This window comes from Prosopis cineraria, unplaced genomic scaffold, assembly GCF_029017545.1.
Source record: "Prosopis cineraria cultivar Desert tree isolate PC_DT_omini unplaced genomic scaffold, ASM2901754v1 PC9, whole genome shotgun sequence".
Classification (NCBI taxonomy): Eukaryota; Viridiplantae; Streptophyta; class Magnoliopsida; order Fabales; family Fabaceae; genus Prosopis; species Prosopis cineraria.
In genome coordinates, this window is record NW_026555340.1 from 20,739,990 (window position 1) to 20,812,078 (window position 72,089).

At 29.3% G+C, this 72,089-nt stretch overlaps 4 protein-coding genes across 7 annotated transcripts; 1 reads left to right on the forward strand and 3 right to left on the reverse strand.

Annotated features, from left to right (window-relative positions):
- Positions 1-19,559: 19,559 nt before the first annotated feature.
- On the reverse strand, positions 19,560-20,936 carry LOC129319648 (uncharacterized). The gene is made up of 3 exons (XM_054964739.1): positions 20,738-20,936; positions 20,085-20,539; positions 19,560-19,922 (listed from the first exon to the last, which is right to left on the reverse strand). Exons 1-3 carry the CDS (start codon positions 20,934-20,936, stop codon positions 19,560-19,562), a joined length of 1,017 nt encoding a protein of 338 aa, XP_054820714.1.
- A 6,027-nt stretch (positions 20,937-26,963) lies between these two features.
- LOC129319362 (EPIDERMAL PATTERNING FACTOR-like protein 5) lies at positions 26,964-28,286 on the forward strand. Its single transcript, XM_054964410.1, has 2 exons — positions 26,964-27,238; positions 27,614-28,286. Exons 1-2 carry the CDS (start codon positions 27,094-27,096, stop codon positions 27,868-27,870), a joined length of 402 nt encoding a protein of 133 aa, XP_054820385.1. The 5' UTR covers positions 26,964-27,093; the 3' UTR covers positions 27,871-28,286.
- Positions 28,287-46,013: 17,727 nt separating this feature from the next.
- On the reverse strand, positions 46,014-49,955 carry LOC129320748 (uncharacterized). Its single transcript, XM_054966328.1, has 6 exons — positions 49,692-49,955; positions 49,269-49,557; positions 48,269-48,373; positions 47,059-47,314; positions 46,826-46,903; positions 46,014-46,452 (listed from the first exon to the last, which is right to left on the reverse strand). The coding sequence occupies exons 2-6, from the start codon at positions 49,305-49,307 to the stop codon at positions 46,313-46,315; spliced, it is 618 nt and encodes a 205-aa protein (XP_054822303.1). The 5' UTR covers positions 49,308-49,557; positions 49,692-49,955; the 3' UTR covers positions 46,014-46,312.
- A 2,097-nt stretch (positions 49,956-52,052) lies between these two features.
- Positions 52,053-56,766, reverse strand: LOC129319458 (VAN3-binding protein-like). Of its 4 annotated transcripts, none has more exons than XM_054964532.1 (7): positions 56,365-56,766; positions 55,575-55,697; positions 54,209-54,644; positions 53,683-53,907; positions 53,493-53,542; positions 53,166-53,223; positions 52,053-52,897 (listed from the first exon to the last, which is right to left on the reverse strand). In XM_054964532.1, exons 1-7 carry the CDS (start codon positions 56,692-56,694, stop codon positions 52,683-52,685), a joined length of 1,437 nt encoding a protein of 478 aa, XP_054820507.1. In that variant the 5' UTR covers positions 56,695-56,766; the 3' UTR covers positions 52,053-52,682. The 4 variants fall into 4 exon arrangements, with proteins under 4 accessions (XP_054820507.1, XP_054820505.1, XP_054820504.1 ...); XM_054964530.1 differs by having other exon boundaries at positions 55,575-55,700; XM_054964529.1 differs by having other exon boundaries at positions 55,575-55,700; positions 56,338-56,765.
- Positions 56,767-72,089: the final 15,323 nt, after the last annotated feature.

Here is a 72,089-nt window from a genome sequence, read left to right on the forward strand (position 1 = left end):
TCCAAATCTAAATTCACCAATTCAAATAATACCTTATAGTTTATGAGTATTTAGTTACCACTAATATTTTGTTCCTTAATACTCTTCCTATCTTTACATATAGGGTATTTTTTAAAAGCTTATTTGGTCTTTAAATAAACAAGATGTCATAATATTGACAATTTTACCCTTGTTTTGAAAAAAAAAAGAAATATTAATTGGGTGCTTTGTTCACTACCACCATGACATCAATTGACATTATTTGGGGGAAAATTGAAAAACTATTATGATTTATTGTGATTTCAATTGAATAATAATTTTTTATTCATATTAAAAATATATTATGTATAAGGACAAAGGAAGTATAAGACAAAGTCCACACTTATCGAAAAACATGGGTTATAACCTTGAAATTATAAAAAAATTGTAACTTTCCAATTTTATCATTTTTTGTAATTAATGAACATAAGAAATTTCTGTTTAAAAATTTAAATGACAATAAATAAACAAAGAAGTAAAATTTTAAAAATAATTATTCTAACTTCATGTTATATCAAGGATAACAAAAAATTTTCAAACTTTTTTGTTGTAAGAAGTTACTGTATTTAATGCTCAACAATACTTCGAACAAGATTATCCTCAACAAAAGAATATTCATGAATAATTTTTTTAAAAAAATTCTAAACTTTGTTTTATATGAGGATAGGAGGAAGAAATTGTTAATATAACTTTCCAACTTTTAGGATTAAGCTGCTTTAATTTCATACCGTCTTGTCAAAGACACGTTTTTGACTAAAATTAACGTGAAATCTAATACAAAAGGCCAACTTTTATTAAGAATTTTTGTTTATTTGATCATCAATAGTGACATATCAAACTTTTTTTTATGAATATCTTGAGTGCTTGAATCCCAAAATCACCCATATATCATTCTACTAATTAATGCTAAGCTGTTAACATGATGCAGCTTTTAAACTTTTTTTCCCATAATATTACATTATAGAGTCAAGCAAACATAGTTTCAACTTTGGAAACTATAGTTCATAATTGATGATAAGGTATTTGCATTATTTCCAAAGTTGAGAAAGCTGCACAATAATTCATCAAGCATGCGCATTTCCATATTATGCATAAATCACATCAACCAAAATTAATGTGGCCACGTTCAATAATGTGATGAGATCTGACCAGTCAAAATCATATTTGGATAATCCAGAGTTAAAGTTTTTATTATATAATTTTTAAATAATTCATTTATAGTTTAAAAATTTGTTAGCTTAAAATTATATTTATTTAATATCTTGTATGTATTAAAAATAAAAAATTAAATTAAATTTGGATCATTCAAGTTTAATCTAAATGGTCTAGTTTTATGGCTAGGATACTATATTCAATTCCAACCTCTTTAAATATAACTCAAGACAATATATATTTCATTATTCTCTTGCTTTACTTTGCAATTAAACTCACTACTTTTTTTTTCTTTTTGTTTGAGACGAAATCTATTACTTTATCATTAAGTATTTGAATTAACTAATCAAGAGGTTGGTCCATATTAATCATAAGTCTTGAGTTCTTTAAATATATAGCAACAATTAAATTTTCAAAAGAAAATGCATCTTCAAAGAGGTACGGGCAAGTTGCCAACCTTGAATTAGTCGGAATCAAAGACTTAAGATATCAAAGTAAAAAATATGAACTCATGTAACGGTCTTTTGGTCAACCGTCCACCATGTAAGCAAGTCATATATCAATCAACATAGTACATGACATCTCTCGAGTTTACATAAATGTAGAAGATATTTTTAGGAGAGCTATCATTAATTAGATTCAAATAATAAAATTTGATCCAATATATGACTATAAAAAAAAATAGAGAAAGAAGTCAAATTAATTTCCCCTTGATATTTTTCATTCAGCATCCATCTGTACCAATCGAAGAGGATGTAAGCTCTTTTTGTTATTATTAGATAACAAAAACTACACGTGGGCTCCATGCCTAACACAGGATCAAAAATATAAAAATGAATTATATTATTTATTACTCGGGAGTAATGTGATTCATATTTTGAATTGCTACATTAATTTTGAATTATTGCTGCCAAAGGACAACTCAATATGTGGTCCTTTATCATACTGTTCACAATTTTATGACGAGAGAAGCGTAGATCACTTGTGTAAATGAGATCATGAAGAAGTAATTTCATGCCTTAAATAATTAGCTCATTTTTATAAGAATTGGTCATATTTTTTTTTTCACCAATACTTGAAATGTTAAATCCATCACATTTTAATTATAGAAGTTCAAGAAAATATGCAATGAATAATATATAGGCTTTTTTAGTGAAAAAATTATGTGTGCTATGCTTTCTTACAGGGTTAAAAAACACTTTTACTTCTAAATTAGAGCTTTAAAATTATTTGGAACACTAAACTCATTTTTAATGTAATATTTTTTTTAAAATTTTAAAAATAATACAATATTGTTCTTATAATTAATAAAAATTCACTTCGATAGTTAGCTTGACATAAAATTATAAAAAATATTAAAAAATTTAAAAAAATTACAGAAATGAAACAAGAAACATTTTTTGATCCTTTTTTTGTAAATTTTTAAATCTTTTTCTGCAATTTTATCAATTAATGATTAATACTAATAATATTACATCATCAAAGCACCAACATGAAGGGTCCTTTTCTTATAATTTTAAGTGTACAAATATGTGATTGTCACTTTTTCCCATGATCGCCCTACTTTGGCAGGTACAGTGTAAAACAGCTCGTAATATTATATCAGAATCCTGTAAAGCTTGATGGGCCCAACATGGCCCATTATGCACGGCCTAGCTAGGTTTATTATGGGCCTGACCTGACATTTCTGTTTTATCAACAAACGAGCTAACAAGGCAAACCATCCTCATCGTCGACGTGTAGACATCATCCTAAAGTGGGCCCCATGTATTTATAACGGGAGACTGACAGTTAGAAAGCTGGTAAAAAATTTTAAAAAATAAATTATAAATATTAATCTGATGAGTTCTAGCAAAAATTTTACTTACAGTATAAAAATTATATTTAAAATTTAAATTTTTTATTGAGAATCTAAACTCTTAAATCTATTATTATTTGAATTGATATTTTAATTTAATATTAAATTTTTTTTATCAACAATCTAATGTTATTAATTTATTTTTTAAAACCTAACTATTAGTTTCCTTCACATGAAACTAGTTGTATTACTTTTAGTCTGAGAAAAGTATTAGTTGTGTTGTCAAATACATGATCACCATTGGATGTGTTTCGCCCACTGTAAGTGTAATCACTGTTATCTTGCATAAGACTATCAAGTTTCTAATGGAGCCAGTAAATCGTATAGATCGAGCTTCCTTGAACAGAATCAAATACTTGAATTATCAATCTTTGTATTAATTTGAAAAAAAATTCTAATTTTTAGTTTTAAATTAATTATTTATATTATTAAAAATATGAAGTATACATTTTGGAATACTTAAAAAATGTAGAAGACTCAATTTTTTTTTTTAAATGTGGGTCTTAAAGTTTAAGAAACAATATTTAAATACATTTAAACACCATTTAAAGATATTTTATAGATTAAAAATAATAAAAATATTAATATTTTTAATTTGTAAACGAAAATATCTATAATAATGTATAAATAAGTGGTTTCTTAATATAAAACTAGCTACGAATTTAAATATTAATTAATATTTAATATATATTTTTTAAAAAAACTGTAAAATGCTATTGGAGTATTCGGATCAAGTTTTGAACCTGATTATAGTTGGTCCGAATTTTTTCAAATTTATTGAACTTGGCTGGAATGATTGGCTGTAGTTTCTAACTTCTCTTATAAAGCTGCCTTAGGATTTACGAAAGGCTCTATGGTGGAGGTTGAACTATCAGTCTAATTTCAATTATCCACTTAATTCCTTGACAAATCGCTGTATGAAAAAAATCCATCCCTCACAACTTTTTTGACAATTCCCACGATAGCAATGGCTTGTTTGGTAGCATAAGAGTTATCCAAAAAAAAGTGAAAATTAAGGAAAAAAGTGAGTCCTTTGAATGTAAAGGTGAAAGTGGATTCCACCAATTTTAATGAAATTGATTTTTTTTTAAAAAAAGGAGATTTATTATATTAAATAACTTATTTTTTTAATTTTATTTTCACCTTTTCAATTCTAATTCCATGCTTCCAAACAGAGCACTATCATTGCATGGGACTTTTTTTTTTTTTTTTTCCCTTTGTTCGTTGTCTTTGTTTAGCATAGGATTTTAGTCTTCCATGATGACTCTCTCTCTCTCTTTTAGCATAGTTTCTCTTCTTAGTGCATTAAATTTTAAACGTTTTATTGTTAATAAAAAAAGAAAAATAAAAATATTGCTTGCAAGAATAGATAATTAATTTTCATAAATAAGCCTTTTCAGAAGCCATGGCAGGGGGTTCCATGCTGGTTGTTTTCCTGCACTTTCTCTGAGATCAAACAGACTATTATTGCATTTGAACTCTCAGAAACCTTTCATTGCAAATTAAAAGAACAGAGAAACCTACCACTGCCACTGACTCATCAGGATTTATGAAGTTTTCAGTGATGATCTGTTTGGTATTTGATTTTAGGAAAATTAATCAACATATCCTTATAGTTTTGCTCAATTTTAAATTAGATTTTTATAATGTATTTTGTTTTAATTAAGTTATTATAGTTTGATCTATTACACATGTTAATCCTTTAAAAGTTAAAATTAATTACATATTATTAAATTTTGCAAAACAAAAATACTCTTGCTATTTACAGAATTTCTTTTTGGCCAAAACAGGAGTCAATTTTATTAATAGTAAAAAAATTAATTTAGTAATTTTAGCCAGAATAGAAAAAAATTGATTAATATGCTGTTTACATTGTTATTAATTTTTTTATAAAAATTCTAAATGTATAAAAAATTTAGAAAAAACCTAATTATATAAATTTTGATTTATAAAAATTATGTAGTTAATTTTAAAGTTATATAATCATTTGAAAAAAATATAGAAATTCTTAATTTTGTTTCTTTCAAAGGAAATACATAAGGATTTTAATTTTCAGGGATTAAAAAATTTAATTGAAAAAACTATAAGGGTTTCATTAAAAATAAATAAATTGCAGAACCTTATTCAAAGATGAGTCTTGGAGTTACAAATATATTTTTGCTTTGATTTTAATTCTCCAAAAATTTTAACATTGTTCGCATATTATATTTTTGTACCATGCTCTCTTCACTCTCTGCAAGATAGTCAGTATCCGAACGACTTTTATTTTTCAAAAAGAAATACGGAACTCGACAATAAATATGTTTCTTCAATTTCGTTCATGTTACGCAATGTTTTCTTTTTAAATGTACACAAACTCTATTGAAATGAATGGCCAAAGGTTACATAATTCTGGGGTGGGGACTCTCTCTCTCTCTCTCTCTCTCTCTCTCTCTCTCTATATATATATATATATATATATATATTGGTTTTCAAGTGATATTTATGTACATTTTTTAAAAATAAAAAATTTCTGTAATTTTATAAAATTACAGGGAAGTATGTCAGTATGATTTATTTGTTAAAATAAATATGTAAATTACACAAAAAAAGAAGCTCATATAAAACTAAAATTTATTTATAAGTGCGGATGATTAATCATTTCAAATATGCATTTTCCCAACAGTCATTGGTTCAAGTGATTGAGCACTTGTTCCCCTTAAATATAGTGTCGAGTTTGACCCTTGTATTTGAATAAAAATCACACCTACATTAAAATAGCTAAAAAAATAATAATCAATTTATCACCACATAACTTTCCTTGTTGCACGTTATGAGAAATTCTTATATTGACTCATGTACTACATCATTCATGATTCATTTAATAAAATATGACATTCAGATAACTTTAAATATAAATTAATTTTGACATTAATAATAATAGAGAGAGAAAAAAATTAAATAGGAATTTTTTTATAAAAATAAATTCATTAAAAATAATAATACATAATATTTTATTTGATTGCATTGAGTATAATTTTATTTGATAGACCATGAATGACGTGGTACATTAAATCTATATAAAAAATTTTCAGACGGCATTTTATTTTTGGTTGTAACTATGTTAGCATTATATTTAACTCTGACATTATATATATATATATATATATATATATATCATGTATAATTAATACTATATCTAATGTATGTTAATTTTGCGATTGAAAACATGGAAAATATTAGGAGATGATCCCTATACTTTTGATTGTGATTTATTTTTGGCCCTTATGATGTTTTTGTTGTTGTTCCTAGTATTTTTCGTTTGATCCACTTGCAACCTTAGCTCATATAATTTTAAAAATGCACATAAGGACCATAATTTGGCATTGACAGAGTTAATTTCACAAAGGCGTATTGAACTCTATTAACACGTTTATCTTCCAACGATTGAGATGTCTGGACAAAGACGTTCTCTGCTCTAGCCAGTGACACCTTCATTTCACGCATTCTGTTTAAACCAAATTTCAAAGAAAGTTTTAGAGCCTATTTAAAAACTTGTGCTGAGAATAGTTTTTTGTTCTCTAGAACAAAAAATAAAAAAATCTATTTGATAATGTGTTTTTAAAAAGTATTTTGAAGAATAAAAAAATAAAATTTTATTTTGGAGAACAGAAAAATGAAAACAACTTTTAAGTGTTTTGTTATTATTGTTTTGAAAAATAAGAGATAATGAAAAAATGCCTATTTTTATTATTTTTTTATTTTCAAAATATATTCTATAAAATATTAATTCTTAAAATAATAAAATAAAAACAGTTTTGAACATCCCCTCATTCTCTTACCTTTTATTTTTAACCAGACTCTTTTAATTTATTTTGATACATCAGCAAACGGGTTAAAAGAGTTTAAGTACATGCTACACTAAAATTAACTCTATTGGTGTCAAGTCATGGTTCTTCTGTACATTTTTAAAACTATAGACACTAACATTATTGGCATGTCAAATTAAAAGAACTGACAACAACGAAATAAAATTATTTGAACTAAAAACCAAAAAAAAAAAATCAAAGTATAGAAACTTAACTGTTATATTTTTTTCCAGACACTTCCGCATGAAGGATCAGAAACAAATTAAACACTCCACTATTTGAATCTCTGCACTCTCTCTCCTCTGCGTGCAGACACAAGACCTTGAAACTTGAAAGTAGAGAGAGAAGGAGGTTGGTTAGTGTGAGAAGCCAAATAAGTTACGAAAGAATCACTTGTAGAAATATGATACATGTGCCCTTAATTAGTAGCATTTCATACTAATCTCTCTCACAGCCTCTCCTTAAGTCTTCGATTAATTTCATTGTTTTTACCCTCAATAATCAACACTACATATTGTTGGTGGTATTAAAAACTGAAGCAGTCAAGTTATCTGATTGAAAAGTTAATGATTAAAATTATAATTAAATTGTAATTAATTGATCATAAATAAAATATTTTATAAAATCAGTAAAATATTAATTTAATAATTTACTGATTCAGTTAGGTTGATTGATCTCGACTTTGATACTATGGCTGTTGCCGCGTCTATTATAAAACAAGAGGAATGCCAAGTTGGCAACGATAATAAGTAGGTGCTTGTGTGGGGTCTGGGATAATTTATTGTGCTTGTGAGGGACTTGGTTGTGTGCTGCGCCGCTACGTTACGCTTTACAGGGAAAAGGGTAAGAAGAAAGGCAATAATGGAGACCCCTCATGCAAGCCTGTCGCGTACGCCCCACAAACACACACACGCTTCCCTTTCTACCATCTCATACGCCATCCATTAATTTCTTTTTCATTTTTTTTTGGTTTCCCTTTTTATTTCATCATATGATGTTCTTTGTAATCTTGTATATAAGTTATTTTTAATATTTTTATCCAACTTGAAAAAATTTTAAATTTTATTAATTCTGTTTAAAAATTTTTTAAGTTTTTAACTTTACATCTATTAAATATACTTACTTTAAAATAATAAATTTTAGCATCTAATCAACTTTCCTACATTTAATATAAGTAAAATTGTAAAGACAAATATAATAATTATTGAAATACTTTATAAATATGATCAAAACAAACATTCTCTCTTCATTAATAAAGGAGTATATTAGAAAAATAAGAGTATTTATAACTGTTAATAAAAACTAGGCTTAACGGGCTTTTAAGTTGTGTGTGTGTGTGCGCGTGCGTGCCTGCCTGTGTGTGTATTTTTTTTTTAAATTGAGCTTGAAAAAATAAAGAATTTCAGCGTGAGAGAACTTTTAGGCTCTGCTATTGAGGCTTTGGGTTTGGATTAGTTCTTAAACTTTTATAATTTTTTGTAGCTTTATTATATAGTTTATTTAAATTTTTGAATTAATATATGAGAATAACACTATTTATTAAATATTTAGGTGATAAAAATAAAGATAATGATTGTGTTGAGACAACACCACCTTCTCTAAATAAACCTCCTCATGAAGGGTCCTACTTTTTCATTTTTAAATGAAGATTTATGATAATAATGATTAAAGAATATTTAATTAAGATTCTTTATCATTTATATATGTATTAAAATAATTAAAAATTTTTATTAAAAAAAAGTTATGCAGGTTTTCAAACCCAGCTTTAAGCCATGCCAATAAAGGCTGGCTTGAGAAAAGTATTGATTTTAGCAATGTCATTAAGATCGGATCAGCCATTGAACTGATAGAGGTATCGATTCACTGTTCAATAGTTGAAACATGATCCAACCGATTATAAATAAATTAATATATTTTAAATATTACATATTTAAAGTAGAAAGAAATAATCATATATAGTAAGAAAAATGAATATATAAATTTCAAAAAAAATAATATACAATAATATCCATCAATATTACATCATTTTCATTCAATATATATATAATATTATTTCATAATTTATAATTTATAACTTTAAAATATGTACATATATACATAATTTAAACATATTTCTTGCATTTTTTTAATTTCATAATGCTTATTAGATATAAATATGTATGAATTATATTTTAGAAATATGAATTAAAAACAAAAAAACATGTGTGGTTGAATCAATTTTTCACTGATTTTAACAGTTTTGGCTAGTTTGATTGATTCATGACTAGTTAGCAGAATGAGTAGTTTTTTGGCGTAACTAAACCAAACCTATGACCAACTTTGGATTCTAATAAAGGTGGAATTTAGAGTGAGAGGGGTTATGCTCTTAAAGGCTAAGCTTGTAAAGGTTGGCGAGCCCTTATTGATAGTTCTAAGGGCATTATCACCACCTGTCCGGATTGATTAATCCAAACCTTGCTATATGATATCGTTATTACTAATAGTAGCTTCATGGATACTTTGAAAATGTCTTTGATATTTTTATTTAATACAATTATATTTCTTATGACTCAAACTCAAAACTTTAGAATAATTTAATTTAATTATCCCAACCAGTTGAATTATGCATCCCTTAGTCTTTTCCTTTTCTTTTTATTTTTCACTACGCACATGTGTCTTTTTTATTAAAGATAATTCTATTCAAGACAAGGTTGTGTATTAAATACAGGTATATCTTTTAGTAATGATTAGAATATTGATTTATTGTATTGTAAGGGATTACTAGTTCCTTTCACTAGCAAACATTGTTAGTATTCCTTTCTCCTGTTCTATTCCAAAAACATATGAAATGGTGTGTTTCTATATAAAATGCAATTCTAAATAACTATCCTATCATAGGATGAATTTTATAATGTTTGATAAATAAAAAAAAGTGTGTTTTAAAAATAGAAGTATGATGTTGTTTTCTTTCTAGATATATCTCTAATTTTCTTTGTAGAAAAGATTTTTCGACGTACCCACGCGTGCTATAAATATCAAAACCAGAGAAAAATAAATCTCGACATTCACGTTAATGAAACAAGGTCTAATTTAATTTCAATAGTAACTACATATTCTATATATTAAATTAAATCCCTTCTATGATGTGGCCAGCAAGAATTTTGCCCAGCATGCCCTAAAGAAACAAAATAAATACATTTTTTTTTTCCTTAACCGGAAAGATAATTTCATCCGCAGCAAACAAAGCCTTAACCAAAAAGTGAACATGCTCGATTGAGCACAAACCCTTTAATTTGATGCCATTATGTCACTAAAATCGGGTCGGGTTTAATGGAAGATGATATTTTTTTACAATATGATGAATTTATATTCAAATTTCTGCTAAGAGCTAGAGTAACATATATATTTAAAAATTGATCATACCTTTAATAAAATTACCTTCAATTAACTGACACTTGTGACATATGCAATTTTTTTTTAAAGTAACTTTAAAGCCTCCTTCAATAGAAGGGGGAAGATGTAACATATGAAAATATCACTAAATACTCTCAGCAAGAAGGATCATAAAGAGCCAGAACCCAAGATCATCCTATGATATTACAAATTTGTATGCTACACGTGTGTGTCTTTGGATATTAATGATTTGAGTATGATACTATGATTATGATATTAGTAAAGGAAAACATAATCATCGATTCCTATAATTTGATTGGATTTCAATTTTAATTTTTATAATTTTTTTTAATATTTTCAATCCTTATAGTTTCAATAAGTTTGGGCGACGTTGTTATTCAAGTCCATATAATTTTAATATTTTCAGTCTCTATATAAGTACTTAAAACACTAAAAAAATCTATAAAGAATAAAAGTAAAATTTGACAAAAGTACAAGAATCGGTAATAATGTTTTTCTTATTTGTAACCTACGTATGCTTAGTAGGGCTAGAAATATGCAGTCAACTACTTTGGGCCTGTGAAGATATTAAGCCTGCAAAAACAATCATGATAAACTTTATACAAAAATCTCAATCAATACTTTTTCGATTTTTTTTATAAGTTATTTACATTAACCTTATCAATATTAATATAAAAAAAATAAAAAAAAATAAAAGTGTGTAAAAGTTTAAATATATCCCTATATAACAAACATAAAAAGTGATGTCAAGTTATTTTTTTCTCTCATAAAAGATAATTTTAAAAATATTATTCAAATATTATCTAAAAAATCACATTTTGACTTATAAATGAGACTAGATAGACTTTTTTAGAATGTACTTTATAAGTGAGACTAGAGAGAGTATATGATATTTTTATACTTAGTTTGTGTTCTTGTTTCCTTGTGCATTATAGTTATTGAGTAAAAAAAAAAACAAAAGGAAAATATCATCTAAAGATTTCAGAAGAACTTTTATATTAAAGAAGGACATTGCAAATTTGAAATTTCACTGCACCTCTAAGTATCTATTTAAAAATAAGATTTTGTGAGAAAATATCTAATTACTCCTAAGATTTTACGGATTCAATAAACAAGCATCCATTTGTGTTTTAACAAGTAATTATACATAATTAACAATGACTTATTCAAAAATGAATAAGTTGCAAAAATTGATAACCTATGTTTAATTATATAAGTATTAGTCTTACATAAAAAAACAAACATTCATTTGAGTTTTGACAAGTAACCTTACATAATTAGCATTAATCCATTTGGAATTAATTAACAAGTGATTGCAATTGATTGCACATATTTAACTGTATATATGTTGGTCCTGTATAAACAAGCATCTGTTTAAGTTTTGACAAGTAATCATATGTAATTAAAAATAACTCATTCAAAATTAACAAATGACTATAACCAATATAGCATATATAAGTTTGATTGTACAAGTGTTGATCCTATACAAACAAGTATTTATTTGAATTTTGACAACTAATCATACATAATTAACAAGAATCCATTAAATTATCAAACTTTATTAAACTTTGAGGATAATTAGATCTTTTCTCATAAACTCTTACTTTTAGAGAGCAGGCATTAAGAGAGTGCAGTGAAATTTTAGATTTTTTATATCCTTCTTTCATATAAAAACTCTATAGAAATCTTTGAATAATTTAGTTGCATATACATGCCAAGTGATTAACATATATATTTTATGCATTACATTAACTTGAGATTCTATTTATATTTCAAAACTTAAAAAATTAATGTGATAGTTAAAAAAAATGCAAGGGAATATATTGATATAAATTAAACTTAAAGCATTATGTGGATATAACTCATGTGGCCCCTATATATATAACCTACAAGATTTTGCATTACTTATATATTATAGATAGGTTAAAGTATATTTTTAATCCTCTAATGTTATATAAGGTTTAAGTTTAATCTTTTAATTTTATAAATTATCTTTTTAATTTCTTAACCCTAATATCATTAGTTTTAAATGATTATTTTCTGTGTCCATCATTGTTATTGTAAAAAAATTAAACTTAATATGTTAACATTTGAAAATTTTTTGTAAATATTTAAAAGTTCAACATAAAAAATTATTAGGATAAAACTAACAATATTAAAATTAACAGATTAAAAAGATACTTTATAAAATTAAAAAATTAAAATAAAATATTATATAAAATTAAAAGATTAAAGATATACTTTTACTTTATAAATAATATAACCATTTCAGATTTTGTGTAGTTCACTGTATTCATTTCTAATTCCACTACAATCGGTACATTGGGAGAATACATTTTTAAATTTCCATTTGACACAACATGGCTCGTGATTGTCAGAGAAATTATGGAGTCACTTTTTCATAGTTGAGGTAACTGCAGCAGTACAATCTAGTGCGCAGGAGACAGAGATGGAAATGGGATTGTACAGAAGAAGTTTCGTGTTCTCTCTTTACTTGTTTAGAAAAAAATGCGTTGAGTATTTTTCTCTCCGGTTTCTATATAAAATTTGGCACATTCTCATTTTCATATGATTTATAAGGATTTCAAGTCAATAATTTGGGTCAAACTTTAAAAATAAGCTCAAAAAAAATATAATCAAGCTTAGTAAAATCATACCTTTTTCACATTCATACATATTCAGGCATGATCTGGATCGAGTTTGGGTTCGGCCAAATGCTCAGATAAAAATATTTTTTTAAAAAATGTATACAATATCTTAAATATTAATTAAATTTTTAAATTTTAGTTTATTGTATACTCAAAGGTCATATATTTGATTATATTATTATAGACATTTTCTAAAAAAATAAAAAATATTCACATTGTTATATTTTTTATGGTTAAAGTAAGAGTACATGTTTAATCATTTAACTTTACTTAAAGTTTTAATTTAATATTTTAATTTTATAAAGTATCTTTTTAATTTTTAATTCTAACATCATTAGTTTTATTACAAAAAATTTATATATTAAATTTTCAAATATTGACAAAATATCATCAAATATTGATATATTTAGTTTAATTTTTTAAAAATAATAATGATTGACACAAAAAAAACTAATTTAAAACTAACAATGTTAAAGTTAGAGAATCAAAAATATACTTTTTAAAATTAAAAGATTAAATTAAAATCTTATATGAAATTAGAAGACTAAAAGTGTATTTTAGCTTTTTTAAAAAAAATTTAATCTATGAAATATTTCAAAAAAAATATTTAAAATGTAATATAATCTTAATTTTAAACTTTAAGATCCACAAAAAAAATTTAAAATATCCCAAAAATATTTTTACATTTTTATAATATAAAGATAATTCATTTTGAAGTAAAAATTGAAATTTGTTTTTTGTTAAATTTAGAAATTCAAGAATTCAGATATTTAGGCCAATTCCAATAAGCCTAGAGAGATTAGGGCTAAGCTTAATTATTCAAGCTTTCTTATAAGTTCAAGTTTATTCGGGCCAATTGAAATAAGTTCGGCTTGAATTGAGCTTGACCTGTGTCTGAATTGAGCTTGACCTGCATGAATTACTAGCTTTAATTCTAATTCAAATGGTATTATTTATTAATAATTTGATTTGTCATAAATTTTTCCCGTTTATATTATTTATCATTTTGAACAAAAGTGGTACTTAATTACATCCGGCTCTCAATCAACATGTTGAGGTACACACTCTTTATTGTGCATTAATATTCTGTATTAAAAATCTACTTTTTTTTTTTCAAAAAATGCATTATTTTTAGTCTCATTTTTTCATTATATATATATATATATAAAATAAAAATGCAATCAATTCTAGCAAACAATAAGGACACACTAACAGCTATGTGAGTATGTGACCCTAGCAGCTAATATACTGGTGAGCTCTTAAAATTTAATTCACCTAAATTTTTGCTCTTTTGACAAAAAAGGGCTCTTTTTGGTTGGGAGCTTGAATCCTAACTCTTATATATAGGACAAATTTTAATGGAAAGAAACGTATAATTTGTCCTCAATGCCTCAAAGGATTGAATAGTCTCTGATATTGACAAAACTTATTTTTTATATTTATTCAAAAAAAGGGTATGTTATCCCCAGTTAAAGGGAAAATGACTGATAAAATACCAAAAATAAAAAGAAATTAGTGGCGGTTAGTTCTTCAATTATTTTTTCAAAAAATAAATTATAAATATTAATTTAAATAGTCATATATTAGAATCTCAATTGCAAACTAAAAGTTACACTTAAATTTTTAATATCATATATTTACAACTGAAACTCCTAAACTTGCAATTACTTAAATAAATATTGGTAACTTATTTTTTAAAAAAATTATTAAAAACTTAATTATTATTAATTTTATCTGTCAGAATTTAACTGTTATTCTTTTCAGAATTTAATTTCCTAGCTAGAGTTGTAGAAATAGTCAGAAACATCGTAGCCAAATCTTGGTCAAAGATTCCTAAATTCGACTGTCAGTTTATCCCCAACTATAGAAATCAGCATTTTATTTTTATTTTTATTTTATTTATTTAATTATTGCCTGATCCGAGGGAACCAATTTAGAAGAAACATGGAGCAAAGTATATATGAATGTACAATGGCTAATAACCTCAAATTTATAAGAAACTGGGTAAGTCCGTATCAACTCACCATTAAGCCAACTTCTTCAATTGAGTTTTTATTTTCCCTATGTGGTGTCATGCCAATAATTGTTAGTTATCTATAGATCTTATTTTTTTGTGATGAAATATTCAGGATTACTAAGATTCAAAGTCTACCTACAATTTAAAAACAGCCTTGTGACTTTATAACATTTATAGAAATACATTGGTACAAAACGGTATTTTCGCTACAATTAAAATGGCATTTCCACACCACCGTATGGTAGTAATATGACAAATTTCGTGACAGTTAGTAAAAGAAGTATCGCTGTAATTAGATGAGCAATAAAATAGCCGTACAAAATTATTTTGTAAGAATGATAAATAGGCCTCAAAGAGGTCAATTAATTTAAATTAAGTTTAAAATGTCAAATTTTATGAATTTGTAAGTTTGTCTCTTAATTTTATAAATTCATTGCGATGAGTTTCAAATTTATTTTTTAAATTTTAATATGATTGAATAATAAATAAATTTATTTTTTCATTAAAATTTGAAACATAAGTTTCAAATTCATTTTAATAAAATTACAAAATTAAAAACTAAATTTGTAAATTCTTGAAATTTGATACTTGAAATTTTAGTTTGAAATTTGATACTTGAAATTTTAGTTTGAATTAATTGATCTTTTTGAGAGCTTTCTATCATTCTTTTAATTATTTTCAGTCACATGATAAGCAATACATCTAGATGTAAAAAAAAAAAAAATCATGAGAGCATAAATTACTTTGAAGTCTCATGTTTTTTTTATTGAGATTGTCAACTACTGTTGGATATTGGATAGTTATTAATATATTTTGTTGTTGTTTAAGAGTCAACTGACTAATTTTTCTAACAACTACATAGTAATAATTGACAATTCCATAAAAAAGGCACATGATACTTTAGAAAAGAAAATTTGTGATTTCATTTGGCTTTTCTATAGTCAAATTGCTTGTATGTGTAGCACCCTTATTTTGATAGACAAGAAATACCTTAAATAAAACCTTTCAAGGCTGCAAATTGTTTTCGTAATTAATCTTGAACTCAAATAAATGAAAAATACTTTGATAAAAAATAATTTGGCTCAACCCACAATTAAATAAAAATCCTTTAAAATAATTCTAAAAGACCCAAGATATCATATTTTTTTAAATGTTTTAAAACTAATAAATTATAAATTAAATATGTAGTCCTATGAGTCATGGCAATAAAAAAGGAAAATTGGACATATGCGGTACAAGACTATTGAGCTATTGCTCAACTTTTCAATGCCTTCCTTTGTACTCTACCAAAACTCTCATATGAAAATTGTAAGAAATAGCATATGAGATCTAGCATCATAGTAATAAATGGATATTCCAACTTACACCAGCAAATCAATACAAACTCACTTCACAATCCACAAACCAGTACAAACTCACTTCACGCATGCACGCACACACACAAATTCTTATAGCTTGCCCTATTCACCAGTTGGAGCTCAAACTGAAGATATACTTGGCCAAAAATGCATTGTAGAGCTAGGCTCCTCTCCTAAAAAAATGTGCCCAATGTCCCACATTCTTAAATCAAGGAAGGGGCCTTGATAGAGAACCATCCACTGTGCATTGAATGGAGATGAACCATATGGTGGTAATAAAATATGATCTTCCATCACATCCACCGTAAAATCACAATATCCACCCTTATGCTCCCTACAAATACATCACACCCACAAGAATCCAAAATGCTCAAGCATGCTTAAATGAAAAAAGCAACACATATTTTTTATTCAATTTCAACTATATATTCATGAGCAAGCTTGAAATGATTCAAATATAATCATACATAGCCATTTTTATCAAATTTCATTCCAAACATTAGCATACTTGAAAATAATCAAAATAATACATATGCATTTTTGGAGAACATATAAGCATGCTTGAAAAGTTTATACATATATTTCAGTTAAAATCCAAGCAACCAAGCAAGCCTTTAGTGGACACAACCATTCCCAATACAGTTCATACGTAGCCTAATAGCCATATAATAAAAATCGATAGCTTCCCAATATTTAAAAGAATGAACCATTGTTACTTATTTTTCATGCTAAAATTACACGTGCCAAAATTTGTTCAATACCACCAACTTAAATGTTACATTACTCTATTTTTTAGAAGAATTAAAATCAACCAAATACTCCTTTTGGTCCTTTTTATAGGGCAGACAGAGAAAAATTTTTTTGATCTTATTTATAAATCACGTCATTAAATTTTTATCATAAATTTTTCTTTTCACCCTTCATTAAATGATGGAGAGAGAAAATATGTTATTAATGTATATATATATATATATTTAATAAGGATAAAATTAAAAATTTATTAAATTTTAAGACAAAATTAATGAGATTGGGTGGCATCCAAGTATTCTCCATTGCAACGAGATTGGGAAAAACAACATGTTTGAGATTCCCGGAGGCTACATGTTCATGAATGTGAAAGAGGAAGCTATGAACTAGCTCTTGGGCGGTGAGTCTTGCTCCTTCAAAAATGGCTTTACACTTATTTTTTCACAATAGCCAGCATCCCAATCCAAATATTCTCGTCCAAAGCCATTTGGAGAAGGTATTGTTGGCCGGATTGTGCTTGGAGTTCCAGTTGAACCAAACCTGCAAATTGCATTGAAAGAAACTAAAGTAATGGTTAGTCGAAATCAAGTGTTTCCAGAAATCCTGGGCAATTTGACAGTTGCGAATAATGTGTGTGACACTTTCCTCACTATGACACTCAAAGGGGCATTCACCAGTGGGTGAAAGCCTAAGATTGGCTCTGAGTGAGTTAGTATTTAATCTCTCATGAAGTGCTTGCCAAAGGAAGAATTTAATTTTCTCCGGGATCTGCCATTTCCAAATCTTTTTCCAAATGGGTTCTCCCACAAGTGCACTGTTATGATAGATAAATTTGTAAGCAGATTTTACACTAAACCTGCCACCTGCAGAAGGTCTCCAACAGTAAGAATCTTCATTAGTGGAATAAGGGGGAGGTATAGAATAAATTTTATTCACGACCCAATCCAGTAGGAAGCATTTCCATGCATTAATATTCCAAAAGCCACTAGGGAGAACAAAGTCTTTGACTAATGCACAAGGATTAAGAAGATGATGATTTTTGTCTATAAAAGTGATAAGGGGACGATTCAAAGGGGACCATAGATCCTACCAACATCTCGTATTAAGGCCATTTCCCATTTTTCGACCAATACCTGAGGAAAAAGAATCCCAGACAATCGTAATGCTCTTCCAAATCTGTGAAGGGCTGCGTTTCTTGCATATAGACGTAATAGGATTGTCTTCACATTTATATTTGGCTTTCAAGCATCTAATCCAAAGGAGATTAGGTTGTATGAGGAGTCCCCAATAAAGTTTCATGATAAAAGCCCTATTCTGACTGAATAAGTCCTTGAATCCTATTCCTTCATGTTGTTTGCTCTCCTTTGCCATCTTCCAAGATATTAAGTGTATTTTTTGTTTGGATGGGTTTTGAAGACAAAGGAATCTTTTACTATATCCTTCAATTTCTTTGATGATGCCCTTAGGAATAAGTAGAGATTGCATAAAGTAGTAAGGAATCGCTGAAAGAACTGATTTAATAAGAACTGAGCGACCAGCTATATTCAAAAAACATCCTTGCCAAGAAAAGAGCTTTTGCTGGACTTTTTAGAGTATAGGTGCAAAGGTCAGCTTAGTTACTCGTGAATGAATCAAAGGCACCCCTAAGTATTTGCCTAAATCAGTCGTGAGATCAATACCTAAGATCTGGCAAAGGGCCCGACCACGGTTGAAATACACATTTTTTTAGCTGAACGCTTTAGATTTTGCTAAATTAATCTTGTGGCCAGAAGCAAGGCAGAACTTTGCCATGATATCTTTAATCAGATGCATTTGATCAGAGGAAGCTTCTGCAAATAAAATGAGATCATCGGCAAAGAAAAGATGGGAGATAAAAGGTCCTCTTGAGGAGAATCTGAGTGGTTTCCATTTTTTCATAACACAAGCATCCTTTATGAGAAAATTGAGTCTCTCCATGCATAGAATAAAGATATAAGGACTAAGGGGATCTCCTTGACGAATACCACGAGACGGTCTAAAAGTTTCAGTTTCTTCCCCATTCCATAAAACACGCAGAGAAGTAGTAGTAATGCAATTCATGATGATCCAAATGAGCTTGTTGTCTAGACCAATAATGTGAAGAGTTTGTTCAATAAAATCCCAGTCAAGTCTATCAAAAGCTTTCTCCATATCAACTTTAATAATTGCCATATAGCTCCGTCCAGTTTTCTTACGTCTCATTGTATGGATGGCTTCTTGAGCAATGATAATGTTGTCACAGCTTTGTCTTCCCTTGATGAAGCTACATTGATAGGGGTCAATAAGGAAATCCATAACCTGTTGGAGACATCTGGCTAGGAGCTTGGTAATGATTTTGAAGCTAACATTACATAGCGAGATGGGCCTGAAATCTTTGAGTCCAGAAGGCTATTCATTTTTAGGAATCATTACAATAGTGGCTTGGTTGATCTTCTTTATGTGTTCAGGGTCTTGGAGGCATTCTTTCACAAGCTCACAAACTTTGACACCCACTAAATTCCATTAGCTATGAAAGAAGTGTGCTTGAATTCCATCCGGTCCTGGGGCTTTGAACACGTCCAATGCAAAAGCTGCATTTTTTATTTCAATATCAGTAACATCAGAATTGAGATAAAGGAGGGTCTCACTATCAATTTGAGGGAAGTAATTAGGCCATGTTGAATCAGGTATGGCATTTATATCTTTGGAATATAAATTCTTATAGTACTCTGAGGCCATAGATTTCAAGGATTCAGAGTCTTCTATCCAGTCACCCGCGTCATTTTTTAATGCCTCAATCCTTTTTCTCCTTTTCTTGATAACAGCAGAGGCATAGAAGAATTTAGTGTTTTTATCACCCCATTGCAACCATCGACATCTAGATTTCTGGTACCAAATTAATTCTTCTTATGTGGCCAACTTTGCGTATTCCATCCAAAGCTTCTTCTTAATTTTAGCTAAGCCATTAGATTTATTCAAAGCTCGAGCACGATCAATTCCATCTAGCCTCCTTAAGATTTCTCTTTTTTTCCTCAGGATACTACCCACCTTCAAATCGTTCCATGAGTTTATAGAAGATTGAAAAGAAGAAACACCATCAACCCAGTCATGATTCAGCCAGGCATTTGAAACAAGATTTCCAAAGTCAGGTTCAAGATTCCAAGCAACTTGGTATTTAAACTGGGCAGGTCTATTGGGTGAGTTATGAGTGAGTACATCTGAAATGGCAATTGCTTTGTGATCTGATTTAAATTTGAGGAGATGATGCTCTTTACTGTTTGGATGATTAAATTCACAGGATAGGTTACAGAAAGCCCAATCAAGACGTTCTTTCACATTGTGACCCTCCCAAGTGTATTTGTCTCCAATAATAAGTAATTCAAGTAGCCCCAAATCATTGATACAATTATGAAAATCTGAAAGGGAAAACCAAGTTAGACCTGAACCACCAAGCTTGTCATCAGCACGTAAGAATGCATTGAAGTCACCAAGCACAATCCAGTCTTTAGTAATTTAGTTACTAAGATATATAAGTGAATCCCACAAGATTTTTCTTTTATTCGGGGATGTTTCTCCATACACAAAGGTAGAAAGAAATTGCTTGTTTGTAGAAAAGTTGGAGATTTGGCAGTGAAGAAGTTGGACATTTGAGGAGATATATTCAACATTAAAAGCATTACTATTCCATAGAATCCAAATACCATCGAAAAATCCAATAGCTTCAAGTCTAATCCATTTATCAAAACCCAAGCAACGAACAACACAATCAGCCTTTGAACCACTAATACGTGTTTCTTGAAGACAGAGAATGTCAACTTTATACTTTTGAACAAGATCTTTAATGATACCCGGGAAAGCTTTGCATCCTGCTCCCCGATAGTTCCAAGAAATGATGATCATTAAGGTTAACTGAAAAGTAAAAAAGGTACACACCCATTTCAGCATTTCTCTTGATCCCAGACAGGGCTGGCAACATCCTTCTCATAATGAGTTCCTTTTGAATCAGATGAGTCAATCTTCAATTCCACTTGAGCATTTCCTTTATTCAATTTCAGGGAAGAGATAATGTTAGGTGGTTCAGGTGTAGAGGGAAGACAATTTGTTGGAGAAAGTGGTGAAGAGGAGGCCGAGAAGTTAGTTTGAGGGGTAAGAACTTGTGTCACCAAATGGGTTAAGATGGGATGAGGTGAAGAAGGGGTCGAGATAGAGTTTTGCTGAATGGGGAAGGTTGGTTGAATTTCTGGTGGCTTAAAATTAACTTGGCATTCATTTTGGGCCAGAGATCCATTAACCACTACATAGGCACGTTGGCCTGCTGCTCTCTTTTCTGGTCTTTTTTCTTTTCCCATGAAGAGGTGTCTGATGCTTCATTCCTCCCTTTCACATTGGAGATTGAGGCTGACTCATTTAGAGATGTTGGGTTGGGCCTAATATTTTCTTTTCCTTTGGGTACATAAACTCCTTTTCCCCCTTGAGTATCTTTTCCTCGCTGGTTATTTTTAAAATTTGTGTCCAGCTCATTTTTACTCTGAGTTTCCTTTTTATTTGTAACCACTGCCAATGCTTTTCCTGCATTGCCAAAGGTGGCCTCTCCCCTAGTAGTGTCAAGATTTAGCTGACTTCTTGCATCCTCTTCTTGATCTAACTCTGCAAGAATAGCATATCGTGAAGTAGTCATTTTACTGTCATCTTTTTCTCCATATCTTGTATGCCTGCCTCGGTACTCATGTATGCTTCTGTGGCTGTCAGACCTCGAGAAATGAGGTTTCGTTTGGTCAGAGACAAAGTTCCAGGTGCGGTAGACTTCTTCTTCTCTGGGGAGTTTGGTCGCCGGTGTGAAAGGCGGAGGTGAACCGGTTGAGGGTGCACACTGTGAGGATTGGTTCGCTGTACTTGCTTTCCATGGACAGGATTCTTTTCTATGCCCATACCTTCCACAGTGGAAACAAATTAAGCCTAATCCTTCACATTCCACGTTAAATAAAGATGAAGCTAAGATTATTCTAGGTACCAACTTTTTTCGCAGATCCAGTTCAACGCATATTCTTTCGTATCTTCCTCTCTCTACCTTGGTCTTCTGAGCATCTGGATCTACAATGGTATTCATATCTACTTTGATAGTTCGACCGATTCTATCTCCTAATCTCTAGATAAAACTTTTTATGTAATAGTGCATGGGAATATTTAGAACACAAACCCATGTTGCAATGCGTCCCAAGGGATTATAAAATGGATCAAAGTAGGGAATCTACCTTTGAACAAGCACACAGTATTGTGCCACTACCCATGGTCCCTCAAAGAGAACCCTCTTATAGTGCTGTGCCCAGTTGATTTCATCTATGAAGCGGATGGCATAGTAGTTATTTGGCAAATCAATCAGTTCAAAATCTTTCAGTTGCTAAAGCTTACTTAGTCGTTCTTTAAGCTTGTGCAGTACGAATCTAGTTCCAAGTATTGTAATAACTAAGGCATTATTCCAAGGACGACACCAGTCATTGAATTTATCCTATGAAATAGGGACTACTGGGTAGATGTTCATCAGTTTTTTTAGTTCTTTCGATGGTGCAGGTATCTCCCACTACTAGTTAAGAAGATCTGATATCAAAGGATCATCGTCCATGGCTAATGATCCATAAGCCACTCCATTGAAATCGGTTCCTTTAAACCCAAGAAGAGAGTCTTTATAGGACCCCTATTTTTGGTTCCTCAGAATGCTCTGTTCTTCATCAGATTTCTGTATATGTTTGACACAGCCTTCCGTGTCTCCATTTTGTCAGGCATAATGGCATCTTCTTTGACCTCCTTCTTCATTTTCTTCAGTCGATCATCCGGTGAGAGCTCCTCAATGGGTCTATCCGGTGGCATTTTCTAATTCAGAGGTTCTTCCATTGGCGCTGCATGATTTTCAAGAGAGAGAAAAGTCCTGATGAAGCTACTCTATTCAGCTTATTTTTGTCAAATTTCAAGCTATGCCCTCAATTAAACTAATTGCAGGCTGAGGCGCGCATTGGTTTAATATTATTTTATTATTTTTTAATCTTTTCCTTGTTTTTCTTTTCTCATCATTCCTCCCCTCCCATTTTATATAAAAAGACTATTTATCCCCACACACACACCATTAAATTTCTTAAATTATTAACCCAATATGATTATACACTACCTTGGTAATGATTGCTTATTACAACACAATTCTTAAAAAAGTGTTAATGAGCGTACTAAACTTTAAATTATTATATAAATAGTAAATTAGACTTTAAACTTTTAAAATATTTAAAAACTCTCCCTAACTTTTTAACGGTTAAGATGAGTGCCGCATGTGTGAGATTGAGCCCCATGAGTGCAAAAAGTAACAACTATTTTTTTTAAAACTTAATTGATATGTTTTTGCATATTTTAAAAGTTTAGAGTTCAAGATGTGTAATGCCATTCTCCAAGCATTACTAAACTCATGCACACATGCCAAACTTAGGTAATCAAAAGTCTTTAATCTTTTGAACTACCAATTAATTATAATTATTAAAATATAGAAAATTATTATAATTAGAAAATAAGGATCCCAATAATCCCTTTTAAACATGGTTCATACCCTCAAACATATATATTCATACACAACGTAAGAAATTATAATTAATAGAGAACACGAGGGCAAAACTGTAATTTCAAGCAAACTAAGCAATATGTCATGGCATGTGCTACAGAGCTTTTAATTTTGGTTATATATATCATGATAGTGTCATGGATAAAAATATATTTTATTAAAAATATAATATAAATAGTCATATAAATTATTTTATTAAAATTATAATACAAATCATATATTATAATCATATAAATTATTTTATTATATTATTAATTGAAAATAAAATATAACATGTATATATTTTTAATAGTATATTATTCAACATATATGTATGAAGTTAATATATATTTAATTTTGCATATGATGATTACAAGTGCATTTTAATTCAATTAACAAATGAAAGGGTATAAAACTTGAAAGATGGAAGGTCGGTTTAAGTCTTGATATTAGCATATTTTGTAACAAATAAATAAGATGATGTGATGTGACATGAGGTGGCGAATGATATGTGGCATAGAAGGTGGTGATGTGATAGATGACATGGTACGACCTTACCCACACATGGTGAGTGACATAACACTATGTAGCAAGTAATATGGCATAAGCAAGATGCATATGTGATGCCTGATGTGGCGTGAAGTGTCGTGTGAGGTGGGATTAATTAATTTATATGTGGCAGTTGACATGGTGCGAGGTGAAAGGTGACGCAGCATTAGTTTAGTTTCTCATGATACATTATTATGAGAGTTTCTCATAATAATTTCTATTATGAGAGACTAACCAATTTCTCTCAAAAATATTTTAAAAGAAAATCTTTCAGATTTGTTGCACGTAAGAATTTCTCACAAAAAATTATTATAGGAAATTCTCACAGCATAATTATATGAGAGAAATTATCACACCATTTATGTGTGGGAAATTATCTTAAATTAAATTGAAATAACTTCTCTCAGAATCATTCCGCGAGAATGTCTCGCAGTTTTAAAGGCTGTGTGAACTTCCTGCAAATAATGGTGCGAGAAATGATTCTCACAATTTTGTTTGTGTGAAATATTTTTTCTTCGACTGTTTTAGTGATGGATCTTTTAGAGTGAGAAATGATGTTCTCACTAAATTTTGGGTGTTTTCTCACAAAAATATGCTATGAGAAAATCACTATTTTGATGTAACGGTTATTCATGCAATAATTTAGGATTTAGGATGATCATTGACCCTTTGGAAAAACTTCATGTTTCATTTCATAAGTGAGAATAATAAATATGTTTATCCCAAAAAATATGGCTAACAACCAAAATAAACAAACCCTATAATTTGATTAATATTTTTCTTTCTTTTTCTTGCTCACAATTTTTCTCTTAGTGGAGACAATCTTGTTTGGGGCATAATTAGATGTTAAATATGAGCATTTTTTCTAACAAAAATTTAAATTCTTGTTCATTATATTGTGAGGGACTAACTCTTTTTATTAGATTCAGTCCTCATTAGTAATTTGATTCATTTTCTATTAGTAGAGATAATTATATTCAATGAATATATATTAAGAAAATTGAACGCCTTTGGCATATCAATTAATTGCCTTATTTTATGCGAGGTAGTTAAAGATTGTGCTAAGTTTGAAGTTCTATGTTCATAGCAGGCGGCCACTCCTTTGCCTTACTCTCCATTCCCTTCTTTTCTCTTTAACCGTTACATTAGATTCAAAGCTTTTCAACTATTAGATTTAAATGTTGATAAAATTATGAGTATAATTTACATAAAATATATAAATAAAATGTTATAGTTTTTATATACTATATGTAAAATTAAAATACTAATTTTATCAAGTATTAAATTTAAAAATATTAAAACTTTTATGTAATGGTAATAAAAAGAAAAGATGGGAAATGAAAAAAAAAGAAAAGGAGACGCTCTTCTGCCCACCATTAAACCCCATAATGGATTTTAATTAATTACACCCTAATTTAATTTCCTTTTCAGATAATTTTCTCCCCCCCCCCCCCTGTACGTGAAGAATAGTCAATCTATCACCATGGCCCACAAAATTCAACATCTAAGATTTTGTCCAAAATCAATATACATAGCGCGCGCGAGACCTAAGGTACATGTGCGAATTGAGAATAATAGAAAGTGGCAGAGCAAAATAAAGGAATTTTTTTTTATAAAAAAAAAGTAAAATAATTATGTATATTAAACAAAAAATTAAAAAATCACCCAGGTGAATTAAGCTACACTTATTAACAAGTTGGATTTCTCAAACGTACGGGTCAGTCACAACACATGCATCCACTCCAAATAAAACCCTACCAATCAGTCACTGCATCACAATAATCAGAAATGTGGACCCATATAGTAGGGTCCACAGTCTCATCACATTTTAAAATAATTTTAACTATTTTTTTTTACATAGCTGTATGATTGAGTCAAACTCAAGTATTATTGGGCTCAATTAAAAATAATTTTTTTCAAATATTTTTATACATTCACAACAAATTCAAATTAGATACCTCATATATAAGCGGACAGTGGTCGTAGACCCTTTTATTGATGATCAACCCTTGTTGGTAAACTAATTAAAGTTCTATATGTCTATATGAGTATAACATTTTTCCAAGGAACATTTTTTTGGATGAAATACTAAGAATATTTTTTTGATGATAGTATAAGAAAATTAGAAAAAAAATCACAGAAAAATCCCATTGAAATGTGCAAATAACAATGAAGCCCAGCAAAATGTGGTAATTATTCTCAAGTTTCTTGGGACCTTCCTGACATTAATATGTTTTGTGAAATGGCCATAATGCTCCCAATTTAAAATATAAGTTATTACAATCAACAATAGTCGGTTTAGTTTGTAAAAATTTGACTCATATCTTACAATCTTCAAATATTACTGCTCATATGAAAATCTTGTTAACAAGTGATTTATAAATATTTTGTAAATGTTATTTGAATTAAAAACACACATTATTTTTTGTAAATCTTCGAAACTCAACTCACTTAAATTTTTACTTATAAAAAAAGTATTAATGACTACTTGAATTTAAAATAATTTTATATCAACAAAGTAATTTTCTATTTTTTATATGCACACATATTTTTTATTAAAAATAATCATATTTAAAACATGATTAAGTACTAAATTCTTAAACTGTAATTCAAATTTCAAACCTTGATAATTTCTGTTCTTTATATATATATATATATATATAACAAATTTTCTGTTCTTATTGTATACAACCATGACACAGTTTACTATCTCCCAACCTCCCAATACTTTTTGAACCAACACACACAAACACACTTGTTTTCTTCCTTCTCTTTCATCTGCTTCAAATATGTCTTTTGACTTGGCACCTTTTCTCCCACACGCAAATATCTGCCCTCTGTCCTCTCTCTCTCTCTCTCTCTCTCATTCTTCACCTGTTCACCATATCCTTCCCCCACACCCACCACCACTCGTCGCCTCCGTCCTCCGCCATGGGCCTACCGCCTCATCGCCGTCTTCTCCGTTGCAACCACCACCACCACCACCAACACAGCAACCGCCTGCCAACAACCTTCACGGCGTTCACTTTTCTCTTATTCTCCTCTGCTTCTGCCCTAACCCTCCCTCCACTTCCAAGTAAGTCTTCCCTAAGTACTTGTCTATATCTTAAATCTTCACAGTGCATAGTAAATATTCCATGAGTTCATCTCTTTACTCTTTAACGTTAATTAATGACCACAAAAGCACTGTTCATTTCACTTGACCTATACTAAACTTCTTACAAATTAATTATTATAATATGGTTTGAATCTTCTTACACATGTGCGCACGTTAGTTAATCTTTTTACCACCTAATTAATTACCTATCAAATTAAATGAACTAAGAATTTAATTTTTAACGATATTAGTTATTTTTTTGTTTTCAAAATTTTAGCTGTTAGTCTGTGACCTAATGTTGTTAGAATTTCCTTCATTTATTATTATTATTATTATTTTTGGAATGCTGATCAGGTAGGGGAGGTTTCAAGCAGCCCTACTTTCAGAGGGAGGAGATTAATGGGTCGTGGACGGCGGCAACGGTAGCGGCGGCTGATCAGAAGAGAAACGGCGGGCCAGGGTCGTTTCCGCCGTCGTGTAGATCCAAGTGCGGCTGGTGCGCGCCGTGTGAACCGGTTCACGTGCCGATCCATCCCGGTCTGAGCAAGCCGCTCGAGTACTATCCAGAAGCTTGGCGTTGCAAATGCGGGAACAAGCTCTTCATGCCTTAATATTTAGATCTGATGAATTTAACAAACCTCCGGAATCTCAAGAACAGAACAAGAACAAGTCAAATTATTATTATTCTTATTACTGTTGTATGTTGCAGAAAATTCAAACAATTCTGCATTTTGGTCTCCCAAACATGATCTTATCGTATCTGATATATTTCGATCTTGACACAGCGACGACGAGACACTAGAAGAAGTAGATGTGAATTATGTTATTGCCATTTTGTCACTGTCTCGTATGTGAATCAGTGAAAGTTGGTAATTGATTGTGTATTATTAGTTGATTACTAGGTTTATTTTAGAGTATTGATCTTTTTGGTTCTCTGTGAGAAGGCACGACAGAAGGAAACGTTGGGAATGTAAGATTCTGATGAGTGAGATTATCGAGAGGGATATCTTAAACAACCCTTTTTCACTGTCTGTTGTCTTGTGGATAAAAATTTCCATTTTTGTTTTATAATCAATCACCACATAAATATATAAGAATTATTTTAATAGGTTTTTTTTTCTAATGTTGTATGGAGATTGAGAAATGAGTTTGTTAATGGTTCATGAGCTTGTGAGAAAGCGAGATTATTAGGTTATTTAAATGTAAGTTGATCTAAATATATGTGAGAAGTTCATACTAGATAAAGCTGATCTTCATAATTAATATTAATAAAAAAATTCATCAATTTGAGTTTTCAAGTTTTGAATTAAGATGCTTTGTTATCATTATGGTATATATGCTTTTTCTTCTTCTTCACAAAAATGATTTTGCAATTTTTGCAATTACTTTCACTAATTTTGATCAAACTAATGACCTAGTGAACAATATAATCTTAAAAAAAAAAATCTATTACTATACTTTTATTTTTCTATACCAGGAAAAACTAATTCTTTAAACTATACTGGTTTAATTTACAATAGTAGTAATTGAAAGTATAAAAACTCTTAGGGTCTGTTTGATTCGAGGGGAGAGAATGGGAGGGGAGGGGAGGGGAGGGGAGGGAAAATTTTAAAAATTTCCCTCCCCTCCTCCTAACCAAATGAGGGAGGGAAGAGGAGCCCCTCCCCTCCCCTCCCCTCCCCCCAACCAAACGGGGCCTTGGTTTTGTAAATTAATACCATCAATCAATAGATACTATTTTACTAGATATAAAATATAATACTAACAGCGAGAAGAATTGACATGACTTTGGTGACCTTGGCTGCTCCTCTAAGGAACAGGTCCAAAATCTGGACTGCCTAGATTAAGTTTAGGGACAGTTTAGATTTAATATTTTATTTTTTATTTTTATTAAAATAAAAAATTATAAAATATTTTAATAAAATTGACTATCAATTTAGAGAGTCTAAATTTAATATTAATGATTTAAATTTAATGTGTAAATTTAATATGAATAGTTCATATTTAACATTCAAAATTTTTAAAAATTGACACTTTAGATATCCCCTAGAATCTGGACAATGCAGATATTCACTGACAAATATTTTTGAAATTTTTTCAAAAGAATTACAAGTTAAATATATTACATTTAAACTATAAATTTGAATAGTAAATTTATAAAAAAATTTAAATATTAAATTTGGATCATTAATATTAAAACTAGATTGTTCAAATTAGTAAAAATTGGTAATCAGATTTATTAAAATATTTTATAATTTTTTGTTTAACAAAAATAAAAAATAAAATATTAAATCTGGATTATTCCTAAATATAATTTGAACGGTCCAGATTTTGGACCTGCAGCGAACGCTCCTCCTACGAGGAGCAAAGCGGATTCCGACTTAGGTTTCCTCTTCCAACAGCACTAAACGTATTTGCAGGTTGTGTCTTATGTAAGCGTGGGAACAGTGAATGAATTGAAGAAGCTAGAGGCAGGTCATATCAAAGGCTTGAAAATTCTTATGCATTTTGATCTTGATAGTTCATTGTACTGATTTGAATGCTACACACAATGTGCTCCGTCACTGTTTTCTTGGGGCATCAACCATCAATCAACTGTGTGAATAATTATTCCAAGAATAATATTTAGATCTTAAAGTATTGAAGTAACGAGAGTTAGATAATCCATAATTTTTTTTTAAAAAAAACATGAGTTACAAAAAAAGTATAGATTTAATTAAACAATTACAGATATAAATTGCAGTTTCAATTTGCAAATATATACTTTATATGTAATTAAAAATTTTAAATTTACAAATGTCTAAATCAATATTTTTAATTTATTTTTTATCATAAATCTGATTAATTATCATTAATTCAATTTTTTTGAGATATAATTATAATATCAATAATATAAGTGAAGTGTGGGTATTATAAATAAATGTTTGTTTGGTTCTGCTGGGAATTATTATTGCAACCATATGATATGTTCCCTTTATCTCCGTGCTGTCTCCTTCACAAGGACCTAAAAAAAAAAATCAAAACCATGGATATAAAAAAGAAATCTTTTTAAATATATGAGACAATTCAACAATAGTCTCCAATTCTCTCACGTTGCCCAATTAAATAATTTAATTTTATTAAGTATAAATATATTTCAGTTAATCTCTGTAAGATTGAATTGGAGTGGCTGATAACTATTATAATACTTGGTCAAATTTTCATAGATGGAATTTACAGAGAAAATAAGGACAATACTATTGGACAATGGCAGGCTCCACTGCAGTGTGAGAAAAAGAAAAACCCAGAAAGGAGAGAGAGTACATTTGTTTGTTGCTTTGTTTTCTTTTGTTCTTTTTTTTTTTTTTTCTCCCTTTACAGCTTGCCACTTCCTCTGTGCTCTTTCTTGCAGGTTTGGATTGCCCATTTATTGGTCAATTATTAATATCAATATAAAAATATAAAATATAAATTTAATAATAAACCATACAATATTCATGATCACAAGCCATATATAATTTAATTTATTTCTCAAAAAGTTGTTTTGATTCCCTGCGAAGTATACTTGCCAAGAAGTTAATTTATAGCCACTTTTTTATTTTATTTTTTTTAATTCCCACGAAATCCAAATATTTTTAAATAAATTATTTTTTATAATGAAAATAAAAATGTAGTTTTAATTAATTTTTATTTTATAATTGTTAAGAGCAAACTTGAAAATATACAATAAGTAGTCGCTTGATTCAGTTTGTAAACTTTTCTAGCTATTTTTTAAATATAGTATTTTTTATGATAAAAAATTATCTTTTCAATTGAATTTTATTTTACAATTTTTAAAGATAAATTTGAAAATATACTATGAATACCAGGAAATTAGTAATAGAATTTACGTAGGTTTTGTTTCAATAGTAAGTTATCTTCCCAGTTACGAGAAATAAATTTATAATTCATGCTATCAATTTTTTATCATAAAATTTTCTTATTTTGGTGAGAAAAAGGATGTTATTAAATATATTTATTTATTTAATAGAGCTAAAGTTAAAAATTGATTAAATTTTTAAATAAAGTTACTCGATTTAAATATTTTCTTTATGATAAAATATGTTAGAAGTGAATTATAAATAAGACAAAAATAAGTAAGGATAAAATGCAAATCGGTCCCTAAATTATAAATCCAGGACATCTAAACCCTTAAATTTTTTTTTTGTTGCAATTTTTTTTTTAACTTTTGATAGTGGTACAATTTAGTTCCTAACATTAACAAAAGCTAAATTTAACTGTTAATTAATTTAAAAATAATTTCAAAAATTAGATTAAAGAACAATAATTATAATAAAGAATCCAAAAATTACATAAAATGGCCAAGAAATTTTTATTGATCTTTTTTTATAATTATTTTTGAGATAATTTTTGATCAATTAATGTTTAAAATTAATTTTTATTAGAATGAGGGCCAGATTATACTATTTTTTAAAAATTAAATAAAAATATTATATCAAAAATAAATTTAAGAATTCACATACTTTAAACCTATGATTTAAGACCATCACGTGTTAGATTTATATTTTAGTTTTTTTCTTTATACAGAATTCAGATAACTTTTTTACCTTTAAAGATATAGCTTTCGTACCTCAGGTGTCACACAATAATGCACCCCTAGTCTTTTGGCAGGCCTCATCATTCGATGAAAAACTTCAACTTACACTGCAAATCGTTCAAGTTTTAAATAGGAAAACCTAATTAATTGAATTTAATATTGAGCTCCTTACACACCACCTCAGTTCTCACGCGAGAGAGAGAGAGAGAGAGAGAGTCTATCATGATTTTACTTGAAGAATTGACCCTGTGCTATTATTTAAGATTGACCAAGCTGCACCTAAAACATATTTTTTAGCCAAAAGAAATTATAAAATAAGATACAAATTATTGAAGCCATAAAAGAATTCAAATATATTCTAATGGAAGAGGTTATGCTTTATTAAATATGAGGTGTTAAGATTGAATATGTACGAATATAAAATATCTTTAAGAGAGTTTTTTTTTAATATTAATTGAGTTTGATAATATTTAAATTTGATATACTGAAATGTCCATTTATTAAAAAAAAGAATTCAAATGATAAAATTTTTATTTAATATTATAATTACAAAATATGAATTCTTAGACAAGATGGTTTTAAGCCATCAATGTCATTACAAAAAATCATTATACCTTCAAGTGTGAAACTATCAATCCCAAAACGCTATAGGGACCTATGTCAACCTCTTTGCATAAGCAGGATTGAACTTCCCTTCCTTAGTACAATGATACAAAAACCTTTAATATAGATTCAAGGAAAAACACAATCATCATTTTTTTTATATTTTTTTTTTGAGTTTCACTCTTAGTCATTATAATTTTTTCAATGTTTTTAAATATTAAAAAAGATTGGGTGATGTTTATTTTTTAGGTCCCCATAATGTCAATTTTTTCAGTATCTTAAGTCCCTATAAGAATTGAAAATATTGAAAAAAAATTATAAGAACTAAAATTAAAATTTGATAAAACTATAGGGATTAAAGATTATGTTTTTCTTAAATTTTAAGGTTGCCAATTAACTAAGCGACTAATGATAATAACCTTATTAACTAATCCAGCACATTTTTTTTTAAGCCAAGCAACCCATTCTCATGGATCAATAATATACATTCTTTCATGGATAAATTAACTAAAGCCAAGACATCTCAAAATTCAAAGAATGCTTATAAATTATTCATTAACAAGATTTTTTCATAATAGCAGAATTAGAGTATATTATTTTGAATGTTTACCAACTAAACTAACTCTTATCAGCTTCTTATCAGCATACATACACTGATACACATGTAACGATACACAACTCGGTGGTGGGATATAATGTGAAAAGGAATGGTGGAGGAAGTGTCTTTTTGAAATTAAAGCCTTGAAGAAGAAACAAGGGACCATCAATTCAATAAAATAAATAATTGACCATTATTATATATTATTATTATTGAAATAATTATCTTGATATAAAAACAGAGCGACGAAAAGACTTGAGAGCTGAACTAGAGGCCTACACTCACGAGGTAATGAATGAAGATAGTGAATGTTGCTTCTTCTTCTTGTTCATATAAATACATATATATTGATAATATTATACAAATATATATATATATATATATATATATGTATTAGTATCATTGAAATAATTATTTTGATATAAAAATGATTGGCGTCTGTTGGGAGGAGTCAGTGTCAAAGACGGTGGCGAGGAAAAGGCTTGGGAGCTGAAACAGCGGCCTACGCAGCACGCATACGAGGGCGTGTGATGATGAATGAAGATCGGTTGAGTTTGATTCTATTTTCTGAAAAATCAAATCAAATCAAATCAAATTAAATTAATTCATTAATTATTGTTTGAAATCTATTCAATTTTTTCTCTAATTAATTTGCTTCAGTTTTTGAATGGTTTGATTTAATTTAATTTTGGTTTAGATCTAGTTTAAACTTTTTTTATAAAATATTTTTGACAGTCACACAAGCACATTCATATTGATTGATAAATTTTAACTATTAATTATAATTTGCAATGACAAAATTTATTGAGCACAAAAGTTTTTTTATTCAATTAATGAGCATATTTAACAATAAAAATCAATCTATTATATTAAAAAATTGATTATAAAATTAAAAAATTATCATAAACAATTATAGATAATATTTAACTAACTATAACATATTTTTATTAGTGATATACAACTAATTAAACTCGAGAAAGATAAAAAAACTTAGGAAAATTTATAAAGATATATATAATAAATATAATAAAGTTTGGTTTGATTTGATTTAAATTTTTAGAAGCAAAAATCCGAACCAATCAATTTTGTTGAAAGAAAAATCAAACCAAATCTCATTTATAATCAATTTTGATCAATTCATATCAGTTTGATTTGGTTTGGTGTAATTAGTTTAGATTAATTTTGAATACTCTTAATTTAGTAAATGTTGCTTCTTCTTCTCAATGTTTTTAGAATCGGATCGGATATTGAACCGAAGAGGCTAGCGGTCCGTGGTTCGTATGGTTCAACCGGGTTGGACCAATGGTCGAATCGGTAACGTCATAATTAAATTTAAAAATTATATATCTATATAATAATATAAACAAAACATCAAATAATTAAAATATTAAGATAAATAGTCAACTTCAACTTCAACATATGACAAAATAACAACTAACAAGGCAATACAATACAACACACCAACAATTTAAACAAGCATAACATCATATTTATCTATTCATGACTTGTCAAAGATTGGTAGATCTTGATTAAGCCAAGTATGAGTTTCCCGCAAATCATTATCACTATAAGTTTCAACATCTTTTTGGGCAAAAGATCTCAAATCAAGTCCTTCCATGATTGAACATCCACCTCCAGATGGAACCTCATTGCCTCCTCCTTCATTATTACCTTTATTAAATAATGTAACAAATCAAATATTAAAATTAATAAGTAACACATATTATAAAGAAAAAATTACATGACTAAATACTAAAAAATATCAAAGATCAAACCTTCATCTTGATTGATAGAAACTTGTAGAATTATTGTATCATCATAAAGCATAGCTTCTATCTCATCATAATTAAGGGTGGGAGAATCTTCATCTTTCATGATCCAATACTCAATGTCACCAATACTTTCATAATCAATAGGATCAAAAGATATTTTCTTGTTATAAACTCTAAAACACGTAACCAAAATATTAAAATTTTAGAAGTTAACTTATAATTAAACTCATGTTAAATAAAGTTTAGCTATAATTAAATAATATACCTATTTTTCAAACGAAGGTTGTAATAAATAAACACAAGATCATTTAACCTTTTATGCTCCAACCTATTCCTTTTTTTAGAGTGTATTCTTTCAAAAATACTCTAATTTCTTTCATAACCAGATGAAGATGAAGTTTGGCTTAAGAGTCTCATTGCCAATTTTTTAACATTTGGTGCACTATCACCAAACATTTTTCACCATTCATCTGCAAAATTTAGCATCAAAGATAAACATAAGTAAGAACTATAAAAATAAAAAGTATTAAAGTTAAATGAAAAAAGCATCAAAATTTACTTGGCCGCAATGAGTTTATAGATGAAATGGCTAAGGAATGACCGAAGCTGTCAACACTATCTTGATACAACAAACTTTCTTGCACAAACTTGGTTTTGTTAGAAGTGATTGTCTTATCCAAAACATCAAGAAATCTAGCCATAACCTCTGGCTTTTTACAAAAGCTCTGCTTATCATAAAAGAACACAGGATTCAGGAAATACGCTGCTGCATGAAGCTTCTAACCAAGTTAAGAATCCCACCTTTTCTTGATAATCCTTGTATAAGGCTTATACAAGGGCTTTTTATTCATTAATATATTCTTGATAGTTTTTCTTACCCTGTACATGCCATCATATACATACCCAAGTGAAGGTCTCTCATTAGCATCAACAATCCTCAACAACCGAATAAGTGGTGAAACAATTTGGACCACAATTTTACAATCATTTTAAAATTGATTGTCTAGTACTATTAAAGTCACATCCTTTGCCTTTTCTCCTTTTGAGTATCTAGAATCTAAAAATACTTTGCTAGTTATTAAGGCTTGCAAATCATGTTTATGCTCATGAATACTTTTTAATGCAATAAAAGTGGTAGCAAATCGTGTCACCCCAGGGCGAATAATTTTAGTCTAACCTTCTCTTTTTCTCAGCCAAGCAAGCAAAAAGGCATGATTATAAACAAACTTTATCACCATAGATGCACGTGTTGCCAAGCCAATCACAATATCCATTTTACCGATATCTCCTAAAATCAAGTTCAAACAATGTGCAGTACAAGGAGACCAAAAAATAGAAGGAAATTTATCACATAATAATCGCCCGGCAGTTTTATAATTAGCTGCATTATCAGTTACCAAGTGCACAATATTTGTGACTCTAACAAAGTCAACCATTTCAGTGAACAAGTTGCACAAATTTTAGGCATCCTTGACTATGTCTGATACATCAACAGATTTAATAAAAACAATTCCCTTAGGAGAATAGACAAGAAAGTTAATCAATTGCCTATTTGCTTGATCTTGCCAACCATCGGTCATGATTGTACAACCAGTATCATCCCAAAAGTTTCTAAAACTATCAACCATTAACTGAACTTCCTTTTTAGTATCAAGCAGTAATTTAGTTCTCATGGCATGATAACTTGGCCCTTTATAACCAGGGCCAATAGCTGTAAACGCATCAATCATAGGTTGAAAGAATGCTGAATTGACAACATTCAATGGGATACAACAATCATACATCCACTTAGCAAAAGCCATGTCTGCTCTACGTATAGGTTCTTTACCTGCAAGTGCACTTCGTATCCCTGGCTGTGCTCCTGGGGTTGTTCTTGGTGCAAAATATTTGTCAATAAGAGCCTTTCTTTTTTTAAGTTGAGTTTGACTTTGTGATTGAATTTTCTTGAGGGTTTGAGATTGAGGAGTAGAAATTTCTTTTGAATTTCCATCATGACTTTCTAATGGTGTGACATTAGGGCCATATGGATTGTCTTCTTTATAACTATCTTGCTTTTTGCCTTTATCCTCCCTAATCTCCTTTAAATTTTTTTCGAGTTGGTAGCGAACATCAGCAGGCACCTTTTTGTAACTTATTGCATCCACTTTCTTTCCAGCAAGATGTTGTTTCATTCTATGAATCCCTCCACTAGCAAATTCTTTTGCACAGTATAAACATTTTAGGCGAACTTTGCCATTTGGGAGCTTAACCTCAGCACAATGCTCCCATGTAGGATCTTTCTTTGATCTAATAGATTGTGTTGATGCAGTAGTTGAAGTATTTTTAGATGTCATTTTCTACAAGGCAAAGTTTAGATTTGTCATTAAAAGACCTAATCATTATATAAAGTATAAATAAAGAAGAGTAAACAAATCAGATTAAGCATTCCATTCCAGTGGTCAGTCTTAAATTGGCTATCAAGTATCAATTAATTGATGCATTGTCAATGAATGCTGGTAAGTAGCTTAAAATCCATTAGACAATCATTATATGCAGGCATATATAGCATTTAATCAAATCAGGTCTTCAATAGATAAGGAATTTGAACTTCTAAGGAATTGAAAATTTAAAATACAAAAACATTGAAACTTACTTAGACTGTTAGATGATAAAGCAGAGCTAGACCAAGAAGAGGATAGCTCGGTGAGGATGAGGAAGAGGAGGAAAAGATCACTCGTGGGCTGTGGCTGCTCTTGTTGATGCCAATCTATAGGGGAAGCTGAAGGAAATCAGTGAAGTGACAACTCTGGCAAAAATAAAAAATTCAATGAAGTCACAGTGGCAGAAGAGCTAGAAATCGAAGCTGAAGCTTGAAAGACAAAATCAAAGCTTAAAGAGACAAAGAAAATGCACAAAGCTAAAAATAGAAAGCCACCACCGCACTGCCAAAGTCAGAGAGAATGGGAGGATAAGAGTAAAATCTGAAGCTTGAAATCACAATGGAAAGCTTGAAATTGAAGCTCAAAGAAAAAGTGTCTGTGCTAAGTATAGTCCCCATTAAAGCTGCTTTGACAAGAAATCAAAACAAAACGCATCAAGCTTCCATGGTAATTCTATTCATGAAATCATAATTCCAACTCGTTTCCCACCACATGAAAAGAACATGTGGTGATAGATTGGATTTATGGATTCATCCCAATAATCAAAAGATTTTGAGAAACACACAGCAAAGTAAAGAGAATGCTAAAACTGCTATACAAGATTTTGAGTAAGTTCTGCAGAAAGAAGAGGCTACGAGAGCAATGAAAACAGAGAGATAACCAATATGGATTCAGTCTTCAGTTTGAGCATCTGTATGCACACACAGATACACTCACAAAATTTTAACATGTTACTGGGAGCAATTTACTAAGCAATATACACGTGAATTCTAAGTCACATCATATATAACACTACTTCAACCAAAACCACAAATAATCAAAAATGAAGACATAAAATAAACAAATAAGAATTAAAGAGAAGTACTCAGCATAGAAACCTTAATCAAATCCCAAATCAAAAAATTACCAGATGCGTCGACCATGACTTTGCAGCTCTGAACTAAAACCGTGAAATCGAGAAATGAAACAGGAAGCCAAACCAGATGTGCCGATCGTGAAAGTGATCTGAAAGTCTGAACAAGAAGCTAGAAAATCGGTGCCGAACCATGACTTTATAGCTCAAAGAGATGAGAGATCTGAAACCGTGACTGCCTTGTCAGTTGAGAGCTGAGTGTGTGTGCGGTATGCCTCTGCATCTGTGGTTTGCTTTTCAATTTTTCTTTTAGGGTGAAAGTCTGAATTCTAAAATATATGGGGGAAAAAAAGAATCGTCTGGCTTTTAAAAACCTAACCCGGTTCGCGCCCCAACTGACGGTTTTGGCCGGCTCAACCCGGCTCAACGTCTCACATGGTTTTTCCCTTCTAGCCTAGCCGGAATGTGGACTGGCCGACGGTCGGACCGGTCTGATTGTCCGGTCTGGTCCGGCTTTAAAATCATTGCTTTAAAATCATTGCTTCTTTTTCATATAAATACACACGTATGTTGATATATATATATATATATATATGCGTGTATTAAATTGGTGATAAAATACTTGGCTTTCCCATGAAGGTTACGCGATCTCATTTGATAATCTTTAAATATCCAAATCAAATTAATCTTAATCTTTTTATCCCTGTTGAGCAATCGTGTTTGATACTACCAACTCCAATTCAATTGTTGCGTCAGTTCTTAAAAAAAAAAAAAACTTTCCTAAATCCTAATAAACATGATTATTTTTATTTGCAAGGCTCGAACTATAAATTTTGTTTCAAATTATGATACAATTTTAAAATAAAAACTGACAAGGAGGAATGTTATTTTGATATATCAAAAAGATCTCGTGCGCAAGAAACTGAGAGTTTTCTCGCAATTAATACGATATAAAATTTCTTGTAAATGTTTAGACAAATCTCATATGGAAATTATACTGGGAACATATGTGTGTGGCTGTGTAAGATTTCTTAATTGATAGAATGTTTTAAAATTCTAGTAAAAATATGGTCTTAAGCTAGATATGGATTTGCATGAATGTCCCAAAATTTCTCTCCTCGTAAGCGTCAACACTGTAGCCGTAAGATTTCATCAACGATTGATCATTTATGTTTAATCAAAAATAAATGAAACATTAAGTTAAAAGATAATCTTATCAGAATTCATTTTAACCATTTATTTGCAACAATATGAATATTTGGATTAAGATATACAACACAAAGTAGAAATGTCATTTGGGCCTTTTGAAATATTTTAGGAAAATTAATATATAGTTCCTCAGGGAGATTTTAATTACTACAAATAATATAAAATGCATAAACTACTCTTAAATTTCAAATTTTTTATTTGTAAATAAACCTTATGTATAGCTACCAAAATATCCTCATTATCTCTTAAAAAAAAAATTAACACATCCACCGCCGGTCGTCGAAAGCTCAAGTTAGCCGCCGTCGATCGTTGGAGCATCCACCAGCACTAGAATTCTGACAATCAATGGGTTAATTTTGGGCGAGGGTGGGTTTTGGTAGAAATAGAACAATTAATAGTAAATACTTCTCTATCCTAAATTATAAGATATTTTTAGAAAAAATTCAACGTCGCAAAATATAAAATATTTTAATAAAAATAAAATTTTATTAATGATACCTTTTTAATATTACCCTTCCCATATATTCTTTTCTTCAATATTCTTTTATCAATTGAGTATTAAATAAAGGGTATTTTTGAAAGTTTATATTTTTGTCTTAAAAAATAAGGTTGTAAAGTGTATTTAATTAATTTTATTGGTATGTAAAATTTTATCTAAAAATATTTTATAATTTGAGATGAAGGGAATATAACATAAAGAGGTTATTACTGTTTTTGAGAGTAAAGGAATAAATATCGTTAATTGTAAAGATGATCTCTTTTAATGTAGGTCAATTAGCATAACTTTTTAATTAACTACATACAAAGAAACTAATATTTAAACTTCCATTTACTTATTTAAATTACTAGAGTCCCAACATTTCACATTAATTTTAGTTGATTTAAATATAAAAAAAATATAACTCTCAACCCCTATAATTTAATCTAACTTTATTGTTAGTCCCTGTCGTGCCTTCAGTACCTAAAGTTTTGAAAAAGATAAGATGATATTTGTTTTTAAAATTACCATAGTTTCGGTTTTTTTTAGTATTTTTAATTCTAATAAAAATTATATGAATTAAAATTCAATAAGTACCAAATATTACATTTTTTCATAAATATATTAGTACAATCATAACAATAATAACAACAACTATTGTTATTATGTGATAAGGAGACACCACTCCCAAAAATGTACAGTACTAGAAGTCTGATTTTTCACGAGGCCCGCTACAGCAGCTGCTTTCCATTATTTTTTTATAAGTTAGTGAAATCAATCCAAAATCCGCGTAGAATCCAATTCAAAATTATATTTTTCAAAAATCTTATCTAAACACCTACCCTTTCTATTTAAAAATTTAAAATATTTTTAATTAAATTTTACTTTTTAATAAAATAATTACTCATTTTTAAATTAATTTTATTTTTTTATATTTATCTCTATTAAATGCTTTATAATAAATATAAAGTCATTATCAATAGGGACATTTTTAAAAAAATAATTACATATCAAAAGATTAAAAATGTCTCACATTTTTAAGATCTAACTCCTAAAAAATATCTTATATTTTTAAATAGAGGGAGTATAATTTTTTCAAACTCTATTTACATTCTGAAATTTTATTTGACATAAGTTATTTTTTTTATTCGAGCCTTTTTCTCTCCATTTGAGCATTCATAATTAATTTTGAAAAATTATCCAAATATTGTCTATTGTTAAAATAAATTTTAAAAAATATTATGCAACCATAATCACATTTTTTAATTAATTTTTTATAATCATTTTTTACCAATTGTAATCGAAATACGCCCTATGTCCTTGTTTATAATATAAAAAATTTTAGTATAAATTATTAATTATATGATTTAGCTCAATTCTATAAAGACATTACATATTTTTAATATTTATGAATATATCTACATTTTTATAATAAATTTTGATTGAGTATATAAATAATTGATCAGAGAAAACTCTGTATAAATAGTCTAACCTGGTCACCATGCAATTTGTCATTTTATATTACTTGGAATAGATGTGAGCTTTGGGGATTTTTTAAAAATGTTGTATTCACCTTATTAAGGAAAAATGATAATAAAATTCTTTCAAATTATGTAAATAATAATTTAACACCTTAAAATGTCATAATACTAATGAAGTTATTGGGAACTTCTTTGTCAAAACTATTTTAAAAAAGATTATTTTATCTTTATTGATAAATTATGATTTCTTATTTAACTCTTACTATTCATATAATAAAAGTTACAATTCTTTAAACAAAAGTTGTGATTGAACTTATTTTCAATAACAGAAATTACACCTGATAAGTTGTAATTTTTTATTTAATTTTTATAATTTATACAACAAAAATTGTGATTGAATTTTATTATTTTCAATGAAGGTAAAATAGTCTTTTTTGAAAAGGCTATTGATAAAGAGATCTCTAAAGACTTCATTAATATTATGATATTTTGAGGGATTAAATATTATTTATATAATTTGAAGAAATTTTATTGTAATTTTTCCTCATATTAACAATATAAAACAATTAATTATACTTTGTTTTGGGTGAACTACAGATTATGCTCCATCTGTCATTAAACATAAGGTATCATTCTTCTGTAACCAGCTACGTACACGGGGTGGACTAGGGGAACCCTTTCTTTGTTTCGATAGCAAAAAATAAAAAATAAAAAAAATAAAAAATGAGGTGAGTTTGGTTTTAAAAGTCCATTAAGATCAGGATATGCTTTCAAATTTAAAGTCTATAGATATACTTACAAATAATTTACTGACAAGATTTTTATATTGACTGTGAGATTTAGGCATACAATCTTGTAAATTATAAATTAAATCATTGCAAACAAAACTAATATTTACTGAATATGGGACAACCCTTTCTAGAAGCTGACTTTTAATTTTCCTTCAAGTACCATGAATTATGTATAGTGTAAAGCATTTCTATTTAATGGTAAGAGAGTCATTAATTTATTACCAGAACTTCTGAACTAATTCTAACTCTCAATTTTTCTATTCACATACTTTCCTCTATCCTAATTATAAGGTGCACTTTATAAAGGTTATTTAGTTTTTAATATAAGACACCTGATGAAGTATTTATTATATTTTTTAATATTTTTTTATTTAAATTTATTAATCATAAAAGTAAATGTAATGCAAATTTAAAAATTTTTCATTTAAACAGTAGTAAAATTTAAAATTTATTATATTCTAAATAAAATTAATGACTTGACCGTTTCTATTTGATTGCAGTGAAATAAAATAATTAAATGTATTTTATAATAAAAATCAGATGAAGTATTATAACGGTGCGTAAAATTGGTAAAAAGAGTATTGTTTAAATACTAACTAACGGTGTATATTAACTTTGTGTATATCGATGACCTTTTATACGTGTGCGTGTGTGCGTGTTTTGGATAAGGTCACCTTGTGTCCTAGATTTACCCTACTTCAATTCAAGGAATTATCTTGGCAAAAAAAAAAAAATCAACTATAATTAAAATTTTAATAATATATCATAATTTTTATTTGTAATAAATTATATTTTATTAATTAATTTAAAAATTATAAATAATTTTTATAAATTACTAACTAACGTAACAAAAACATTTAAGCATTTTTTAGTAATTTAAATCATTGACTTGTAATTTATAATTAATTTTTATAAATTTTTAACTGACATTATATATAATTTCAAATATAGTTTGTATATTTTTCAAGTGATATATATATATATATGTATAGTAATAGTAAAAAAACTATAAATAATTAATTTACAACTCACAACAAACTCTAACAAATTCCTACTTCATGTTACATACAATTTTATATTTTTTTAATTTTTTAATATTTTATTTATATATTAACAGTGAAAACTTAAAATTTACAACGACTTTCATAAATTTTTAATAGACTTTATAAATAATTTTAAATATATTGTTACTTTTTTTATTAATTATTTATATTTTTTAATTGTAAATAAGAATCATGATTTATTATTAAAATTTTAATAATAACAAATTTATAATTATTATTAATTTTTTATAGGCTTTTTAATAGCTATTTCTCTCTCTATTTTTTTTTAATATTTGATAATGATGAGTAATTAATTAGCGCATATTTGAAATATTGTGGGGGGGAAAAAGAGAAATCAGTTTCCGGAAAGAGAAGAGAGGGAGAGAGAGAAGTGGATTAAAGATCCAAAAGGAGAGGGTATGGGGAGTGTGAGTGTGTCAGTGTCTGTCACTGACATTACCTCCCCACCAAGTTTTCCTGACTCCTCCTTCCCTTTGATTTGACACTGTTTTGGATTTTGCCTCACTCCCACTCTTTTATTATTATTATTATTATTATTTTATTTATCAGAATTATAACCTGAAGAATACAGGGTGCAGAACTACAGATGATAAAAGATAAAATTTTTAACTTCATTTATTTTTATTTTTATATAAAGAGTAAATAGTAGTTACAGTTTACAACTACAGAAAATAAATTAAGAAAAGCATAATTATCTATCCATATAATTTCATTAAATTTTATTTTAATTTTTATAATTTTTTAATATTTCTAATCCTTATAATTTTAAAAAGATTGGATAGCTTTTATCTTTCAAATCTATGTAGTTTCAGTTTTTTCAGCGTTTTTAGTTTTTACAAAGACTGAAGACATTGAGAACAACAACGAAGATTAAAAACAAAACTTAATGAAGCTATAAGAATCAAAAATCATATTTTTTTTTAATAAATTAAGATATCAAAGGTCCGAGCCTACAAAGAAAAGGACAAAAAAACAATTTCTACATGTGGGCTTCATTAACTGGAGCCCTTTTTGAGGAAATGGGCTTTTGGCCCAAGCTTGTGAAACCCATTACAGTTTAACTCCCTGCATATGTTTATTGATTTTGTATATTTAAATAATATATTCCAAATAAAACTATAAAAAAGGTATAATTATATGAAAATTTGATAATTTTTGTACGTATATTTTTATTTCTTTTATCTCTTTGAATATGATATATTTTTATCTTTATAATTATAAATAATCAAAATTAAATAAAAAAAATTATATACCCTTATCGCTCTTTCTGTCTCTCCTAACATATTGCCTCCGGTTAAAATATAAGGATAAATTAATCCACTGGCCAAAAAAATCTTATACCCATAAAATATAAACTAGAATTTTAATAATTTGAGAGTGTAGTTGATTCATATTGATATACAAATGATCTATCATTGATATACAATGGATTTGTCATTAAAAATTTAAAAATTTATAAAGAGTTTATCATTGATATACAACTGCATATCATTGGCAAATATAATAAATTAGTTATAATACAAAATATAATAAATGTTGAACTACTTGCTTGATTTGGTTATATAACATCGGCCATATTTGCAATAACCTCAAAATATAAGTAGTTTTTTTGAAAAATTTCATATATTAATAAAGTTTCCATTTTCATAAAAATATTATTATTTTTTCTTTTTACCCTTAGTCTCAATTATCAATACATTCTATAATGAGCGAGAGATACATTTACACAAATATATTGGTTATTAAATACAAGGGATAAAATTTAAAAAAAAATCTTATTTTACATGTATTAAGTTGCTTATATTTTGAACCAAAATTAATTAAAAAGAAATGTGTATATTTTGCACCGAAGGGAGTACTTTGTGTAAATGCCTTGTAATCTAATCAAGGTTTTGTTTGGTAAAAATGTATAAAGTGAATATTTTACTTTGATACAGGCTTTTAATTTGTTTTATTATTGAACCTAAACAGAACATCTGGATATTTAGACCCTGCCACCACTAGACTGAACTTGGACCTTGGACCTGAACCCAACCCTCCACTTGGACTTTGGATTTGTATTTTGACTCTCTCTATCGGCCCAAATTTCTTTTTTTTGACTCTCCTGCTAAAAAGTGTTTGATTGAACAAGAAAGTTGTGCCAATTTACTCAGAAGTCCCAAATTTGAATCCTTGAAATGCAAGTGTTTCGTGGTAGAACTTTCACTCAGAATCCCAATCTAACTTGATCCGGATTGGTCAAAGCTTTAGCTTTAGATATTAGATAGTTTACTAGCCCCTAAAAAAAAAAAATCCTAATCAGCTACATGCGTTAAAGGGGACTAACTGGATGATCTAGAGGATTGGAGCAGATGAAGATATTCACGACAATGCTTTAAGAGGCCAAACATTTTAATTATTCAGTGACTTTCTTTAATTATTACATAGAAATTTGGGTAGGTAGATCCTCAAGCAACTATGTTTTAATTGCGCAGCCACTATCAGGCACGGCAAGCTTTTCAGTGGAAATCTGTTATATACATGTTACATAGATTTAGTTCATAAATCATGGGTCTTACAAGCTTGCCACATTTTATACTGATCATCATACACGAACAGAATGACTCAATTTAGATCCCATAATAAACAAAACTTGCACCCTTGCTGCCCCATAGATATAGTTAATTCAAGGCTTAGTAATGGCTGGAGGATTGACTCAAGTTCTCTTGAGCATTGTATTGATTCACAATCCCAAATACCACAGACAAAACGCAGTTGAAGGACTAAATAAATCTCATGATTACAGAACCTATGGAAAGAGTCTACGAAACCTGGGCATCCATTATGTATGTGTATATAAATTCAAAAATTTAGAGAAACCATAATTGAATTGTTTCTTTTTCCTACTGAAGAGCACATGAAAGCTATTTAAAACACTCTTCATTCTTCACTACATAATTGATAATTAAACTTGCCCTTTTTTTTTGGCCCAAAAAAGAGAGTAAGGCTTTCATTTCTTTAAATTCTCTTCAAGTCTCTCAATCGCTGCACTAATACCACTCTTTACTTCTTCCCTTCGATCTAATTCTGGATGTGAAGAAATCGGATTCCCTTCATTAGCTTTTTCTACAAGCTTCAAATGTAACCAACCTGCCAGACAAAGGAAACATAACTTCAACAGGTAGCCAGAGAACTTGCTTCTCATGAAAATGAGGATGGAAAAACTCTTAACACATTGTAAGAATATTACACAACTATCCTCCTTAATGTACCAGCTCAGGAAAAAAAATCAAGTTGAATATGTAATTTTAAAGATTTTCATGTTTATTCAATTAAAATATAGATGAGGAGGCATTATGGCTTTTCAGAAGCTTTGGCTTCTCTATCTTACTAAAAATTTCTCTCCTGTCATTGGCAGGGTGGGGGCAAAATCTGCAGATTTTCATTGAAGGAATATCCATACTAAAGAAAACAAAACTCCAATATTCAAGAAAACTGAAATATAATGTATTAAACATGGTACCAAGAGGAAAACAAAATGCTGCTCCCAGCACAGATCCTAGCGCAACATTCCTTGCACGCCAAACGAGTGATCCTGGCACTGAAGTAAGAAATAAGCTTTATCATATTGAACCATTCAATTTCAGAAATTCACACAAGAAAATAAAATGAAATTCTTTCACAATGTTTATCACATCAGTACAGAATGCTCTAGGGTTGCACAATGAATTTAAAACTAGATGAATGGTTCTTTACTGATCAAACCAAATGTTGCTGCAGTGGCTGATCCTGCCCCGACAACATTAAAAACATCATGCACACCCCGCTTTTCTGCTAGCAGATTCTGCATGCCATAAAATGCAGCAGTGAACATCCCAAGTCGTACTCCACCAATTATTGATCCCTTGGTAACTCGAATGAACCGCTTCTCCATTGCATCTCTCATTAATCGATATTGTTCACGTTTATCAGGTGTGCTTCCAAGTTTCAACATCACTTCTGCATCCTTGCTCTAGCAAAACAGGGGAAGAACTTAATGGATGTCAAAATTAACTGAGAGGACATTGTGGGGAAAAAAGCATATAAGTTAATGCTATGAGAACCACCATGAAAATGATGTATGACTAGTTAAAGAAAAATGAAACCAAAGCAAATATAACAAATCAATGTCTAAATTAGTTTTCCTTTCATTGGTAAACAACCATTATACTTGTAGTTCACAGTTCTTACATACCAGCAATTTGCAAGATTTTTTATAAACATTAACTTTGTATACTTGTGAACCAGGTGAGATGGATTCATATTGATTTCAGATGTAAACAACTTCTACCAGCAAAGACATAAGTAAATGTACATTAATGAGACTAATTCTATTTTCCTTCAGTTAACAAAAAGGATTATCCCAAATATAAAATAAAATATAAAAAAGAGATAAAAGGACAACTCATTGTATTTTTAAGCAAATTATGTAGCATTATCTAATGCTGTACCCTGTGCATTCTCATTTTCAGAGCAACTGTGATTTTAGCTTCATCATACTTAAAAGAAATGCAATGTTCAAAACAATTTCACCACAGTGGCACACTTTTAACACCATCTGACCTCTCTTTCCAACGATACACGTTTGTGTATAGCTATATTTAACAGTTTCTTACTCATCATCTCATACTAGGTCATTTTATACTTTGCCTCTAGGTACATTCTTCCTCACCCTAAACTCATGCTTTTACAAGCAACGTTAATTCTCTGGAACTGCAAATAAGAAAAATAACATCAGAACCTCCTAGCAATGCTGTCCAACTGAACTCATCATAGCTGCTTAGTAGCAAATCAAATGCAAACTCATAAAGAATGCAATTATATTCCTTTGATTTTAATGACATTTCTTTGTTGAAATACTAATAGTCTTCTATGGTCAAAGGACATGAACATAATGCTTAAAGCATTGTTTTAGTTATAAACTTACAACAGAAGCAGATGCCTCCTTGCTGCCTCCATACAACATGCCTGCAAATATTCCAACAACAGTTGCTGTGCCCCAGTTAACAGTTCCAGCTAATTTAGGAGTATCCTGGTAAAGAAAAGTAGATTAGCTATGAAAACAAGTTGAATTTAGCAATATATAATTTACTACCCATTATAAAATAACAAATTTCAAAAGCTTAGAATAAATGGAGGAAGAAGTGCACTAATACATTTATGTACACAGTACATTTCTAAAAATTGGCCAGGGCTCATGAGTAGTGGCATATTTATTATTAATGTACACCTTGCACCAAACCTTATATATATCTACATATATATTATTGGTAGTTGTAGCAGGGTAAAATAGGCTGATCACTGATAGAAGGGGATATTAAAGCAAGGATAAGTTTACTGCATCTAGTATTCATGCCTACCATGCCTCCCGCAACTCAAGCTGATAAACCTCATTAACAAGGTGTTTAGTGAAATTTTGAGAAATGAATCCTGCATTAGCAAACCTTCCTCTGCTGATTACTTCTTATTACTCTCATTTTGTGATTTAGTTTTTTTAGATCAGTTGGTCAAGCATTAAGCAATTGAGATGCTTAAAATCAAAATTTGATAGATACTCGCTGCTTGCTTTAAGTGGAAGGACAAAATTCAGAACCAGAATTGAACAACCTAGTTTGACAATTTAGTGGACTTGTGAAGTTAAAATTCTCCAAGTCACCAAGGAATTTAACAAGGGTAATACTCCAACTCCAACTCTATGGGCCTTATAAGCACGAAATAGATTGTTCCTTCAAATATGTCAATGCAGTTATCACTATCAAAAAATTTGATAAAAAGGAACTTCTACGGCTCTCTAAATCCTACGTAAACACACTCCAAACCACCAAACAATACATCATCATAAATTCAGTACCACAGAGGGCTACGTATTAGCATATAACATGAAATAAAAGTCACCAATTCAAGGAAAATGGGATGAAAGTTGTTACATAGGGAACGGAGGATTCTGAGTTCTCAGTGGTTTCCATGGATGGAGGAATGCAAAATCAACGCCTTAGATAAAATGCAAACGAACTTCGATAATCCATTTGGTAGCCGAGAAATTAGGAAAGACAGCAAGAATCCGAGAACTCTTCGAACTTCGAAACGGATCAATGAAATCAATACGCAACAATCAGAATCAAATTGATTCAGTGAAGGAGGGCTCGTACTCGTACTGTTACACCGCCACGGAAATCTCAGCTTGGATCCAAAGATGGAGACCTGTGTCGCGAAATGCTGTAAAAAGAATGAGTTCATATTAAATCCATTAACTTCCACATGACCGAAGTCTAATCCACTCCAGTAAATTACTCTTAAAGTAATCCTACTACGAGAAGCCAGACCAATTAATAGGAAATCAAATACAATACCTTGAAGGAGACGACGTGCTTGACAATAGGAGGCTCGATAAACGACGACAGTGGCCTTGACGGTGGCGACGGCTCGCCGAACGGAATGACCCCGGTTGGTAACCAGAAAAAATAGGGGCAAAATAAAGAGCACACCTCAACCTATTTGCGGAAGCTTATAATAAAGCCTCTATGCCGTCTCCTCTAGTGGGAGTTCAGTCCAGTTCCTCGTCAGCAAAAACCAAATCAGTTTAGGTACGGAGCTTATTTATTTCATTTCATCCACCAAAATCACAGAAGACAGGAGAAATATTTGCCGGGGAGAGACGATCGGCTGTGGAGAGAATTACTGGGCCCAGAATAAGACACTTTGGGCCAGAATTGGGGTGGGCCAAAAGTACTTTGGATCAGGCCCAACGAATGGAGAAAAGCTAAGATTCCGTCCTATGCGTCCATGTGAGTATTTTCAGTGCAAGGAAAGGGTTGGGCTTCTTTCCATTTTTTCGGCTCTACTTTGGATCAAATTTTAAATTGAGTAGGATTTGGCATTTCATAAGATTGTATTTTACTACTACCAACTAGAGCCAGAAATGTAGATCAAAAGATATGAGTTGGGCCCAACAACTTATTATGAGAGTCAAGCCGTGTTGAAAAAAAATTATCCAAATAAAAAATAGCTCTTTTTTTGCTCAACCAGATGACCTATGAATCAAATGGGCTGGCCCTAATGAGTTAAGATTAGCCCATTTAATCTATATTATTTTAGCACTACAATCCCCTAAGATAAATATATTTGAAATGAATCATGATATAATGGATCAATCTCATACATTTGTTTTTTGAAAATTTACAAAAAAATTAAATACATTGGTGAATTAATCTATTTAACCACCAACCTATAAAAATTATATTGGGTTGGATTGAGATTTTTTTTACTTCATATAAAAAATAAGTTTAACCCAATTCAACTCATGGGTCAACCTATATGGTTCCAATTAACTCATTATAAACTCTACTATGTATGAACTCATTTGGAAGAAACAAATACTAGACGTGTTTTTTAAAAAATTTGACAACATGTTCTAAGCTGTTTCATTAAAGGCCGTAAAGCTAATAAAGAGCTAATCTGTCGTTGTCTAAACTGTGTCGAGATCAAAATTAAACTGTAGAGCGACAGGCTTGGATTAAAAGGAAGGCAACTACATGTGTCGTATGTATGATTGGGGAATGTGCAAGCATTATGATGCACGATATATATATATATATATATATATATATTCCAATAGGCAAACTGGGAATCGTACATAAATTGCTGTCCACGGATTCAACAAAAGGCTTGAACCTCAATACTTGAAAAGCTGGGTGGATCCCAGCCATCTCAGTCTGCGAATTGAACAATCAACAATTTGTGCCTCCAAATTGTTAATATTAACAATCATTTTTATACTGTGCCTTTAAAGTTGATCCAGAATCATAAAGCCATAAATCTCCTGTTTCATTTCATCTTTTGAATTTCAAGGCACTGTTTCTTCCTGTTCTGCCTTGTTTTTTCCCCTGTAGATTACAGTTCTGTGAATTTGGATCTTCTCTGAGAATCAAGATTTGTCCAAGAAAAAGGTTGCACCATTAAGGAGATCCAATTTTACGTGCTTTCAAACAACACTGCAAACCTTTTAAGTTAAAGAATCTGGAAAATTTATAAAATCTATAACTTCAAATATAGTCCCCCACCCAAAAAAAAGAGAGAGAGAAGCCAAAAAAGAAAATGGAATACAAAACTCAAGTCTAGAAGAATGACAATAAAATTCCAAAAAGGGATCAATGAAAATTAAGTCTCAAAAAATAAATTATAAATATTGATTTACATACTTTCAATTGTAAACTAAAAATTTAGATATCTTATTTAAAATTAAAATTTCTAAATTTATAATTATCTAAATTAATATTTATAAATTATTTTTCAGAAAATTTTATGAACTTAACTATCATTAATTTTTTTAAAAAAAGACTTAACTGTCACATTCTCTAAAGTATATTGATGGTGATTTTTTTATCTAGGAAGAATGACAATTAAAGATCATAGAAAAAATGAACATAAAATTATAAATTTTAAGTTGCAAATAAATTTTTTAAAGAGTTCAATTCAAGTAATAAATAGGCATTCTTTTTACATTTTGTTATTGATACAAAGGCCTTATGTTTTATTAATTATTTATTATCCCATGTCTGGTAACATTGCTTCAATTCCCATCAACAAATAGTATCCTAATTAGAATAAGTATATTTAGGGAACATTCTCCAGCTCCCGATCTAATTTTCTTAATCCTCTTGAAAGAATTTAAAAAAACAAAATAAAACCTCCCCAATCTGTGAAGCACTTGCTCAAAGAGACAACGTCAGATTATATATAATAAACTAGGGAAGGTCATAGTCCAAAACAATGATAGCTCCTCCAGTAGCAGTAGTACTAGATCATAAACAATAACATTAAACAACAACCACTAGAACCCACATGGTATCACACAAAATGCTTCATAGGATCAGGCTCTTGTGTGCGTCTTTATCTTCAAAGTATTAATTAATACTTTAAAAAGACTAAATGGGGAATTCTTCCTTTTTCTCTTTTTGACTACCCCAGTACAAGATACCCTTTTCCTTTCCACAACAGTGAAAGAATGAAGACCATCCCTTAAGTTCACATGCTTGTGTTCTTCACTTTGGTTCAAATACACTTTACTTTTTAAAATTTTTATCCCATTTCACAATAAAATATAACACACAATAGCCAAAAACCCCATCATCATCATCATATTGTATGTTCCGCAAAATATTGAAGAAAGAAGACCCCATCTTAAGACCATATAGCTATCTATGCCTTTAGTTTTTTTTTTTCTTTTTCTTTTTTCCCCCTCTAACCCTTTTTACAGTGAACAGAACCCCACCATGGAGGGATCCTATATCCCTCCAATTTCTGCAAAAAAATTACCATTTTTCCTCCTTCAGAAGAAAAGTTCATATTCTGTTCTTATTGTTCCTTTCAGCAGCAATGGAGAGAAGCCTTGAGACTCCCTGAGTCCACACATCATACTCCCTTTGATTTTTGCATTCAAATTCGACTACGCCTCGCATCACTGTCTTCAGCCCGAAGTAGCGCCGGTTCTCACCACCTTCGAGTAGGTGCCTGCCGGGCCAGGCTGGCATATCCTTTATCACTTCCAATACCACATCTGCAGAATTCAAAATAAAAAGGAAAGGGTGAGGAATTTCTCGGTCCCCATCGGGATGTGAGTGAGTTCTAGCACTGCATCTTTGAAAATTCAAAAAAAGAGGGTGAGGAATTAAAGATGACGGCTTTAATCTCTTGATATTTTAGTGATCAGAGCTTTCACAAATCCCTAAATGGAAGAAGACCCACCTCCAAATCTGTTACTAAAATAATTATTAGAGAAAGACAAAAGCAATCAAAGAGACACCCTAAAGACTAAAGAGACTCACTCTTTTTCTTTTTAGTGATGGTCCCAGCAACATGTCTACTCTTCATCTTCAGCATAACCTGCACAAAAAGAGGCTTCAAAAGAGTTAAAGAATGAAGATTTCTAAGAAACTAAAGTAAAGATCCAATCTTAACACATCATCATTCTGCTAATAAGAGAAGCCCACACTTGCTAGCTTTTTCCATGATGAGGTTCAAACTCATCATTAACCATCGCTCCTAATTGAAGATCCCCAAATAATTATCCACTGATTGGTCATTCATCATTGTCTAGTATCCAACAAAGGACGTTATCCTAAGATCTAAAACAGATGGAATAAAAGTCACACCTGGTTCATCCTGTTTATGTAAACTGATACAATTTTCCAATGAAGATCACCTGCAAATTGTCAAATGAAACCACAAAAACAAAACCCAAATCACTAACCACCATGTACATCCAAATCTCAACAGAAACATTAGGCTACATCCCTTCATAAGCTATAATCTTGTCCTTGTCCTATGTTATTCATATCATACCTTTGCGAGTTCGTTTAAGGAGTTCACAGCCTCTGGCAAGTAATTCTCTGCTACAGATGCCTAAGAAATTTTCTTCCGGGGCTAATTCGCCACTAAAGCTGCTGTTTGAATTGCCGTTGCTTCCATTGCCACTAGCTCCCATGCCTTTCTCCACAGGAATTACTGCTGCAATATTCCAAACTTCCTTGAGGGCCCTTGCTTTCAATGTGGCTGCCCCACGTAAAGCTGCCAATTCAAAGTAACAAGCCCAAGATTGGCCTCATCAGCAACGAGTCAGTACCACAAAGATCAAATCATATTTTGGTCCTCCCCAAAGAGAGTCATTGTCAATTTTAATGCTTTGAAACAATTTTGTACCATTTCAATTCGTGGATAAGTATAGAATATGTGATGCTCAGAAGAATGTATAGTGGTATTCTAATTTTAACTTTAATATCTCTAAAGATTTAAGATTGAAATTCAATCGTACATTTTCAAGGATATTTTATTGGGAAAGAAGGAAGTGATTAATCAATTATTTTCATACCTGTAGCTGCTGCAGCAGTTAATGTCATGATGTCTCCGGCGGATCTCACATTCACGGCGGAGCCGACAACCGATTGAAGGTGCTCACGCTCAGCACCCATGGCTTCTGCTGCCTCGACGCACTGTGCAGCGACCAAGGTCGCCGCCGAGGCAACCGCCATGTCAGTTTTTGCCATCTGCTCGTCTTTACCAGCTCCAGAGGACGCCGCAGTGGCGGCAGCGATGGCCGCGACGGCGGCCGCAACCCCGGCAACAGAGACGGCCGCGTGAAGCTGAGCATTGTGGGCCCTGGTCTCCTCTTTTTTCTTCTCCTTCCTATCCTTGAGCCACCTCCCGACCGTCTTCCCCCCGCCTCCGGCCGCGGCAACAGTACCTCCGGCGACGGTGGTCGGCCGGAATTGAGTATTCAAGCTGCTGTTGTTGGTGGGGCGGTTATACTGCAGAAGAAAGGAATTGGCGGGGTCCATTAACAACAAACAAGCTCTGGAAACGGAACAACAAAACCATGTCCAGAATCTGCGTATATGATCTTCTTGTTTCTCTCAAGAGACACATCATGAACGAGAAAGGAAATAACAGTTGAAAACTCAAGATAAGAGAAATCCCAATACAAGCAACCACCTCGTGCTTCTTGGGTCCATCGGCCATTATTGCAATCGTAATAGAGACGAATTTCGAACTAGCAGGACAGTCCTATGTGATGATATATTCTAACCAATCCAAACGAAACTCATGGGGTCGAACTCGAACAATGAGAGAAACAACAAATAAAGCTAAAAATAAAAGTCTGAGAGTAAAAATAGACAAATATAAAGAAATATTCTTTTATCTTTTACAGTAAGTTTTCGTTTTCGTTCAGCCGACTTACTAGCATATCACGGGAGGGTTAATCTAATCATACATAAATAAATGGGTTAGTCAGAACAAGTGTCTCATGGGAAGAAGGAAAACGAGTGGAATTAATTAAGGCATTGAAGAAAGCAACGAGAAGAACCACCACCACCACGAGTGCAGGCTATTTCTCTCTCTGGGTATATCATTAAAGAGCGTTGGTTATAGTGAAAGCTGAACTATATGCTCGGTTCTAAGTTGGCAGCAGAGAGACCAGTAATCGTTTTTCGTACCACAACAAAAGTTCAAAAAACAGCAGCGGCAAACATGGCTGTCGGATTAGGTGGATGTCAGATTCCGGCCCGGAGTCCACCGGCAAGGTGGAAAGCGGTAATAATACGTGTACGAGACAGGGAAATATAATTATTAAAACGCGAATAAATTAAAGCGTCATGATGGATCTAATAGGAGTATAATCGTATAGGACTCCATTTTTGAAAAAATGGTACGACAAAAAAAGGGACACATATACATACCTTGACATCGTCGATCTCAGAGGGAGACACAGGAGGACTATCGGTTAAGGAGCCACAGCTCTGTGTTCCGTTGAGAGGGCCACTACTGTGAGAGAGCCTGCCTGAAGTGCGTGGAGATACCTCCTGCTGCGCGGGTGAAAGCAATAATTGCGTCAGTTATATATTGTTTGTGAATGAAAAAAGAGCCATTGATTGTTGTAACCAAACCCGTTGAGATAATGAAAAAAGAGTGAGAGAGGGCCGGGGGGGGGAGAAGAGGAATGATTGTGCTTCTGTTACTGGTTGTGCGATAAAATCATGAAATACTCGTGTGAGGAGGATACAGAACGGAAAATTGGAATGTGAAACTGAAAGAATCGATGCACAAGAAATGTGAGGAAAGAGTAAGTAAGAAACTGAAAGAACCAGAGTGATTGTGATATACTTCCGTGAAGAAGAAGAAGATTACCTGGGAATGGAAAACACAGGAATCTGAGAGGATTGATGCACAAGGAATGTGAGAAACAGGGAAGAAAGGAAGAAAGGATTTGATTGGAGTTTGAGAACAAGACAAATATAGCTAGAAACCAAAATCAGTTTCTGGAAGTGTGAAAGAAAGACAGGAGTGGCTAACAAGAACCAGAAGGAAAAAACAAGAGCACAGATGGGCTAAGAAAAAACAGTCACATAAATCCATCAGAGATGTTTCCATCTTCAGGAAGGAGAAAAATCGAAAAACAAAACAAGAACAAAACAAAGAATGCCGTGATTTGACTGTACATACATGCTCTGCTCCACCAAGCTCACTCACCGACTGTGACATAATTCGCTCCATGACCATCTGCGAAGTCTCAGAGGAAGCAAAAGAGAATGGGTTGCCAGAAACGGTGGCATTCTCTTCGATTTCGCCGGCGATGTCTTCGAGAATGGGACCGCCGTGAGCGCCAACGCCGGGAAAACCTCCACTAGGGGGCTTGGAAAGCGAGAGCTGAGCTGGGGAGAGAGCTTTGGAAACTTCAAGAGCAGAGACGCTCCATGAACGAGAGAGGAACTCCATGGGCTCACGCGGGGTCTCCGGCGGCCTGAACATGACGGAATGAAACGGGTCGGGCCTCCAGGGCTCGGTGTCGGGTTTGTCCATTTGCAGCTTTCAGAGCAGTGAAGAAGAAGAATGACACAGGTTGGTGATAGAAAGTGGAAAGACGCTTTGGCGTTGTTTGTATTTGGTTCGGCGTTTTTATAGAGAACCGAGGGAAGAGATGAGAGAGAGGGAAGAGATTATCGAATCAAAGCAAATCATCGGTTATAAAAGGGAAAAAAACAGAGAGAGAGAGATAGAAGGAGTACAAAACTACTAATTTAATCCAAATAAAATAATAATAATAATGTCAGTATTTAAAATAAGAAAAATAATTCTGAGACTTGTAACATTATTATTTCCTTAGTACGCCATACTGGACATTTTTTTTTTTACTGGGTATAGATATCTTCATGTCCAGTCTAACATTAAACATAAACACATCCCTTAACAAATAAAATTTAAATCATTTGATAGTTTTATAATTATTTTCTTAGATTTACCTTTTGTTTTATTTTTTTTAAATAATTTGGTAATTTCAACTATGATTATGAAAGCATTTACGTAGTTTATTTAATAAAAATATAATTGAAAAGATATATAATTTTTAAAAATTTAATTTTAATTTTAATTTTTTTTAGAACTTATCAATGTTTTGTATCATGAATTTGCAAGTTCAGGATAACGCTTGAATTTATCCAACAATAGTCATACTGTATTTTGGTATCAAATTTATCAAAAATTATATTGAATTTTGACTAATTCAATTGACATAGAAAAAGAATCGTAAAGATAACAAATCTTTTTCAACGTATGTTTAACAAAATTGTGTATTTGAAACTCAATTTAAAGAGCACTTGATAAGCTAACATGTACTTAATTATATTAAATAATAATATAAATTAATATCATATATATACTTCATTGTGTTTTTATTATAGGATGCCTTCTAAAAAGATCTCTTAATTCTTATTACAAGACATTAGATTTAATAGTAAATATTCATTATATTTTTTAATATTATCTCTATTTAAATTTATTAACTATTAAAAATAATGTAATATAAATTTAAAATTTTCTCATTTAATAGATATAAAATTAGAATTTTATTCTATTTTTATATAAAATTAGTAACTTAGTCATCTTTTTTTTATTTTGATGAGATGGATAGTGCGTCCTGTATAATATATTTATATAGGTGACTATTTCTTTTTTTTTTTTTTTATGTCTACTTCAAATTCAAATAGTTCAATCCAAATTAAATAACAAGAACTTAATAAAAGTCAGTGGGCATTATGCATTAAATGAGCTAAGATTATTCATGAATAATCAATAGGTTAATCCATTATAAATGTTACATATTTTATTAGGTTATTTAAACCTGAATTTATTTTAGGTTGGCAATGTTGATGGAATTAACTCTTACATAGCCAGTACATGCCTGAATCTTGACATCACATATATCCACCATCCTTCCTACCCCCTCACCCTTATTAATGCTTGTTTTATGTGGTTTTTAAAATCAAGTTATTCATATATTCAATATATTTAATACAAAGAAATTCAAGGGAAAAACATTCTAAATTTAATTTTTTTGCATTTAAATTAATAATGATTGTGGTTGGGATTTTTATTTTGTCCTTGCAGATTTCTAAATGAAGTAAGTTTATTTTTAATTACTATAATATATTTATGGAGAACGGCAAAATTAAGATTTTCACATTCATATACAGCCAGATTTAAAATTAAATGTTAAATAAATATTTTAAATAAGAAAATATAGTTACTAACTTATTATATGCAGATAAGCAAATAGTAAATGACTAATAATCAATAATGAATAAAAATAAGAAAATTAATAATTTAGTTTCTCTAATTTTAACTTGGCTATTAATGAATTCTTGAATTTTGACTTATTGTAATCTAGTCCTTATGATTTTGACTTAATTGTAACTTAATTTTTGAACTCAAACTTAGTGCAACCCAATACATATAATTTTGATTATTTAAAATATTAGTTTTTATTTAAAATAATAATAAGAACTAAAGCACTTGAAATTTAAATACTAGTGTTTTAAATCACTAAAACTAAAGAAAATGAGTTGCAGCGAGATGAAATTCAGGGATTAAATTGTAATGAAGTAAAAAATATAGAGATTAGCTTACAATCAAATAAAAAGTATAGTGTTCAAATGATTAATTTCTCAAAAATAGCAAATAAATATTTCACTTGAACCACAGTATAATTTAACAGAGGCTGGCCTAATTTCACTCCCTCAAGGTATCAATAATTACTTCATGATTTTAGAAAAAGGTTAAATAAAAATTTAATTTCTTAAAAAGGTTATATTCTTTTAATTATACTCTCGTTAAACATCACATGTTCTTTTTTAATAATAATAATAATTTTATTTAAATAATAATAATATAAAATAGATATATAATTAAAAAATAATTATAAAACTTACATAATATTTTCTCAGATCTCATTTATATCGCATATTTTAAGGTTTTATAAGTCAGTATATATCTTTTTAAGCAATATTTAAGAGATATTTTTACAATTATTTTTTATGAGAGAAAAAAGGTAATATGATGTTACTTTATAAATTTATTATATAAAAGTATATTTAAAATTTATATAATCTTATTTTTTATATTTTTTAATATCAATAATAATAAAGTTGATATAAATAATTTATAAAAAAAATAAAAAAAAATATCTTATATTTTGAAAAAAGCAGCATTTCTATTTCTAAAATGTCCTATCTGGGGGTAAAGGAGGCAATGAATCCCTTCATAAATGAGAATGGTGTGCGTGAGGAGTGATAAAACGCGATGGGATCGCAGCCCGGGGAGTGAAGAGACGCGCTGATGATGTGGCGGTGGGGGATGGATCAGATACACATGGAGTAGAACATATATCGTACGGCACGATTCGGTTGAAGGAGAACTGACACATGTTGTACTCTGTTTGGTTTTGTTTCTTTCTTCTTCTCTTCCACCAATCCAATTCGAGGCCTCATCCGTATATACTGTACTCTGCCCAAACAACTAGTGTCTTCCTCTACTCAATTTTCAAACTCTCGTACCTGGTCATGCATTTTTTCTACATTTCTTTAATAAACAAATATCAACTACTGTATACATGGTTAAAAATAACAATAATATTAGCTTTTTTGTGTGAGTGGGTAAAAAAAAAGAAACACATGCCATGTTAATTAGTGGCTTGCAGATCTGCTTGAAATCTTCATGTAAGCTTGTGTTTGTGTCTTCTTTGTTTGTTTGACTAGCTTCTTGATTTACAGAACAACTGGTCTTCACATCATTGTGTCTTTAAGGTTTTTTTTTTTCACGATATTTTGAACTTTTGTTTGTTTCCTGCTCTTAGTTGTTGGGTTTTGGTTGATTAGGGCTTGTATTTATGATTTCTTTTTATCGTTTAATTAAAAAATAAACTATATGTCACTTATCTCTTTAAGTTGCACAAGGTCAATGAATATTGACAAAAATTAATTCTCTCCTTTTATATATTTCTTTTCATAGCCTTTTATTTTCTTTAAAAAAATATAGAGGTCAGTAATTACTTGCAAGAATTTTTTTGGGCATCATAGTTGGAAGAAATTTTTTATTTATATTCTTATTTTTCCCAATAACATCACTATGCCAAAGCAAGGTTGTCACAAAAAGATCAACACAAAACCAATATAAACCAAAATTTGGTAAAATAGTAAAATACAGATTCAAAGCAGCCTAAAAAACTCGGGAAATCGCAATAAGAGGTGATAAATGTGAAAAACGCAAGCCTGTTTAATAATTGTCTTTAAGTGATCATATTATTTAATTTGAATGTATTTATAAGTAGCCTCAATTGAATTTAAACTTAGAGAGGTCAACTTGGTGGCAGTAATTGTCTTTATAGCTATATACTCTTTCCGTTTAAAAATATAAAACATTTTTTGAGAGCTAGATATTAAAAAATATAAGATATTTTTAATCTTTTGAAGTGTAATCATTATTTTTTTCAGTGCCCCTATCGATAATGACTTTATATTTATCGTAGGGTGTTTAACAAGGGTAAATATAATAAGACATGATTAATTTGAAGGTAGGTAACTATTTTATTGAGGGATGAAATTCAGTTAAAAATACTTTATATTTTTTAATGAAAAAAATATATTTTTATATGTCATTTCCCAATTGACTAATGTTAAGATATATAAGAGGTATGCTAATGGGACGATTAAAATTATCATTATCTCAATAATTGAAGCCAAATATATAAGGCTTGTTAGATTTCTGTTTTTCTTAAAATTATTTTTAAAAATAAAAAAATTATTTGAGTAAATGTTTTGGATTTAAATGTTATTCAAAACTATTTTCATTTTATTTGAAAAAATGAAATATCTTAGAATTATTTTCTATTCTAACTTTTAAAACATAATACTATACGTCAACTATTATATATTACCTTCAGTCATCACAACTACTATCATCATTATATATTGGCAACCACCATTGTTGGACCCTTTTTTTAATTACAAAATTATTTTTATATTAACATAATCAAATATATATAATTTTGATCTTGTTTTGTTTTTAAAAAATATTTTTAAAGAACGGTTTGCAAAATAATGTTTGAAAACAAAAAAAAAAAAGAATAAAACCAAAGCCCATAAACTATACAGTGTTAGTAACTTATTTATGGTCTATGAACAAATAACTTGACAAGTAAATCATTTAACAATAAATCCTGTTTATTAGTTACGTTTCGTTTAATATTCTTCGTATTCTTTCTCTATATCTTTTCATATGATTAAAAACCATCTGTTCAAACCTTTTCCTTCTGGCACTTTCACTAGATAGCCTAGCTACGTTACGTATATTCGAATCACCCTAAGCCATATATATATGTAGGTAGATATTTTGATTTCGAGTTGAAATGCAGATACAAAGTGGAATGAAAAGCACTGATCAGAAACAACTTAATTAATCAGATTAGGACACAACAAAATGGAACATAAATAGGACGAAAGCAATAATAACAAGGAATTGTTGCTATCAAAATTGCTGGAAAATGTATATATATATAGTGGTTACATATATATTGGTGAGTCTTTGGTGATCATATGGTTTGGGTTAAAACCTGTTGATATGCAGGATTTGGATTTGGATATACATTCATCGGTCATATTCCTCAATCCCACATCATGATTGACCCATCCATGCCACATTAATCCCATCACGTGCCTTTGTTGGATTTTGTTTTCTTCTTCTCACTTTCATTGTTATTTCAACCTCAATTTATTTTCACAGTCTAGTCATGTGTATTGTGTGTGTAATATTTATTTAGAATATAGTAATCGGTTATTTTTTGGGGGAAAAAAAAAGATTGACCAAACTAACTTGTGAAGTGGTACTTTTTTAGTAGAAGGATAGATTTTGCCAGCAATAAAGATTATCTTCCCAAAATATTAAGAAAAAAATAAATTTCTTTTAACTAAATTGGTACATATGCAAGGTTTGAAATCCGAGCCCTTACTGTATACATTTACTTTAGTTGATATCAAATAGCATTTTTATTCCTCTTTTGCTCTAATATCTTATGTCTTTGACAACCTATAATGTAGTGAAGTTGGCACTTGCCCTCACTCACTTTTCTAAAATTACATGTAAAGCATGTAAAGTTTATCTTTTTTGAGCTTACTGAGTTTTAATTCTAATATTTTATCCTTTTGCCCCCATTAACCTAATAGGGTCTTGCATTTGCCATTGCCTAGTTCGATTGGCAGCTTGCAAGCGCTTCTTTAAAGGATATATCTACATAAAAAATTTAATTGTTATTGTACACTCAGAGTACAATATTAATTTTTCTTGACTGAATTTTAACTATTTCTTCAATTCCTAACAAGTTATCTCTTTGGCTTAATTTATACTTCCATTCATATCATTCTCCAAACCAGACTAATGTTTGGCTCCCCAAGTCGGTTGGCCGGGCCAGTTGGTCAAATTTTCAATACATTAACTTTTATGATCCGTCCATCCACTTGGTAGCACATTTTTTCACATTATTTTAATTACTGGGTTTTGCACCTTCATTTTCAAAATTATTAATTTGATCCTTCAAATTTAATTTCTATCATCTTAACCCTCAACATTTAATGAGCTTATCTAAATAGTTCATAATTTTATGAGAGAAACTAACAACGTTAAATTATGTTGAGATGGCTAACAGTGTGATAATGTGGCAGCCATATAAATTAATAATGTGAAAGCAAGAATGTTGACATGGATAAGATAAATAGCAAAATCATAAAATAGTAAAATCAATAATACCTTGGAAATAAAGATTAGGAGATTTGAGTTATGTGTACTTTCTCTGGTCTTATTTATAGGGTAAAGAGAGAAAAAAATTTTAGTCTTATTTATAAGTCACGTCATTAAATTTTTATCACAAATTTTTTTTTACCTTTCATTGAATGCTGAAGAGAGAAAATATATTATTGAAATATATATATTTAATAGGTGCAAAGTTGAGAACTTATTAAATTTTAAAATAGAGTTAATGAGTTTTAAAAATTTTTTTAATACTGATAAAATATGTTGGGAGTGACTGGTAATAGGATTAGAGGAATATTAATTAACCTACACGTATATTTTATGTTTACAACTTAATTTTTATATCAGCTTTTTCAGAGCTAATTTGTCTTGCAAAGTTTGAAGAACTATTTTTATAACTGAAAAACATATTAATAATTAAAATGATAGAAATTAAACTTGACAACTAAATTAATAACTCCTATAAACATGAGGGACTAAAGTTATATTATTTCAAATGATCATTGTTGCATCATATGGATACCAAATACACATTTCATCAAATGAGTATTTAATAAGAACTTTCCTGTATTTGTTGGGAGTGACTTCTAATTAGAAATGTAAATTATGGTCATATAAACTCATTTTTTAGTCAAATTAAATTTAAAAATTCAAATTTATTGAAATTAAAACTACATTTTATACTTAGTTTATAAAAATAAAAACCTATCATTGGTTGGATTGTTAATTACTCCTTCTATCTTCAAATTATAAAATACTTTTAAGAGAAATTTAACATATCAAAAATATAAGATATTTTGAAAAGATTAAAGTTCCATTAAATAAGTTTATTTTAATGTTATCCTTTCTCTATTTATAATTATTTTTTATTTTTATTTTTTAATGTATTAAATTATGAGTATTTTAAAAATTTATATATTTATTTTAAAAAATAAAGTTGTTAAGTATATTTAATAAAATTTATTAATATATAAAATTTTATATAGAAATATCTCATAATTTAAAATGAAGATAGGATCATGCTGCAATATTTCACCTCTATGAAAATATATATATATATGTACAGAGAGAGAGGGGGGGGAGAGAGAGAGAGAGATTTGGAAATAAGTGAAGGAGGGGGCGAGAAGAGGGGGTCATATGGAGAATTTAATGAGATGGGCCATTCCCCCTCATGCGGTAACGCCTTCAATCATTGGCTCTCCTTCTCTTTTTATATTATTATTATTATTATTATTATTATTATTGATATTCTCATAAACTTGAAGTAGTACCACTGCTTGTTGACTAATCTGAATCCTGATTTGAATATGAAATTTTAAGATGAATTAATTTAATTCTTTCAATCAATTAAACCGTGTGCTGTTTGATATTATACCAGCACTATCATTATTGCTCCTCCTCCCCTCCTTGGTTTTTATTTTATAGTAAAATATTTCTGATTGAATCACACATTAATTTGGAAGTGAAAGTTAGATCTAGAGATGGTTTTAATTAAAACGTAACTAACTTATTACTGAAGCAGCCATCAGAGTAACTGAAATACTGAATGGGCCTTTTTCTTTTACACACGTAATAAATAATCATAGTTCCAATTTAAGTGGATGTCGGAAAAAATTGTAAATACTTCAAAAAAATTTTTTAAAGTGTCTTAATATGATGATGGAAAAAAAAAATCTTAAAAGATACTCCCTCCGTCCCTATCTATAAAAAATTTTTTATCCTTAAATATGAGAAATTATTAGCATTTTTTAATAAATGAATTATTATAACTTATTAAATTAAATAAGAAAAAGATAAGTACTCTTATTAATTTACTTTAAAAATATTTATTTTTTATTTATAATAATTAGGATAAAATTGAAATGTTGTTCTTTTTTAATTAGATAACTAATTTTTATTAATTTGCATGATTAAAAATATCTTATATATAGAGATATAGGGAGTATTTTGTAATGGTAATTAGACATGAGAGGTAGGATTAATATTATTACACTGAATCTAAAAAATGTATGGACAATTTATTATCAGTGACTGTAATCTTTCATGATATACATGTACAGTACTTTTTTTTGGTTCAAATTATAAGATATATTTTTGTAGCAAAAATTAATTCAAATGTAGGCATTCAATATTTCAAAATTATTTTTTTTTTCAAATTTATTTTTATATTAATTAATATGGGCTTGAAAAAGATAATCTGACTAAATGCTCTTTCTCGCTATTCATAATAAATGGATTAAAAGTGAAAAATTAAAAGATATCTCATTTTTACTAAAGTAGCAATTCAATACTCCCTTTGTTCTTTATTACAGAATGCTTTGTAAAAAAAAAAAATTAGTTCTTGATATAAGATACTGATAGGATGTTAATTATGTTTCTTTAAATATTGTCCCTATTTAAGCTTCTTAACTATGAGAGAAATGTATGCAAATTTGAAAAAAAAAAATCTTAAATACAAGTAAATTGAAAATTTATTATATTTTTAAATAAAATTAATAATTTAATCATCTCCCCTTATCCATATTAGGTGATTAGATGTGCTTCATAACAAGGACAAGAGAGAAACACTATTTTCAATATTATGTGAAATATAGTTAGAAGTGTGTCACAATTTAAAAATAACGGTTTAAATGCCACATAATATAACTGTTTGTGTTTAGAGATAAGCTAAAAAATTAGCTGGCTCATGTGCTAAAATAATGAGATTTATTCCTTATTTTGTTGATCTGATCAGATTTATTTATTACAATGTTTATATAATACTGTGACTATAATAATATAATATAATAATAATTTTTTATATTATAATGCACCATTTCCTGTCGTGTTAAAAAAATGCCAACTCATCACAAATGTGGTTTTTTAATTGACAATATGGACAAAAAATTTTATTGTATGCGATCATCTCACAAACCTAAAAATCTAAATTGTTCGATAATTTTGCCTTTTGAAAAAAAAAAAAAAATACTCCCTTTCTTGTACTCGAAGGGCTATCTGCGAGTTTCAAGAAACGGACGCCACAGGGACCACACCACCAATCCATTCATTGGTGATTTGGTCACTGAGACACTGACACATCATCACCGACCTTCACGCCCGACCCGAAATCACGTTGACATTTCGGGTTTTGTAATTCTCTAGTTGTCATTGTCATCATCTTCTTCTTCTTGTTCTTTGAATTAGTACTGGAAACTTTGTTCAAAGGAAATGTGAACCCTAAACAATACAAATCTAACAAAAGCATAAACAAAAAAAACTATAGGGTGGTAGATCAAACAAATTAGAGTAGTTAGAAAGGCTATGCTAACTTAGTAAGATAATCGGCCATTGTATTATTTTTCACATAGTACAAAGTTAAAATTAATAAACCATTATCCACATTAGATTTGTATAGTGGAAATAATAATATCAAAGAAGGGGGTGATAACTATATTTATTCTTTATGATGATCGATATGGCCTGTGTACAATTTTAAAAGACCTTAAACATCCTAACTCTCTTTTGCTAGCACAACTCAAGCACAATCGTGGGATAAATTAAATTTATGTCTTGATCAATTTAATCATAATTCAACTATGATTTTGATAATTACTTCTCAAATTAATATCTTGACCATTTTAATAACTAGTTCAATTTTTAGTATCTTACTTGAAAGAACATATGATGAGATGATGAAATAAAAAAAATTATTCAATTTTGTGTTTTTTTTACTCTTAGAAAAAACAATGTCAATTGAGTAATAGTAGTAAGAATATAATAAATATTGCATGATTTAACATTTGATCCTGTGAATCCTTCTTCTTTTCCATTAATAATATCAAATTTGGCCGTAATTAACCTCAACATCAATATCAAATATATAATTTAAAATTTAAAGTATACTAGTTAAAGAGGAGTCAATAATGTCACTTATATTTATATAACTGATTTTTGTTCTCCCTTCATTCCTGATTAGAGGATAAAATTATCTAATCTTGGCATACTGATAGAACTAATGGGAAAAATTATATACTCAAAGTGATTGTTTTTAATTAAATTAAGATATAAGTATCATTTATAACTTATTTATTCTATAATAAATTTTTATTATTTGTATTACTAACATATTGAATTTCACTTGTTTTGATTTGATTTAATTAGATAAAAGTATATTAAATATAAAAGTTAAGTATTTAAGTCTTGACATTTAACTTATTGACTCTCTTAAATTTGTTTTTCTAGTTGTTGCCCTTGTTTAATGCTCATATTTTCTGCCAACCTTAATTAAATGCTTTAGAAATTTAAATATAGGCAAGTCCTTTCATGTATTATTAGGGACATATTGAAAAAAAATTAGTCATCAAATTCTTTCATTTATTTTAAATAATTAACCCTAAAAATTTTTTTTGTCCAATAGTTAAGAACAGAAAGAGTAAAAGGTTTCAAAAGCACCATTTATAAAATACTCTCTGTCCTTTTTATAAAATACTACTCCAGGTTCTATTATAAGATACTTTTAAAAATAATTGTCCTTAATATAAGGCACTTAATAAAATATTAATGTTTTTAATATTATCCATACTAAAAATCATTAAATATGAGATAAAATGTAATGCAAAATTGAAATTTTTTATTTAAATAAAGGAAAGATTGGGAGTTTATTATATTTTTAAACAATACTATTAAAAAAATATGTTGATTTTAAACTCTTTTTTTAATCCTATGGTGCACGAGCTTTTAAAAGTTTACATTATGCATTAGGTTAAAATATATTTCGGTCCGTTGAATATTTTCAAATAAGTTACCAGCACCCTAAAAAAATCATAAAATAATGTAACACGTGGTTTTTTCCGAAACCGATGCAAGTCATTTTTTAATAGTTTCGGGTTGAAAAAAAATAAAAAACTTTTAATCAACGCTAGCTAATGGCTTAACGTTAATTGTTAACAAAAGACCAAAAATCAGTAATGCATTGGTTTTTAAAAAAATCTTGTGTTACTGCCTATAAATATTACGGAAAGAGTTAATTTACATTTCATGCTCAATCATATTTTAAGGAAGATTAGTTTTATTAAGAAGTAGTACTAATAATGAGTAATGAAAAAATATTTCTCTAACTCTAGAGAGAAGATTAATTTTATTTTTTATATGAAACTTTACTTTTTTTATCTTTATTTTTACTATTATATTCTTGTTAATTATTAAATTTTTTTATTTGTATTAAAAGTAGAGGTAAATATTTATTAAAATTTAAAATATAATTAATAATATTTAAATTTTTTTTAATTTTAATAAAATGTATTGAAATTTAGTTATAAATAATTCAAAATATGCTCTGCCATTATTTTTCAATTCAAAAATCACATTGACCTTCCCAACACATGTACATGTCTGAGTGGTGATTTAGAGAGGGTGTGCACTGGAATTTTGTTTTCCCTCACAACAACGGAATCTTGCATGTCTGAATCACCAAAAGCCTTTGGCCAAAACAAAAAAAAAATTCAGCAAAAAGACAAGACAAGATGTCCATTTCTTCTTCTGCTATTTGGGACATTAAATTTCAATCAAATGCCAAGTGTACCCATTTTTGCCATGTAAGTGGGAAATTATCAAATAAAAATACAAAAATAGCCCCTATTCTAGTTAGCTATCCATTTGACCTAAAAGAAGATAATAACTTTTTTTGAAGAACATGCTTTCTAATAATTAATATCCATGTGGATTTTTTTTTTTTTAAAGGAATGACTTCGACTCTCTCATCTCTACTAAAATATCTCTTTTAAGTAAGTTTTTGCAGTATCATGACAGAATTATAACTAGGTCTCAAATAAAAAATTAATTATTTTTTCAGTATATTTACAATTTTAATTTTTATATTGACGCATTAAATTTTAATATTTATAAGTAGATATGACTTATAAATAATTAATTTTTTTATATAAAACTTATATATAATTGTCTTTTTTTTGTCATGATGTAATTATCCTTTTTATAATATAATATATCTAGATGAAACCAATGATTTTTTAATGACTTCATTTTGAAATACTTTTAATTAATTAAGGTTGAGTTAGTATATTTCGTGTTAAATGAAAAGTATTTTTGTACGTGTGTACTTTATTGAAAAATAATCAAGGTTTACATAATTTGTTCAATAACAAATACCTTATAGTAGATGAACAACTCTATATTTGAAGACAATGCAATTAATGACAACGAATTGATAAATCATACCCATGCACATTGGCATCATGGGCAAGAGTTACGAAATGTTACTTCACAACATTAATGTAATTTAATATTCCATCCTATCGTGAACTACCAAGTACCAACCACTCAAACTATGACAAAATGGGATTTTGTTGGGAAAAAAAATAAAATGGGATCAGATCTAATTTTGTTTTGGAGCCAGGGCATTAATGCCATAACAACATTTACTTCTTTCATTCAATTCAAAAGTGTAAAGAATTTTTTAAAGAATTAGATGTTAAAAAATATAAGATATTTTATTTTTTAATGTGTAATTATTATCTTTTTTAAAGTGTCCATATTAATAGTAACTTTATATTTATTATAGGATATTTAATAGAGGTGAATATAAAAAAATAAAATTAGTTTAAAAGTAGGTAATTATTTTATTAGAACAAAAATTGATTAAAAATGCCTTATATTTTTAAATGAAGAAAGTAACTCTGATTCAGGCCTTCGTCCTTCTTCGACATAGGAAGGATGGAAGGAACTGTACTAGGCCAAACTACGCTAGATTTTAATTAAATAGACCTAAAAATTAGCCCTTTTCATTATATAGGCCAGACTAGGTCAAGATAGACCACAGTTTAATTAAGCTAAGTTGTACTAGGTTAATGCATGTCTATTTTAGTGTTTTAATAGTTTAATAAAATTTAATTACATTATAATACATTAAAAGTTAAAATGTAAAAAACTCTTCTAAACTCAAAAACAATTACACAAAACCCCATCACATTTAAAAATTTACAATTAACTTTTAAACTTTGTTTTTAATCTAAAACTCACCAACAATTATTTTTTAGTTATTTTACTAATAAATTTGCATAAAACCTATTTATTTTATAGTTATAATTAGTCATCTCACACCCTTAAACCAAAACAATGATTATATGGATGGATGAGATTAAATATGGAGATATGTATTGAGAGAAAGTATGGAGAGGATCCAAATGAAGGTAGACCTCTCAACTGAATTTTCACATAAACAAGGACTATAATTTGAACCCAAAATTATTTATTTAAGTAATAAGAATTTTTACTCCTCACATAATTTTACTCAATAAATATATCAAGTTTTGAGTAGATGTCATACTATTTTCAATCACAAAAATGTTGAAATCCTAACTAAATATTCTCAAATGAGATCAATCAACTCAAATTGTTTGTATCCACATATAGTTAGGGAAAGATACTGAAACCTATATGTATAATGAGAGAAGAAAATCACAAATAAATACCTCCAAAATAAAAATAATAATAATTTAATCGTGTGAAATGTAATAATGCCTTTTAAATCTCAAAACACCTAACTATCATTAAATTTTTTATTGAAATGACAGAGATAACCTTTAATTTAAAAAAGTACAACAAAGTTTTTTTGTTTATAGTTTTAGTTTTGAAACTCACAACTCTATTCTAACAAATGGTTAAAATAATTTAGATATTTAAAACCTTATTCCGTCATTTTTTTTTAATAATCAAAGCGTAACAAAGTTTTTTTTGTTTTTTAATTTTGGAATTCGTAACTCTTGTTCAACAAATAATTAAAGTGGTTTAGGTCCTTGTAACTTTTCCTTAAGGCCTTTCTTCAACTAGCAAAGTGAAACAATTTTTTTTTTTCATTTGCAACTTTAGCTCTAGAATTCAAAAATCTGATTTAATAAATGACTAAAATAATTTGAAGATTTGCAACTTCCTTTCATTATTATTCTTTGCTTTTTTAAAAATTTAAAAATATTTTTGTCGTTTCATTAAAAAACTTAATAATAATTAGACTCCTTAAAATTTATAAGGTATTATCACATCTTATGAGATTAAATTATTATTTTTCTACTTTTGAAGGATTCACTCTTTTTTTTTGGAGTAAATTGAAGGATTTACTTATTATTCATAATCGTGTGCGTGTTTTTTTTTTCTTTTTTTTTTAAAAAAAAAGAAAGAACAAAAAAAGGAAGAGGCGCGTGGGTGGGGGCGGAGGAGTCTCGCGATCCAAAGTCCAAGCAAGGAACAAAGGAGTCAGGCGAACAGGAGTGGCGTGGCTTTCCCAGCGTCTAAAGCCGACAGTTACGAGAGAGTCCCTGACACCAAACGCTGCGTTTCGATGCAACAATTCCAATGTCTTCGTCCCTCCTTTGTCTCTCTTATTTACTTCCTCCCCTGTGCTGACGTCACTCTCCTCTTCTTTTCCCCTCTCTCCTTCGGCACGTTGCTTTTTTATCTGTCTCCCTCTTTGTCATGCCTCTTTCTCTGTTTGTAATAAACTAATAATCATAATTTTTTCAAAAAAATAAATAAGAGTAATCCCGAGAATTAACAAAATATTTAATCTTGCTCAAATTAAACACCCATCTTTTGTTTGAAATTAAACTTTTATTTCATGAGAAGAAATTTAAAAATATACAAATTTTTCTTTAAAAAAAACATATTATAATTTTCTATATAAGTTACTTCCTCTTGTCCTAATTATAGGACTCAGTTAACTAATTTTACTGCTTTTAAAAAATGGTTGCTGATATTTTTAAACTTATAAAAATATTTCACTTTTCAATTTTCTCTTTTCACTCAATTTAATGACTGCACCATCACGTTCTAGAAATTAAAAGTTCGTTAATTTAAAGAGAGATTATAATGAAAAATATTAGCTAGTATATTTTTGCTCTATATTCATGATTAAATATGTTTTAAAACCTTCCCTCTAATTATGCCAGGAGGCAATAAACTATGGCACATGCTCCCTCCTTCTCTGTTCATATTCATTTTTTAATATCATTTTAATAAAGACAATTATGTTTAAAGCACGGTCAAGTATTAAATATGAACATCATTAATTTACCATATTATAAGAGACTATCATATTCTATCAACACGACCCATTCATTATGATGAAATAT

What these genes read in the sequence shown, in the direction of transcription:
- LOC129319648 (XM_054964739.1), bottom strand. Translation starts at nt 20,936, where the DNA reads ATGATCATCATTTCTTGGAACTATCGGGGAGCAGGATGCAAAGCTTTC. An exon ending in AGCTATTGGATTTTTCGATG is followed by an intron (nt 20,540 to 20,737) that starts GTATTTGGATTC and finishes AAATTACTAAAG; the next exon opens with ACTGGATTGTGCTTGGTGAC. An exon ending in ACTCATGGAACGATTTGAAG is followed by an intron (nt 19,923 to 20,084) that starts GTGGGTAGTATC and finishes ATTTGGTACCAG; the next exon opens with AAATCTAGATGTCGATGGTT.
- LOC129319362 (XM_054964410.1), top strand. Translation starts at nt 27,094, where the DNA reads ATGGGCCTACCGCCTCATCGCCGTCTTCTCCGTTGCAACCACCACCAC. An exon ending in AACCCTCCCTCCACTTCCAA is followed by an intron (nt 27,239 to 27,613) that starts GTAAGTCTTCCC and finishes AATGCTGATCAG; the next exon opens with GTAGGGGAGGTTTCAAGCAG.
- LOC129320748 (XM_054966328.1), bottom strand. Translation starts at nt 49,307, where the DNA reads ATGGAAACCACTGAGAACTCAGAATCCTCCGTTCCCTAT. An exon ending in AGCAACATTTGGTTTGATCA is followed by an intron (nt 46,904 to 47,058) that starts GTAAAGAACCAT and finishes TTCTTACTTCAG; the next exon opens with TGCCAGGATCACTCGTTTGG. An exon ending in AGCATTTTGTTTTCCTCTTG is followed by an intron (nt 46,453 to 46,825) that starts GTACCATGTTTA and finishes TTTGTCTGGCAG; the next exon opens with GTTGGTTACATTTGAAGCTT.
- LOC129319458 (XM_054964529.1), bottom strand. Translation starts at nt 56,694, where the DNA reads ATGGACAAACCCGACACCGAGCCCTGGAGGCCCGACCCGTTTCATTCC. An exon ending in AACTGCTGCAGCAGCTACAG is followed by an intron (nt 53,908 to 54,208) that starts GTATGAAAATAA and finishes TTGAATTGGCAG; the next exon opens with CTTTACGTGGGGCAGCCACA. An exon ending in CCTTAAACGAACTCGCAAAG is followed by an intron (nt 53,543 to 53,682) that starts GTATGATATGAA and finishes GACAATTTGCAG; the next exon opens with GTGATCTTCATTGGAAAATT.